This window comes from Amblyomma mixtum, chromosome 5, assembly GCF_055824585.1.
Source record: "Amblyomma mixtum isolate Tamu chromosome 5, ASM5582458v1, whole genome shotgun sequence".
In the NCBI taxonomy this organism is placed as follows: Eukaryota; Metazoa; Arthropoda; class Arachnida; order Ixodida; family Ixodidae; genus Amblyomma; species Amblyomma mixtum.
In genome coordinates, this window is record NC_143016.1 from 47,894,181 (window position 1) to 47,965,969 (window position 71,789).

General features: G+C 49.2%; 1 protein-coding gene and 1 non-coding gene across 3 annotated transcripts; both read right to left on the reverse strand.

Moving 5' to 3' along the window:
- Positions 1-1,564: 1,564 nt before the first annotated feature.
- LOC149342021 (ADAMTS-like protein 4) lies at positions 1,565-49,960 on the reverse strand. 2 transcript variants are annotated; one of them, XM_089544332.1, is made up of 15 exons: positions 48,745-49,960; positions 28,810-28,876; positions 18,557-18,765; positions 15,323-15,401; positions 15,150-15,252; positions 12,760-12,893; positions 11,066-11,261; positions 10,353-10,525; positions 9,188-9,380; positions 7,837-7,984; positions 6,649-6,898; positions 5,075-5,233; positions 4,299-4,448; positions 3,245-3,424; positions 1,565-2,007 (listed from the first exon to the last, which is right to left on the reverse strand). In XM_089544332.1, the coding sequence occupies exons 1-15, from the start codon at positions 48,765-48,767 to the stop codon at positions 1,702-1,704; spliced, it is 2,370 nt and encodes a 789-aa protein (XP_089400458.1). In that variant the 5' UTR covers positions 48,768-49,960; the 3' UTR covers positions 1,565-1,701. The 2 variants fall into 2 exon arrangements, with proteins under 2 accessions (XP_089400458.1, XP_089400456.1); XM_089544330.1 differs by having other exon boundaries at positions 28,807-28,876.
- On the reverse strand, positions 44,805-44,877 carry TRNAS-CGA (transfer RNA serine (anticodon CGA)). The gene has a single exon. It is a non-coding gene; the product is annotated as a tRNA-Ser (tRNA).
- Positions 49,961-71,789: the final 21,829 nt, after the last annotated feature.

A 71,789-nucleotide genomic window follows, 5' to 3' on the forward strand; every position in this document is an offset into this window, starting at 1 on the left:
GCATCAGATATCGTGTTTCGTTCACTTGATCACTTCGGTACATTGTCCGCGCCAATACGACGAAAAACCAGCTCCTGGAAAGGGGGCACAACGGGACGCGCAGTTTTTTTTACCATGTTCACGAATCACCACAGGCACGTAGTCAAGTTTTTTTCGAGAAAGGCCCAAGGTAGTTTCTTGTACCTTGGGAGGGGGGTTGCTGGACATCACATGCCCAACAAGAGCACTGCCGATGGAATTGGGGAGGGGCTTGAGTTTGATTCGTAAGCGAGAGGGGTCGTTCCCCCCCATTGAATACGTGCCTGAATCACCAACCAGCCCAACTTCACACCGTTGTCGCGAGCAACGTCATATTGCGGCTATTACGAACAACCTCAATAGCGCAGCACTTTCTTTAAAAAGTTCATGTCGCTCAGCAGTCACAGCAAACATTTTCATATGCAACACGATCTGATCCTGCCCTAAGATAGCGTAAAAGAATAACATGTCCATCAGAGAAGCCTTGCTGTAAGAGTTTACTGGATACAACATATTCATAAAGTTGTCTGCACAAAGCCTGTTATAAGACATTTTGTTACGACTATAGCTATTCTGATTTTCCAAGTGTGGCGTCAGTCGGGACTCGTACTTCTTTCATTCTTGCCTGGAAACCCACTCGAGTTTTTCAGGGTTATTATTTAACCAAAAGGGACGACGTGGTAGGCGCAGATAAAGAACTCTCCTGCAGTTACACCTTCGAAGAAATGTCGTTGGCTTCGAAGAGCAATAGGCGCGCTTCTACTTACTGAAAAAAAAAGAAAAACAAAGACAAACATGCTCACATTACTGTTATGTTTCGCTGAAGAGTAAATATGTACAAGAAACTACGCTCAACACTCTGGAGATTTCGCATCGACGAAGCGTGGCTGTACAGTGCACATCCGGCGCTATACGCCTGAGCTACGACCTCAGGCAGCACCCGGGCGACCACGGGAGCCAGAGCGGACTGAGGCAGTCATTGACATTTGGCAAACAGCGCACCTTTGCAACTGCTAGCGCCATCCAGACGCGTGCAGTCTGCTACGAGGACTGTACCTTGTACGGACAAAGTCAACGATTTTGAGAACTCCTCATGCGACAAGACCAGTAACCCCGAATACGGACAGATGAGGACGTAGACGCCTAAGCATATCCCCACTGGTTTTCGCCTGCGAGGACGAGGTGTGCCCTTCGACGCCCAGGGATGTTCGGCGCACCGCAACAGTTCACGCCAACCAGGGCCGGCTTACGTGGAGCTGGAAACAGCTGTCGTCAACATCTTCCCGTTGAGGTCGTCTGAATAGCCCGAACCTCGCCTCCAACCAATGCCCAAGCGGCTGGCATCAGTACTTCGAGTATCTTTTTTTAAGCGGGCAATGTGCGTTGATGCGTCCCGTAAAGTTCTCTCCATGGCTGAACATGGAACAGAATGGCTCGAGGTGCCTTTTGCGAAGGGATGTCCTCCTGAGCGGACATCCCACGAGTGGATGTCCTCCGAGGTGCCCTCTGATGTGCAGATGTCGATGTCGATGGTCGTAATCGTGTGGGAAATGTGTAGGAGAGGGCGTTGGACCATTGGCGCTGTTGGCGAAGTACGAACGCTCTTCGCCTGGGTGTACCCGCTTCACCGTGGCGTATGCCGTTGCCTCGTCGGGCAACGTGCTCGACGAGTGCGGCCAGTACTCAAGCTCTGTCCTCGTCGGGGGCGGCGGCGTGGCTGCCGGCGCGGCGGCAGGAAGCGCAGCACCCCTGGCGGAAGTACGGGTAGCTGCAGAGTCGCGCCTGCACCACCAGCGCGCACCGACCGCGGGTGTCCCGGCAACCGCGCTCTTCGGCCGTCTCCGTGGGACACGTGGACAGGCCGCACGGCCGTCGGGCCGAAGGGCGCGAAGACTCCGTGCACGCTTCGGGTCCGGCCACCTTGCCGCCAATGTCCAGGCACAACGACTGGCGCGTCTGACTGCCCCGGCCACCGCACGAGCTGGAGCACTGCGGAGATGTGGCCAGGTATAGAAAAACACCTCTTTTATCGAGCCTCCACAATCCCTGATTGTTGGCAAGTTCCTTTACAAGATGCCAAGGCGCGCACAAAACAATCTACCCATTGCTTTACTCATTTTGAATTGTATTAAGAAGGACTTAGCACCACTCTCCCAGGGTATCCATCGGTCAGTCATTGCTTACGAAATGAAATAAGGGCTAGGGACAATCTAACAACATTTTACACACCGCTCGCCTTTCATTTCCTCTCAACATTTTTCAGTACAGGTCCAGAACATGAAACAAACGGCATGTTTTAGAACGACGCGTCTACAAACATTTCAGGAAGCACTCTGATAGCCACAAAAACAGTTACATCTTAGCATCACACTAGGCGACTTCTTAGGTTATGAAAAAAAAAAAAAAGAAACATTACTTTGCTGTCAATATATGTGTGGCATATAGCGGAAGGTTGAAAGAACTGCTCGAATTGTAGGCAGCACGAACATCTGCGGAAAGTAACGCCAAAAGCTGGGGACATCTGACTACGCATGGTGACTGCTGTTCTGTCCAATGTTTTCATTGAGCGTTCAACGCCTTGCATTCGAATCTTGCGCAGGCTAAGCACTCTGTGCTACGTGAACCAGCCTGAAATCACGCAACGGCTTTCAGCGAGTTCCGAAGCGTTCCCAGTATGTAGGACACAAACCTTTTCTTTTCTGCTGGGTCCTTTTCAGATGCTTACAGAATACATGTTCTCTCGACTCGGGTTTTAACGTCTTGACATGGCACATACTCTTTCCTTTTATTCAAAACAAGGCTGTTCTCAAGTTGCGGCTACACCCTCTGTTTTTCCTTAAAACTCAAGAACCTTCATGCCGCTCTCCACCACTGTAACTTCATGAGCTCTCTCTGATAGCGCATCGCAGCTTAAAACGCTGTCCTTTCATCAGATCGGAGTTGTGGTTAAAGGCTCTGCGTAGCGGCTGAAAGAGACAAAGTTGTTTCATTTTTGCGCCTCGAAACCAATTAACAAAACAAACAGATTCTCCTACGCCCGACTTCGAGGGAAGTCAATTAAATACGGGAAGGCGCAGAAAGACCTAGGATGAGCTAAGATGTTAAGACGAAAGTTTACCTGCGGTCGTTAATGTCAAAGTCTGCGTCCTGTATCCTTTAATGTTGCTTGTCGCTCTGCTGAGAGCAGTTTATCATTGCTTGTTGTGATCAGCACACGTGCACTCACGGGGCTCCAGGCGGACGTGTGCCACTCGGGTGCGCATGGCGTGTTGCAGGTCTCGGAGGCGAGCGGCCGCTCGGCGTAGCCGCAGTGGCCCTCCGGCAGCACCGTCGTCCAGCGTCCGCCCTGCTGGCCCACGCACAACACCTGCCGCTCGCGGGTGCCGTTGCCGCAGCCGGGAAGGCACTGCGGAGAAAAATCGAAGGAAAGCCGATGATCATTTGCGCGACAGAAAGGAGTTAATAATGAAGCCCCAAATCAAATAGCGGTGCCCTCACACGTACGACGTCTCAGCAGAAGAGACCCCTGTATGGGACTTCTGTCAACAACGAGAACGCATCGTAGTTACTCCGGCTCAATGTCGAGTGACTTATTCAGGCTATTTTTGACAGCTATTATATTACGACGGCTGTACGATGCGGGGTAGACCTCCGTAGTGGCTGGCCGAGGAAAGCGTCCGTAGAGCCAACTGTTCGCCAGTACCTCTACTCTTCGCTGGCTGATGCCGTATTGTATTGCTGCTCTGTTTCTTGAAAAACATTTGCAGTAGTGTATGAGTTAGCTACATTGCTCTGGTTGCATGAACTTTTCGTATTATGCTTGTTGTGCTGTGCTTCAGAGCTACCACTTTCCCTGACAGCATACCCGTAGCGTCATTTGTAGCAGTTGTTAAGAAACTGCTACAAAGGTTTGACAACCAGCTAGACGGAAAGACGTACACTAAACCTCTTGAAAACATTGTTTGATTCCAGATGGTTAGTTAGTGAAAAAAGAAAAAAGTCAGTGACAAAGACGTGATAACGGCGCAGTAAAACAAGTGGAAGGAAGATACCAAATAATGAGCCCCGTTCCGCTTTGTATTTTACTTTGCAGAAGTTTAGGACGTCACGTTTTAAGCTGCTTGCGGATTGCACCCGAAGAAAGCCGCAGGAGACAACTACAGTGCAGACAGATTCACGAGTCTCTGACGAGCCGCATGACCTGCAAGCAATTCTGCCTGAAAACAGCAGATATGCAGAGAGAGTGTCACATAAATTTAGAAAGACATGTACAGGCTCACCTTTGACCAGGGGCCCACGAACCAGGTCCCTGTGCACAGCTCAAGGCATGGCTGCTGGGAGGAAGGCCTGTCGAGTACGTCGCACTCATTATGTCCGGGAACGCAGAACACTCGTCTCCTCTGCACACCGGGCACACACTTGACGGAGCACTGCGCCAGAGACGGTGGAACCATCCTGAGCCACACACACTCGCTCACTTGCTGCGTTGCTGTTTTCTGAGGACCATCGTATGCAATGCTGTATGCTGTACTAAACCTGCGAGACCTATGCCGCATGACGCGTTTCCCACAGTTGAAACGTCAGCAGGTTCAGAAACAGTTGGATTGAAATTGGGTCTAAAACTCGTGAACGTGCAGCAAGTGGCAGATATCACCATTGTCAAAATCAGTCAGCACACTGCAGGCCCAAAAGCCTCTCCAACAGACCTGCGACGAGACTGAGCAAATTTTCTAATCTAATCTCTCCGCATGACTGTACTACGCCACCACTGGCCTCGTGTTCCTTTCCTTCAAATCCACTTTGCCAATCAACAGACTATCGGTTATCTCCTGTGCCCATTACATGTCCCACCCATTTACGTTCGGTAATTTCTGTGTTCTGAAGCTATGACGCTGTCTCTGTCGATAATGAAGACATTAAGTACCTCATCAAACATCATCACCCGACCATCACCCTATCACATCTCTTCGAGGCGTCCCAGCCTGCCAAGCAGCTCGCGGTTTTGCTGCCGCTGACCGAGCGAGCTAATGTCGTCCATGAGTTTCAAGTTGCGCACCTCAGACCAGGCGGAGAAGTACCAGGCGCTCGAGCATGGGGGCATCTCGCACACCTCCTCGGTGCTGGGCTTCTTGGTGCCTCTGCAGGCCGACTCGTCCAGACCCGGTCCGCAGCTGACCTCCCTCTTGCGCAGACCTTTGCCGCACTCGCTGCTGCACTGCACGCACAGACAGATGTAGGTGTAGGTAGGTGTAGGTGTAGGTAGGTGTAGGTGTAGGTAGGAGTAGGTGTAGGCAGGAAGCACCGATACAGTCGAGGCAGCTAATACCGCGGCGTTATGTGATTAGTGACAATACAGACGGCTTCCGCTGCTTCGAAGCATCCCACTGTATCTCAGAACGCAGAATGTTCCGCGCTAGACTACAACTGTCTGCGAAAAAACGTCGCTAAAAACACTTTGCTTGGTAAGGGATCAAGCGGTAATTAGGAACGAAGCTTACTTTGGCATTTCGCAACGTTTTGCAGGTAAAGATTGCCGGAAAATGCTAGAGTATATTTATTTATTTATCATAATACCCAGCGCGCCAGTTTTTCCTCGGCATTGCAGTGGGAGGGGGGGGGGGGGGATGTTATTGCAAAGCACATTTCAGATGAAGATTCGTATGTGCATACATGTACGCTGAAAACAAGAGGTCATTTTTCTTTGCGACGCATTAAAATACAATTCAACAACAAACCGCAAAAAGTGAAAATGAAAACAAGACTCAAAGATGAAGCGGTGGAGCATACATCACAGGGCCGCGTTAATAGAGATCAAATTTTACATAGATAAATTTGCTGCTTGCTGCTTGTTTTTTAATGATGCTGCTTGTTTTTTAATCAAGTTAGTATTAATCTACCGGGGGTCCCGTGACAGTCGCTTGACTTTGGGACCCTCGCCTGTATACTGAATTTATGTAACCGATTTGTACTCAATAAATTCTTATCTTATCTTAAAAAAAAATAGCACTGATAAATACTTTACAGCAATTATGAGTAAAAGTTGTCATTAGACATAGTGGTGGCGATATCGCGGGGTAAACGGCTCCATTCCGAAATCAAGTTATGGGGCGCACACCTATGAGTGTTTTTGCATTGACTAGCGGTTAATCTACTGACAGAAATATTAGAACTATGAAACCATTTTATTAGAAAATGAAAAATCTTCAGGTGTCATGTAGTGTTTCCTATCAAGCCTTTAGAAGACAGCCTGTATCTTTACCTGATTCATTTATACCCTATTTTATTCGGGACCATCGCCCTTTGGTTTCTTTCCGCAAGAATTCCGTAAACTAAATGGGGTTTCCCGCTGATTTAAAATCCACTTCCAGGTAAGGCTACTGACAGAACTTATAGTGGTAGCGGGAGCGTGGAGTCGTTTGAGGCTGTGATGAAAGACAAAAACAGCCAACGTGAACTGAAATTTGGGATAAATTCGTTACATTATCGAGCCCCTCATTCATTCACAGCTGTTGGGGTGGTGGAATATCCTCCCAGAAGACGAGCGAACTCCGTCCTAATGAAAGCATCTAATGAAAGCAAAGATACCAGAATATTCGTGCTTGCGGCAGCGTTAGTGTTGGCTTGCACTACCTTTCCCCAGGGGCCGGTGTGCCATGTGGTGGCGCAGGGCCCCAGTTTGCAGGGTCGTACGGAGGGCGGCTTCTCGGCATTCGCGCTCTGTTGGCACGCCGAGTCTCTCAGGGCGCCGCCCCTGAGACCCACGCAGACCACGGTGCGGCGCTGGACGCCGTCTCCGCACGAGACCGAACACGCGGACCAGTCGGAGGTCACCTGCCAGCGCGGCTGGCCGTCCATATCTCCTATGCTGCCGCTGCGGGAGCTGCAGAAAAGAAGGAAGGAGGAAGGAAGAATGGAGAATGAAAAGAAAAGGTTAACGAAGGAATGAAAGACAGGAAATAACATTTCTATTTTTCACTGCCAATGCTACACTACACTGGGAAGATGAGGGACTCGTTGTAGAGGGGTCTGAATTAACTTCAATAAATTTCAACCACCCGGTGTATTGCACTTATTTGATTCATTTTATACGCACAAACAGGGCTGCACAAGGCTGTTGATGAAAAAGGGGAAAAACGTTGCTGGAAGGAAACATGACTTGCTTCAAGTTCCGTTGCAATTGCTGCAGCAGGGCGGAAAGCGCACTTTCGAACAATAACTAAAGAAAGGAAGAGAGCATCGCAGTATAATTTACTAAAAAATTACAATTATAGATCAGAATACATAAAAAATAGATTAATTACGAACGAAAAGGAGCAAACGAAAATCATGTTCAAGCTTATCACAGGGTAAATATACAAGAACGAAAGGACATAGTCATTAACGCAAAGACAAGCAGAATTATGTGCGTTGAAGAACAGGTAAGCACATCGATAACTAGCATCGAAATCGCACTACAAAAGCCCATTTAGGTCGCCCTCCGGCCGACGACCCTTTGTTAGCGATCGCGAGCTAACGTAACGCCGCTGGCAGTAAGGCACCATAGAGGGTAGAAACGTAAGCTGTCTTCTCCACATCAAGGGTCGTGAAGCAGTTAAGCCAGCTTTCAGCAAAGCTCGCCGCTCGGAGTCTGATGTCTCGTAATGTGATGGCTCGCAGCGTGGTGTCTCGCAGACGCGCCGCATGGCTGAGTGGTTAGGGCACTCGGCTACTGACCAAGAGTTCCCGGGCTAGAACCCGACTACGGCGGCCACGTTGACACCGTTGACACCGTGTAGACGTAGAAGCGAGAAAGACCTAGCGCAAACAAGGCACGCTCACCGGTCGGTCGGACAGGGCTGTGTGTTGCACGGCACCGGTTGTGAAGGAGTCGGCGGCATCCTGGGCGGTGCCAGGTTCAAGCAGAGATCCTCAGGCACTGGCGCTCCACTCGAGGCCAGAACACAGCTCGCCATCATCTGCTGGATCCCTGCAGCACGTTATGCAACCGCAACAGTTTCTCATGCCGCTACTTTGGTCGTTGCTACTTCGCACTTTTGTTCAGCAGGTTCGGCGTTGTGTGCACCTCTAAATTCAAAGAGGTGCTCGAAAAATCTTGGTTGCCCTCTACTGCGTTTATTTCAAAGCGTTATCTTCTGTGCCTCGTGCAATTTTAAGGTGAGTTTAGTTGAAATTAAACTGCAGAGATTTCTGGTACAAGGAAAGAGCGTAGAATATTCAGAAGATGCAAAACAATTACATAGGAGAAATTCATAGCCAAAGCAAACTGAACAGATAAAAATAATATTTTTTGCGTCCACTTTAACACGCCTTACAATGACTGCTTCATTATATCTCCCATAAATCACAGCGGTACACCCAGTACTGCACAAAAATTGCAAGAATCTGGCTGTCGGCTAATAAAGGCTTGCTTTCAGAAACGTTTTAGCCACCAAGCATAAAGCAAACAAGAATTTCACATGTGGGCTCGCGTCTCACAAATTTCCATTTCCATAAAATGGGCGTTTCACAATACCGCACTATCCAGTGCGCTCACTCTCCAATTTCAGAAGCCTGTAACGAGTGGAACCACGTGTCTTCCCCAGCCGCCACGATAAGTGATACAGCCGCGTCTAGGATTGTCCCTGAACAATACAATTTATCCCAGTCCTTGTCTGTTGCGGTTACTTAACTTTCCAATTCTAATATTCTTTTTTTATATATATATATTTCACCCAGCGTAGGAGTTGGTGGCATTCGGGCGTGGCTGGAATCAGGCTTAAATTGTGTGAAACATCAGGGGGGGGACTCTGCATTTTTCTCGTCTAAATAGGTGGCACGGCGTTTTTTCTTTTGCTTTACACTTCACTAGCGAGACTTCAAGCACTTGCCAAGAGTCAAGGGTTCTAAACTTTTTTTTCTTCCAACTCATATTCTCTACCTGTGCCGAAATGAACAAGGTGATAACGGAATAAACCACAGTTGATAGCTTGTTGAAACTGATAAAATTAGAGTTCTGCTTGCTGTCTTGCTTTCCTTTTTCAAAATCATCACCCTCTTAAACAAGTATAGTTGAAGAAGATAAAAGCGCTATTTCATTCTATTTGGTGTGTAACAAATGTAGCAGTTTGGTATAAAGAATATGTGACTTATGAGGGCCAAATGGCTCGGCGCGTGGCTCTCCAGCGGTCACCTGTGCCGCAGGTCTTGCTGCAGGCGAGCGCCACCTGCCAGCGGTAGGGCCCCGTCTCGAGGACGGCGCGGGAGCGCAGGAACTGGCCGCCCTGCGGAGGGCCGTCCGCCGGAGTCGCAGCGCCCTTGTTGGCCACGCGGCTGCTCACGCTGTAGCGGAACTTGACGCCCGGGTTCGGACTGCGGAATACCAGCTGCACGGACGCAGAAAGAAGAGCTGCGACACGGTTGGGACCAAGTGATCCGATAATGACTGATGGCCTTTAGACGCTCAAAGGATACGGCGCCTGTTTTTGCCATCAGTACTTGCATCTACTGCATGGTGGCGGGACTGCGGGCTGCGACCACTGCTCCAGGAAGTGGCCTAACAGTTGCAGGCCCTCGATGGCTACATCCATTTGCCTTATGCCAGTCTGTGCGATGACCGCTGTCTACGACTGCAGTGCCAGAAGTTGCGTCAGGCGGCGCCTCGAGTTGGTTCTTCTCAGTTCTCGCGGAGTCCAGTAAAATTAAAATCACGCATATGGACACACATATTCAAGACCTGCTCGCACGCACAAATATTCACCGTCTGAATTACCAGCAAGATAGATTTCGCAGTTGAACCTAGCTAAGAAAGTATTGATTTAAAGCGTGAAGGTAAGGTAAAAACATAAAGGTGTTGTATGACCGGCATAATTTCAAGAGCTTTGCAAATATTTCATTATTCGGTGACGTGCTTTTCGCGAAGCCTCCTTGTGTTGCAGCAGACATGGAGTTCTCAACAAAATTCTTCTCGGTTGATTATTCTTTTGTTCTTTCTGCTGGTATATCAACTGCATGCGACAACAAAGATGATCGTTAACAAGCAGTGCCACTTGATGGATCTGGTCTCGAATTCTGGGTTGACTTACAGGTAAAAGACTGAATCCACGAAAAAATCGCAGGAAAATACGGCCCCTGCTGTTCCTATGCACATGTGGATGTCTGACGTCTAATGCTGACGTATCAGGTTACATGCTGTTAACATGCCTGCACGCTGCACATATATCAGGCAACAGTAGCATCAGGCATCACCGCCATCAGAAACCAGGCGTTTGGCGTCAGACCTCAGGCGTCAGGCATTATGAACATTACACGTGAGACATATATGCGGCAGCTAGCGCGTGTAGCACTCGACTGCGTACCATGAGGTGGACCACCCTGGCCAGGGGTCCCTTGGCCTCCAGGGTCTGGGCGCCGGTGTGCCTGTGGACGCGGTAGAAGAAGCGGGTGCCGGCGCCCGCGTACACACCAGCGGGATCCCACGTGCTGGCGTTGCCGTTCAAGATGAAGCGGCCGCTCTCGGCATCCCTCACGGCTGCGCGCACCGAAAGCGAATCAATTAATTAATCAATCAATCAATCAATCAATCAATCAATCAATAAATCAATCAATCAATCAATCAATCAATCAATCAATCAATCAATCAATCAATCAATCAATCAAATAATGTTATATCTTTATATCTATTTTTACTACCATGCAGAACAACAGAGGTACCTGATAAGAGGCACCTATTTAAGTCTAGTATGCAGTTTTGGAAGACTGTAACATGTATGGTCTCCGCACTTCCGGACCAATTTTTTTTTTTTTTTGCATTCGCTACGGACCTCTGGAAATCTTGCACAACCACATGTACTTACAAGGCAATACCTAGATACGCTTGAGGGAAGATAATGGCCAGAAAAACGAAAGCGCAGGGGGAGTGTGAGGAATGCTATTTGATATAATGCAACCTCAGGGAAGTCATAGATGCCCCCTTGAGTCCTCAGTTACTCTCATCGGGCACTATTAAACAAGGAGGTTTTGGGGTTCGTGTCACTACTGCTCATTTTGACAGAAGACGGAGAGCTCTCACCAAGTCGGTTTCCTTCGGCCGTCGCCACAAGGCTGGCGGCCCCCCTGGGGATGGCCGCGATCACCTCGTAGTCCTTGGACAGGTTGCGCAACGTCAGCAGGCCCGAGAAGGTGTGGCACGTACTGTTGTCGCCACCGCACACGCCGCACAGGTCGGCGCTACGCCGCGACCCTACCACGCCGTCGCAGCCCACGCCCTGCAGGGGGCGACACAGGCGACCATCGTCACTGTCACTACGAGCAGCAATGCGATTTGAATAGCTCTGTTTCATTCGTCTACTGTCTATTCCGTTTAAAAATTTTTTTTTGCTAACTGGCCACGTTCGTTTATCTTATACTACCTTAAGCCCGTTGTGCCGTTGGGCAGGACACTTTATTTTTTATTATATTTTTTCTGCCCAAACTAATATCTGCTTCTGTATGCTGTTCCGATCAGAGTCATGCAACATTCTGCACGGACACTGGGCAAAGTTTATTAGAAACGAAGCATTTGAAAGAAAGAGCCTCATCTTCCGCAAAGCATTTCTGCGGGAACGCTTTAAACATTTTCTCACCTTCGGTATTCAAAAGAACTTGTAGACGGGCTAGACGGGTTTACGTTTTAAGAAGCATTATAGCGCATACACTGCTTGTCTGTTCTATGCGTTTTAATGCTTCCTGGAATATTCACCCAACCCAACAGAAGCAAAATCACTGCCACACGTCAATGACCTAATTAGCCGTGGGTTCGATCATAGGCTCGATTAGTGAGGCTAGTTTTATCCAGCGCGCCAGTCCATAATTATAGCCAAGAACATGATAGCCCGATGACGGTAGCGAAAGGGGCTAAGGGGACTTACATTCACTGAGATTGCTTGAGAACGTTTTTGAATTTAGCAACGCACTCTACAGGTGCCCTCGATTCATAAAACATCGACATTTCTCAGAAAATGCAGGTTCCGAAAGAATCCCAACGCAGTTTATTCGCTGGAAACCACGCACGAAACTAACTGTTCGTGATATTTTTTGTTTCTGCTAAAGCAAGATTTTAAGTTACCCATTTCGCAATCAAATAGCGGCACGTGGCCATATTTTGTAGTAGCGTTTTTCTCAGTCACTTTTCTTTTTTTTTCTTCACGTAACATCCAGCACATTCCTGCATTCTAGAGAGCGAAACGAATGATTTGGAAAGAGTCGTAGCAAGAGTTGAAAGAAATCTCTAGAACACCCGGAAATACATGGCGTAACACTTTTCGGCACGCATACGGTTCGCGTACAAAGCGCGACCCGCACGCTCGCAGCCTTGAAGGACGCACCGTGCAAATAACGCCCCGCATTCAGCGCACAGCGAAGGAACGAGTTCGGGTAATTAGGTCGTAAGTGTTCGTAACGAGCCTTGGCAGCGTCCGCTGCCGTACCTATATACCCACCCAGCGTCACGCTTATTGGCAGCCTCGCGTTTTTCAAATTAACTCCGCACACGCCCGCCAGAACACATGGCCCCCGAGACGCGACGCGCGCTTCGCTTGACATATGGGGTGTTGTTCAACGCCTCGAAATAACTGAAACCACAGACGAAAGGCTTCAAAGTGGCTGCCGGAAGAAGCACTGCTTCGAAAAGGGGAAGGGAGAAATGGGAAGATGAGGGGGGAAGGATCGACCGCGACCATCGTCGTCACGAGTCTCAAACATGCATGCAGCGGAAGGCTCACTCACCAGGCAGCTCCCAGTGATGCAGACGCGGTCGTCCAAGTCCGTCGAACAAGGGGTGCCGTCTCTAACCAGCTTGGCCAGGGTGGCGTAGAAGCGATGGCCCACCGGCTGACAATGCAGCTGGCAGTCGGCCGGAGCTGCGTGAGGAATCGCCTCAGCAACGACATTGTTCATGTTTCTCATTTGGCGCGCGCGACATTCCCTCGGCTCGGGTTGGCACAAGGGCGCGCGCTTGTTGGCCGCTGCGCGTACGCGTGTATAGTTAATGGGCTCGCTTGTCTTGGCACGCGCAGACTATTGGGCGGACGGCGGCGCGAGGCGACGCCGCGTGCTCTGAGCGCGCTGCGCATCGTCTCAGCTAGTTGACCGAACGGCGAGTCGCGTGCCCTTGTGCGCTATGCGGACTGCTATGTCGTGTCGCGCGTCGAGGGTGACGCGTCCGTAAACAACGCATCCCGGGCAGCACTAAGCCGGGCCGCGTATCAAGGCGTTCTCTGAGTGGAGAGACACGCGAGCGGAGAAACATGCAAATTTGGCGCGCGGAGTGATGGAGATTTAGTTCGTGTTTGGAGCAGAGATGGGGCTGACCCACATGTCTGGTTCATGCGCGAGTTAAGTGGCGTCTCTGTCGTTCTGGTTGGGCCACAGGGTGGAACGATGATTTGCATAAAGGATGATTCATTGTGGTTGGAAGACTCGAGCGCATACCATTATTATATCTGACTTTCTTTTGAGAGCCCTGCACGCAAAACGCCCATAATCGGCAAGTCTTGGCGTTATCTCACTTTACCTACAACAAGCAGCTGTAACAAAAGACTCTCGTCGTAACTGAATAAACGGTATATCTGCTGCTTATACACTATTCACACACTATTCCTCCCTCGTTTGCAATCACGCGGGAAAGAAGGTGTAGTACTTTGCATTTCGTTTACTTTGTTGTACTAGTTACTTTGTATACTAGTTGTCTGTATACAATGCAATACAGATTGTATTGTATTGTATTGTATTGTATTGTATTGTATTGTATTGTATTGTATTGTATTGTATTGTATTGTATTGTATTGTATTGCACTCTCTAAGGTGAAACCATTCGTATACTTGTCTCTATTGGTTGTTGCTCTGAAAGACTGAATGTTAAAGTTCATAGGACTTTCATTGCAATCGAAAAAAAAAGGCGGGGGGAGTCGAGTTCATTCGTGTGGCTGATACATTTTCCGCGGCTTTCTCTTGCCGGATCCCTCCCCTTGAATGGACTGCGCGTTTGAAAACAGCCCAAACGCACGCCACATCAGTGCAGGCAACCTACCAGCCATAGTCACCGCTTTTCCCTGCTCGCCTGACTCACACATTCACGACGAAGAGTGAAATGATCGGCCGGCAGTGTTGGCTCCAGTTTGCAGCACATGTTGTAAGAGGGCGACCTGAGCAGCTCGGATGAATCATCCCCTTGAGTGGTTGTGCGCACGGACGCAGCATCCACATCTCAGCCACACACATACACACGCAAAGGCACGCAAGAGCGCGAACCAATCCGCGCGCAGAGGGCCGAAAGAAAGCCAGTGGCGCGCTGCCAAGATGGCCCCCAGCCTGCCGCTCTCATGCTGATAAGAGCGAGTCGTCGACCGGCACCAGTGCTCGCACCCCCTTCTGACCGATAGAGGACGCCACGCAACGAATAAACGAGCAAAAGGGGGCCACCAAAGCAATTTACGATTCCTCGAACGCGCACCCCGCAAGCTAGGGTTGCGAGACCGAGCGCAAGGCCGCACTGCCTTCTTCTCTGCTGTTGCTGCAGCGGCTTCATTGTCCTTCCGTGGTGCTCTGCTCGAGTGCTTCTGACACTCTGCACGACCGCGAATCGCGTACTTCCGTGCCGGGACGACGACTCGCGCTTAAGTGACGGCTACTAGCACGCTTGACGACCGCGCTTTGAATGTTGCGCTCGCTTGCCGAGAGGAGGGCTCCAAGACTGGGCAAGTGGATAGGAGGGTCTCGTACTCATGCATCACTCACTAAAGAGTTCGCAGTGCCATTCATGGCATCGCACTTCCTGGTGCTTAGCTATCTTTTGCCACGGCCTAGTCTGTACTACATGCAGGCGAACCTGATCTTGCATTATTCCAGTTTTTGCTGTGCTTCTCATGGTGCCCATGTACAGCTGATCAATACGACGTGCTTGTTTGTGAAGTGGCCTAAAAGAGTAGGAAGAGTCTAAGTAAGGAGAGAATGGTAGATCCTGCACCTCAGTTAAATTATAGAACAAAGCTGAATTGGCTCGGCAACACCAAAGCAACACAGAGAACTAACGTGAGCATTGGTCTCAATTTGTAAGCTGAAAAATGCTAACTGTATACAACAGCGCTCTCTTGGCGAAACCAGCAGAGTGGACTTACCCTTGACGAACATTTTCCACGCGTACTTCTTGCCTCCGAAACTCATGTTGTCGAAGGAAGAGCACTGCTCTTGTCTCGGGTCGGTTTCGTCCGCGCTGCACGGCTACAAGGGCGTGAAAGGAGGAGATTGATGTTATTCCCACATCGGTGAGAAAACTGATCAATGTGCGCACCTCAAGACCGCAGACGCGATAGCGTTTAGCGGGACCACGGCATCGACCAGCCTTCTTGCTGTTGCGGACCCGTTGATGCCTGCAAGTAGACAGCAAGGGACGAGGGCGGAAGTGTTGTAACATCTTAATTTGATGATTCAGAATTCCTTGCAAGTGTGTTCTCAGAGCAAGGCAGTCTAATAGGAGGCGATATTTCGATGAAGGAGTTCAAAAATCTGTCCAAATAACAGGCCACAGACAAAGACACTCTGGTGTTGAAGGAGCAAATTATATTTTCTCAGACCTGGTCGGCTCTGCGCTGCTGTACTACTCACTAAGTATAATGAACAAATCAGCCCAAACCAGATATTTGAGGAAATTTCACTATTTTGCTTGAACAAATTATTTGCCCAGCTATTCGCGGTATTTACCTGCTTCGTATTAATCCCGTGACGTTGAAACCCCTGAATTATGTGTTTTTTTTTGTGCCCTGCTTCGTACCAGCCCCATCTATACAGCAGCACAGCAGTTTAAGCCCCAGTAAAATTACAACGTATACGCTCGTTTCCCAAACCGAGCAATTCAGAGAGAGCTCTCATAAAAGTCGTCAGTATCTTTTTGTTATCTCTGTGTCTCTTTACCTCCTTCCTTAATCCCTTACCTCACGGAAAGGTCCAGGTGCCCACCTACTGCACTACTACAACCGAGCCTTTCCATATGAATCTTATACTGAATCCAGTGCGAATCCAAGTGTGAAGCCTCTCCAGCGTGGATAGGCGGTGCTGCTATCTCCGAGGTACCCGCCTTATACGCAGCCAGCGTGAACGCATGGTGGCGCAGCATAAAGACATGCACCTGAGCCTGTGGGGAAAGGAATAACGCATCTGACTACAGATCAGAAGGCTCCAGGTTCGAATCTCGGTAGCCTCGTTTTTATTTTACGGCTGCGTGCAAAGGGTGGTAAAGTGTGTTGCGGCCATCCGTGGTGACACTCGGTCCAGGAAAGTCGCTGCTACAGCTCTCGCTGCACAAAACCGCGGAAACGCGACAGCTGCGGGCACGTATATAGTGTATGAGCCTAGCGCTGCCGAAAGCGTTTCAAGCGCCTGTTGCCGGCCGCCGCGCTTAGTGCTACCCCAGCACGTATACCAGTCACGGGCCCTAATTGCCAGCGCGGGCCGGCGGCGGGGAATCGAGGCCGTGACTCGCGGCTTTCCAACCTATGCGTGCGGGTCGTCGACACTCGAGTCCCTGCAGAAAGGCCCGGAGGGGGTAAGGAAGCGAGGCTGGCGGCATCGGGCGCGCCCCTTGATGAAGAAGGATGCCCGTGAACCGCGCTCTACGAGGAGCCGCCAAAGGGGGCAACCCTTTGGACACACTCGACCCGCTCGCCCGGCTGCGATCGTGCGGAACCGGCCCTTCTTTTCACTCTAAACGTGCCCGGCGCGCCCCCGTAAACGCCGGCCGCTTTTCTAGACGCTAACGACGCGGTTAAGAGTAGTTTTCTGGCGTCATAGGGCAAGTGAGGCGGTAAGGGGCTGCCCCGCGGCAGCTAAACGTGCTTACTCCTCGCCAAAGGCGACACAGACGCCGGAAGTCGCGTGAAAGAACCAAGTTGGCGCCGTACAACTCGCTCTTTTGCATTCACAATCACGCGCTGTCTTCATTCTGCGCGGCCTTGAGCAAAGCGAATCACGAGCGTCGGGTAATGAACATAAGTTGCGCTGGCTTAGCGAGAGCCTTCAGTTCTATCGAACTTGCCCCCCCCCCCCCCCCCCCCCCCCCACACTGTTGCGAAGCAGCGCGCCTCGAGAAAGCACATGCGTGCCACTACTTTCTAATAAATAATATAGACATATAATATACACACACACACCAGCTGTCACAGCTAAATGGAACCATGTTTTCAAAAAAGACGTAGTGTTCTATGGTTCTAGGGGAGTGAAACCAACTCAGTGTTGCTGGGAGTCGTGTGGCATAGTGTGCAGTATTTGTTTTGGTCCGCAAAGTCAGTTAATTAGTTATGGCTAAGTAACTAACTTTTCAGATACCGGCTTGATGAAAAGGGTGTAAATTCGAAAGTTGTAGACCACCTTGAAAAACAGGTGGGTGATATGTTTGCAACAAGGAACCGTTTACGCAGCTTTCATTACCGGCCCTGAAGAGAAAGCGTTCGGAATTCAAAATGTACTGCTTGGCAGCGGTGCTACTTGAGCGCCCCAAAGGAGATCTCGGAATGAAAAAGCTGTTTATTTCATATCCCGCACCCAGCATAAACGCGAAGCCCTTTCGGAGACAGCGTCCCGGAGAAAAGCAGATTCTTCATATCACCACTCTAAAATAGTAGATTTTTAACACTGCTCAGTCTTTCTGACTGGTAAAAAAAAGCTACGTAATTGGTACCTTGTCGTAGGCAATTCAGGCGGCTCCTTTTAAAGTGGTCTGCAGCTTTCATATCGAACATTTTTTTCTGAAGCCAACATTTATAAAGTTAGCTGCTTACCCTTAACTAATTAACGAACTGCAGACAAAAAAAAAGATACTGCAGACTAGGCCACACGGCTTTCAGCACTGAGTTGATTTGACTCTTCTTCTCAGCAAACATGGCACGCATAGGAGGCTTCGTCTTTCTTAAAGGACAATAGACACCAAATGTTTGCTCGCGTGTTCAGTTATTTCTAATGATGTGCTAGACTTTAATATGCATAGATCACACCTTGATATTCACCTACAAGCGCTGAATAATTTATAATTGACTTTTTTTTTCTTGACGCTGTTTAGCTTTCGGTTTCATCCACCGAACGATGACTGTGACTTGTGATTGTTCTTTAGGGCACGTGAGGCACGTAAATGAAATGTAGTTGCTGATACGTCGTTTGCTGTCATTGCAGACCTTGAAGCGGACTGGTTTAAGTGTTGTAGTGAATTAAAACTATTACAGCTCAGTGTTTATATTGCAGTTCTACCCTTATTTCAGCGTTAACAGTGTAAATAAGTATATAAACTTCATAGAGCCGCAAGCGGAGGTCGACGGTGGCGCCATCTTGGTGGGAATTTAGAAGGCTGACGTAAGAATCACGCTGTACCTAACTCACAGATGTCATGTGGCATTCAGCATGAAACATCTTATGATGTATTGATTCAATGGTACCGCCCTGTAATAGAAACTTCTGACGAGCGAAAGGTCTTGCGTCGTTATAAAAGGCCGTTACAAAAAGAAGGATATTTTACGGGTGAAGGGACAGTTCCGCTCACCGCGGAGGTCTTCCAAGGCAGCGCCGCGTCTGGTAGGACAGACCGCTCCCGCACGACCTCGAGCACGGAGACCAGGGGCTCCAGCTGGTCCAACTGCGGCTGAGGGTAGCTCCTGCTGTTTCTGCCGTGGGTAAAGACTGCGCGCTGCTGCCGCCTTGGGTGCTGATGCTGCGCCGACGCAGTTCTGAGGACCTCGACGCTGATGAATCCTGTAAGGACGGACGCAAGACAAAGTGACCGTGAAGAAAGAGAGTTTTGCATTCTAAAAAAAAAAAAAAGGAATAAAAGAGTCCAAGCAAGAGTCCGAGACTCTCATTTCCATCTCCAACTGCACGCTCTAAACAAGCAATAGCAGGGAAGATAGCTCACACAAAGCAGTCTTCGGAAGGTACACTCGTAGAGCCTTCTGAAAAACCATCACGTGTGTTCAAAAACTTGACCCCTTTTGGAAAAAGACCTTAGTCCCACGTAAAGCAGGCTTTTTGAACAGAAGGCCATCTTTATGCGCCTTTTGCTTGCTTTCTTTCTTTTTTCAGTAGACAGCATGTCTGGGAAGATTGTTTGGTTTATTGGGGTTTAATGTCCCAAAGCGACTGAGGTTAGGCTATGAGAGACGCCGTAGTGAAGGGCTCCGCAAATTTCGACCCCCTGGAGTTCATTAACGTGCACTGACATCGCACAGCACACGGGCCTCTAGAATTTCGCCTTCATCGAAATTCAGCCGCCGCGACCGGGATCGAACCCGCGTCTTTCGGGTCAGCAGCCGAGCGCCGTAACCACTGAGCCACCGCGGCGGGACCAGCATGTCGGGGAAGAGCAAGCCACCTCATGCTGTCATGTTATGTGCGCAAAAATTCTCTCTTCTTCTTGCTCGATCTTCCTTTCGGTCTCAGTATGTCCAGCCATTGAAGGTGAATTACACCAGTGTCATTAACCCGACCACTTTTGACGCACTGTGAAAAAGGCGCCGCTGATTTTTTTTTTTTCGCAAAGCATATCAGTCCAGGATCAAATAAAGTATTCTCCTTCTACATCGTTAGAACCAACCAAGCGTCCGTAGTAACCAAATACTTCAACTCCATTTTCGCACAACTGATGATTTTCTAAGCCCTCATGTAAATTCCATTCACGCGCTCCAAATGACTTACCTATGGGCGTCACCACCGAAGGTTAAATGAACGTGTATAAAATCCCACGACCGGTGCGGCATATTTTCAAGTCCTTTTGCAGCCCGTTCCGTTACTTCCACGGCTTCAATGCTTCGTATAATCGGTAATCTGGCCTCTCCTATACATGTTATTTCAGCACGCCACCGTGTCAAAGCATAACTCTAGTTTGCCCCAGATTCTCTTCAGCAATATGCCCTTTTTATCCAGCGTGCACTTGAGATACCACCCGTAGAGTCTGTTTAGTGACTACAAGGAATTATTGCCTCCCGACGTGTGGATACGAAACAGAAAAAAACACAAAAAAAGGACACACACACTCACACAATGAGCACTGGAATTTTCTTGGACATCCCATGGACGTCCTAAACGTCCACAGGACGTCCAAGAGAGTTTCAATGGCCATTGGGACACACACACACACACACACACACACACACACACACACACACACACACACACACACACACACACACACACAATGAGCACTGGAACTCTCTTGGACATCCCATGGACGTCCTACACGTCCACAGGACGTCCAAGGGAGTTTCAATGCTCATTGGGACACACAGACACACTAATTGCACATTGCACTAAAACCATTATAATACGGGACGCTTGTGCGTGGCGATTATTAGGGCGTCCGTAATCCGCTATACCCGAGTGCTGCCGCTTCTGGGGCAGGAGGCTGTAATGCGAGCGGCTCGCGTGAGCACAGACCCTTTTCGGCGCCGCCGCCGCTGTGACTGCTGCTGCGACGGACGGCGGCGTGTTCCGAGTAATCTCCTCGCTCCCCTCCTCCCCGGGTCTCCTACTTTCTTGCCGGCGGCGCGCGTGCCGCCTGGGCGCAACGTTTGTAGAGGAACAGCCCGTCGCCTCGCGTATGCAAACGGGCATCGCTCTCTGGCGAAGGCCTTTGTGCCCGTGTCTCTGTATACATAATGCACGACGTGCGCCGACGCCGCACCGGCTGCTGCTGCTCCTGAGGGGAACGTATACCGCTCCGTGTGTGTGTGCCCGCCACTGCAGATTCGCCCCCAGGAAGCGACCCTACCATCATCCGTATAGTCGCCGAATGGGAAGGAAAAAAATTAAAGAGCGGCTGAGAAAGAGGATAGAAGGGGGCGGAACCACTGCTTCGACCACACCTGTGTGCATTGCCTTCAACTAAATTTATTTATTATTATTATCAACTGAGCAGTGACTGCGATTGTTCGCATGGCGATAGCATGACGGCCTATGAGTCCGGATGCACACAGGTCGTCGTATATGCGGTGATGATGGTGATTGTGATTTTTTTTGGCCCAAGGACATATGGGGCCAAAGAGTGCTATGGCACAAGGTGTTTTCATTTTCACAAGGCACGGTCAAAGAAAGACCCACTTCCTAAGCATTTCACCGTAAAGAAGCCGAGCACCAGGCCAGGGGAAAGCTTGTATCCATTGTATGACTGCGGAGTTCCCGGCGGCACTGGGGATCGAACCTCGCACCTCACACATGCGAGGTGGGTGCTTAAACCACTAGGCCACCGCTGGGAGCTCTTCGTACATGTGGAGATCACTTGGTCTCAAGGTGGCACCTGCGTACTTAGCAGCTTAGAAAAGTCACGCAGGGGGTGACTTCTTATAAGACGCTGGCCAGTCACACAATGCCGGTCTTTAGCGCGAAAGAAAAGAAAAAACTCCTTGAATTGAAGTTTTGAGACCTTGGCGAATCCATGTGCAATATAGGGACAGGGACTATATAATGATTTTCGCGCGCAAGATATCGGTTCGGCTTTATCTGTAGAGAGCTTTAGGGGGGGGGGGGGGGGGGGGGGTGCAGGCTATCGTTTCAAGGGGCAGGAATACAGGGGGGATGGGGGGGGGGGGGGAGCCAGTGCGCATGCGCTCTGCTATTCCCCGAACCGACAGGGTCCCCTATTCTAAAGCTCGCTATTATCTCATAACAACTCAAGAACGAAGCAGCAAGTGCCCCTCAAAGGACGCGCCCCAGCCAATAGCGTCGACCGACTCTCCCCGTTAACTGATATCCTTGGACCTGCTAGCATGACTTCGCAGAGTGTGGCAGATGAAAGGAACTGAAGCAAGGCTTAATGGGATTAACCACGCTCAAACTTTTGGTATACAATTGCAGCTAGCAAACGCGATCCTAGTAGCAGAGCTTTTAAAACTGTGTTAACTCTTTCACACGGACAATGATGAAATCAGAGGTCATTGTTACCCAGGAATGTGTCTCAAATGAAACGCATAACGCTCGCGGAAGCGGCCCCGCAGCACACATTCACATCACCAGCCTGTGCTGCAAACATAACCCGGCGTCTTGAGGGCATGGTCATTCGTCACCCAGTCCAAAGCCCCATTCGAGTAAAGCAGTACGTTGCAGCAAACTCTGCCGATCAAATTACTCCATTTGTTTCGCTGACAGGTGTATTACTTTCGCTATGCGTCGTTACTGTCACGCCTGGACGGCTTGCGTCATTAACTTCCGCAAGCCACTCGAAGGCCTTTTCTCTGTTCTCAAATCGCTCTGTCTCTGGGTGGGGGTCGCTATGCTCCGGAATACCGCCGGCCCATTCACCACGAAGACATGCGGAAATTGACGGCTTTTCTGAAGGCACAGAGAACGGCCTTGTGCCGAAAGAAACTAGCTCGAACTTGACCACAGCGAGCGCAGCCGATCACGACGAGTGAGTGCACCATTAAAAAAGGGAAAAATGGAAAGGCTTCAAAGAGAAGAGAGGGAAGAAAGAAACAGTCGGAAGAACAAGGTTAAAGAGTCTGATCTTGAGAGCGTAGTGAGGGCGGCCTCACGAGTCCTACTTGAATTACAAGGCGCATCGTTGACAGAGCGACGAGAAAGCTGAGCTCTTCATCGTTCCGCCCGAGCGCCACACGCCACGGGCGGCGCACAGGGGGAGAGAGAGTGAGCAGCCGCTTTTCGCAGGACGTCATCCGTCTTCATCCTGTCTTGGTGTTTTTGGCGCTCCCCTTTTTGAGGCTCTTCCCGGTGTGCGAGCGGAGTCAGTTGTGAGGAGCACCAGAGATGCGCGTATTCCACTCTGGTCAGCGGTTACGTAGCAGGAGGAGCAACCTCATGAAGCTTTATTCGTCTGTTTGTTTTTTGTTCTTCCGCGACCTTCAAGAGCCCCTGAGCAACTGAAACTCATCTGGAAAAAAAACTAAGATGGCTCCAGCGGTGATTGCGGTTGTCATTAATGTGGTGCAGCTTGAATACTTGAGAGCGAGTTTCAAGGGCCTGCGGCAGGCCGTCGCTTCTATACAGATGTACAGTCATGAGCAATATGAAAGGGAACAATGTTAGAGCATTCATTTATTAATTACTCCATAACTATGCATGACAAGCGCAGCCTTTTCTGGTTACTAGCTAGTTTTCCATTTCAAGTATAAAATTGGTAGAGGTTTAATGTATAAACCGAGTAGACGTGCGAGAACAGGTGTTAATTCCTTAACTGGAGGGGGAACTTAAGCTCCGCCTTAAGTACGGTGCACGTACGGTGACAAGATTCGTGGTCGGTGTCGGTGAGCATATAAGTGCATTTGCACTAATATTCAAAACCTATTCGCGAATTTACTGGAGAAATAACCAGAATCCTAACAATATTGGTCAAATGTTAAGGGGAATCCCCCAAGGTGGAGTAGATTTGTAGTAAGGGAGTAATTACTCATTGACAGCCACCCGAGCGCAGCCATACGGCTACAAAGGAGAGCTATACAGCTTTCTCAGAAACTTCATAGTTAAAGAAAAATTCGTCCTGGTCCGGGGTTCGAACCCGGGACCGTCGCTTCAGCGGAGCAGTCACTCTACCAACTGAGCTAACCGGAACGGCAAGCATATGGTAAGGCGAGAGAGAACGCTCCGGTGAAGCGGTGGTCCCGGGTTCGAACCCCGGTCCAGGACGAATTTTTCTTTAACTACGAAGTTTCTGAGAAAGCTGTATAGCGTTCCTTTGTAGCCGTATGGCTGCGCTCAGGTGGATGTCAATAAGTAATTACTCCCTTCTTACAATACTAAAAAAAGTGCGCAAAGCCTATATTCCCTGTCATATTGTTCACGACTGCACTTAAGAGCTATCTTCTTGGCTCCTGTCTCCAGAACGATGTTCAGGCGTTTTCGGCGTTGATTTCCTTTGCAACATCCCAGGCTTTTTACTACGCCGATGCCTTTGGTTCTGCGACACTCTGATAGAAGATAGTTCCGTGAACTTTCTCAGCGTTTTCTTTCTCTTCACTATGTTTATTTTTACCTGTACAGGATGCCTCCTCCTCACTCCGCAGCCAACTGGTACGGAGAGTATAAAGGGACAGAGTAGATTGAGACCCTAGGTTGGGACTCTCCCGCACCACTAATGTATCGCGGGTAAGTATAAAGGGTATGGTATAAAGTAGGAGCCCGGCGCGTAAAGGCAGCGAGGGGTCGGGGGAGTTCGGTGAGCGCCTGTGGCTGCCAGAGAGAGACCGCCGCACTTCACTCATTCGATTGAGGACGTCCGGTGGCGAGCGGGTTACGCTGCCTCCTTCCACTCGGAGAGGGGAACACGCTCGAGCAATGGGCGTCGTTTACGGGGCCCCCTGCGACGGAAGATGCGCTCGCCGTCCTTCGCTCTCGCTGCCTTCACGGAGGCAGAGTTCCACGTGATCGATAGTCAATGTACCAGATAGAAGGAAGAGACACTACAGGGATGTGAAGGATGCGAGAGAGAGAGAGAAACACTAGACGGCGAAAGAGGCAATCGAGGTGCGGGGCGCGTTGATGACACGCTGTGTGGTTTAGGCCCGCCACATCTGCCCACCCGTGACGGACGGCGGCCGACATGGCCGAGAATGTGGCCTCCAACCGCCAGACATCGCGGGGGACCGTGAGGATGACGTCTTTGCACGCCACCGCCACAGCCGCGCGGCGTTTGTCAAGCCATCCTGGGCTGCTTGTGGAGATCATCCCCCCTCTCTCCCCCATTGCTCCCCCCCCCCCCCCCAACTGACGGCGAGAAACTTGAGACGGCGTATCTAAACGCGCGATGATGTCAGGCGCAATAAGAGCGGTGCTCAAGAAGTGTGCGCTCTCGCTCCTGGACAGCGCTGGGCTACCATGTTGCGACACTGTGAGAATCCTTTCGCTTCGTTCATACAACTTTGCGCACACAGAACGCTTGTTCTCACATGGCCGCGAATGTGCTGCGTTGCTATGGTGTATAGAGCGGTGTTGATTTTATTCCTATTCAGTGCACGGGTATCACAGTGCGCAGCATGAAACAAGAATTCGTATTGTTCCCTACGCCGCAGAGGAGTAAATGTTGTTGGATTGCGTACAGTTTTTGTCGGGACTTCCGACGTAGTGACTTGTTTTTCGAAACACAAGATTGGCCCTAGACTCAAACCAACGATGTCTTCACTAAGTCGCAATGCTGGTTGGTGTATCTTGTGGGGACGCCTTCGTCCCCTGCGTTCACTTTCCCGCACTGCACCCCACTGTTAGCTGCCCCCGAAAAGCACTCCCTTTAGTTTGGTTACTCTAGCTAACAGGGGAGGGCGCTCGCGTCGTAGCGACAGCAGCGCCACGGATGGCGTGTTTGACCGCTCGCGCGCGGGGGAAGGCTAGCTCTCTTCTCCCCGGGACAGGATAGCGTGTGGACGTCCACGCGCAAAGCTCCGCTCTTGGCCGCGGGCGTCCTCGTGTGGAAACTTCTTCCCCTCAGCTCGTTCCGTCGGGCCTCGGAGTTTATCCCTTTGCCCTACCGTGGGCGGACGTTCGCTCGTAGCCGTGCTGGTGAGTCGGACATCCTAGATTCCTCAGTGTATTTTGTTGCTAGCTGGCGTTATTGTTGTTATAGCAATAAATGCCTTGTTTGTGTCAGCCAGTGTGTCGTTCCTTTGTTCCCGCAGAGCAAGGCCCGCCGTGGTCGGCGTGCGCTCAGTAGCGTACGCGACCACGGGGTGGGGTCAGCGCGGTTTTGAACTGAGTCAGCCGTGCTTAAACGGGGAATACGTGTTTATCTCCCCCTATTTTAACCCCACATCTGGCAGCCCAACGTGGGGCCTGCTCTTGGAACATTGGACGACTGTCGGTTCGGTTCGAGGAACGCTCTTTGTCCGGACTTGACAAGTGGTAGGCCTAGAGTGAATTTTGATCGCTAGGACCTGCGGCATGCTTTCTTGAGTGCGAGGTGTATTGCGCTGCAGCATGTTTGAACTTTTCGACATGCTCAGCATGTTTTTTTTTGTGAAGTTTTCTTCCTGGAGTTTCTTCAAGAACCACTTGGTCCGCATCGAGGGAGCGCGAGGCCTAGCGCCCGCGGAGTTGCCGAGCCCGAAGCGAGTGAGTACGGAAGCCGCGTGGGTGGTCCGAGTTTTCTGTATATATTTTCTCGCTGTCTCTTTTTCGACTCTGGGAGCCGGGTGGCCTGGGGCCACGGGTGCCATTACGAGCTCGCTGGTATTGCAGCTCGGCACCGGGCGTTCCGACACCGTCCGATACGGTGGGCGCCGATCGCTCAAGCTGCTTTGTGCAGTGAGCGGGGAGGACCACCCCACAACGCTGATGTCTCCTCGCGGCTGCGCGCACGAAACCCGTTTCGGGTCTTTCTTTTGTTGGGGGTCGTCGACCTTCACTGTGGTAGTGAGGCCTAAGGCTATTCATAGCTGCCTGCGCCATGTCAAAAGTGACACGACCACCGGACCGTGGTGTTGAGAGGGGGCGCACTTTGCTGGCCGCCTGTTTTTTTTAACCTCGCATGAACCGAGCATTCTCGTTCAACTCAAGAAAGGGCTTTGTTCACTCGAACTTTGCGTTGCACAGCCGCCCGACACATTTTGCTAGCGAGTTGAGCATTGAGCCACCAGGCCCTTGTGTACACCGTTTCCCCTCCCGTGACCTACGTTAAAGGCATGCGGAGTGTGTTTCGGAAATTTTACAGATCTGGAGCCACTGCGGCTTGCTGTCCTGTGCACATCGTCTCGCTGCCGCCTGCTGCGACGGAGCGGCCTGTATCCTGTTCGCCGCATCCATCCGGGGCAGCCGTGGCGAGACCAGACAGCAGCCACGTCTGGCTGCTGTTGCCCTGGCGACTACTGCGGAATCTTGGCCTGCAGTGGTCAACCGGCCCTCCTCTTCGCGGGCCTGCGGGCACTTAGCCCGCGGGCCATGCGAGTCGTCCCAGCGGAGACCTTCACGCCGCCTTCGGAATACCGCGGAAGACTGCGTGCACCCTGTCGGCGTGACCTCCGCTGCACGACCTGCCTCAAGTGCATGAAGACCAGGAGACTCCTCCATAGCATGTAACTTGCAGGCGCGTGGGTCTATTTAAGGTTGGGGGGATGTGGGGACGCCTTCGTCCCCTGCGTTCACTTTCCCGCACTGCACCCCACTGTTAGCTGCCCCCGAAAAGCACTCCCTTTAGTTTGGTTACTCTAGCTAACAGGGGAGGGCGCTCGCGTCGTAGCGACAGCAGCGCCACGGATGGCGTGTTTGACCGCTCGCGCGCGGGGGAAGGCTAGCTCTCTTCTCCCCGGGACAGGATAGCGTGTGGACGTCCACGCGCAAAGCTCCGCTCTTGGCCGCGGGCGTCCTCGTGTGGAAACTTCTTCCCCTCAGCTCGTTCCGTCGGGCCTCGGAGTTTATCCCTTTGCCCTACCGTGGGCGGACGTTCGCTCGTAGCCGTGCTGGTGAGTCGGACATCCTAGATTCCTCAGTGTATTTTGTTGCTAGCTGGCGTTATTGTTGTTATAGCAATAAATGCCTTGTTTGTGTCAGCCAGTGTGTCGTTCCTTTGTTCCCGCAGAGCAAGGCCCGCCGTGGTCGGCGTGCGCTCAGTAGCGTACGCGACCACGGGGTGGGGTCAGCGCGGTTTTGAACTGAGTCAGCCGTGCTTAAACGGGGAATACGTGTTTATCTCCCCCGATTTTAACCCCACAATCTATAGTGTATCGTGTTACACTGTGCCGTCTGGCCATATTCCTCAGACTCATTGGGTGCAAATGGGAGCGCAACGCAATAAAGGTTGTTCATCCAGTGCCCCCCCCCCCCCCCCTTTTTTTTTCACCTAAAGTTATTAGGAAGGGGTGTAACGATTCATAATAAAATGCTCAAAGGCTGGAATGCTACTGATCCCCCGAATTGTCGATAACGAAATACCAGTGGCTAAAAAAAAAGAGTCCACCTTCACTATCGCTGCTTCATTAGGAACGTACTTAGAGAATGCATTTGGAAATCCAGATACAATACAATTCCTGCGATCCGAGTGATCGCAGGAATTGAAGTTCAATCATGCGTGCAGCGCATGTAAGACGACGAAGACGCTTCTGAAGCTCATGCACAAAAATTAGCACATGGGTAAGAGCACTCCGAAAATATGTTCGAATTGTGTGCGATACCCTGAAAACTTAAATTTTGCTGTTCTTCGAGAATTTTTATTTCCTACAACGTGCACTAAATGCGTATGAAGGCACGGACTGAGTTAGACAGGAACTTTTTCATTTCGAACTTTTTCTTTCGAGCTTACTTGTAAAAAGCACACTCCAATGAGAAAAAAAAAGAACACTGCCTTGCAATGTAGGCTAAGCTGGTACAAACAAGGGTAGGGGAATGAGAAGCTCGTTATGATATGTATCCTAAGAAAGCTAACAGTCACTGAAACCGAGGAGAGCTCAAAGGAAAGCTTTTTTTTTTACTATGGTGTTGATGAAGTTGGGAAATTACTAGCGCAATGTCTGGTGGCCATGGTAGGGGCAACACAGTTAACCACAACAAAAGCAGGTACACGCACATGGAAAGCTCTAAGGCGGATCACATAAAGATCACAGCAACCGCCCCTGCTCCCAATCGGAATGGGGCAGCGGAGAGGAACCCACAGGACGCCTTCCGCGTGCATGTGCGCCTTTGTTTCATCCTTCTGGCCCACGCACACAGCTTCGGAATAAACAAGCACGGAAGAGAGACATGCATATTGAAACCGAGGCATTCTATGCGCGTAACTTTTCAGGTCACGTGTCCTATAGGCCCCGAAAGGTGCCACGCATGCCACGGTTTGGACTCGTAGGAGGCGTATGCAAATAAAAGGTAGCTCACCGGCGGCGGTTGCCCAATCTCGGAGGACAGCGTCGAAGCCCTCCAGCAGATGCCAAGCAGAAGGCACCACCTGCGAGTCGCGCCAGGCGTGAAATTAGGGCCAAGAGCATTTTTGTGTCGGAATGTTCGTGACAGGAAAAACGCATTAGTAAACTGGCCGCCCTATTCCTTGACGAGAGCACGAGTTCATTCACGCACGCGGTCCCACTGTCGGCCCTTTGATGCGACGCCCTCTGCGCATTATGAACCCTGATGCAGCCGACTCCGACGTGAATATGTATTTGGGAAGTGAATTTTCAATAGTGCCACTTCATGCGTAGCAAAATATTACTTTTCTAGATTCGTCCCTATTACAAAATTAGAAATCTCTAGAAGTGTTTGCATTATATTGCAGTTTGTTGTAAAAACAATAGCGTTCGTTTGAAAAAGAAAAAGTTTTCAGTTACGTAATGTAGCAGTGTTATGCATCTTAACTGTGGACGACTACTGCGAGCAAAGAAACCCTGTCGACGCGCCCAAAATCAACTTTGGCTCTGTGCATGAAGCTCTTTCAAGCCTGTCGCGTACTAGTTAAACTACTAAATTCCTAACCCGTGCTTACCGCCCCGTCCCGTCTTCATTACCTTCATCGGCATTGCCCACATATGGCTTTCACGTTAGCACGGGTAACTATAGCCAACAAAGACTTCATGCTACCCTAAATGCTACACATGTGCGTGGCGTCATCATTGGACTCAGATACTGTCATATATTATAGCTATCGAAATACATTAGCGACGGCTACAATTGAAGCAGATTTGCGGATGAAGTCATGCCAGTAATGTAGAAAGAAAACTGCCGGTGAAATCACAGCCTTGAACTGCTTGACGCCTTAGCGAGGGCTTCGCCTTTTGCTTGTTGCCCAGTTTTCTAGTAATCAAGACTGTCATCACTTTTGAGCAGGTCAATGGTATTTAATCAGACCAGCACAGAACTCACACTGTGCAGAAACCCAATAATAAAAAATGTCTTGAAGACAGTATTCTCTCTCTGCAAGGAAACCTTCGCACAGCCGTGCAAACGGCCCGTGCACTCAGTCAGATTCAGTGTGCTGTATTTTTATTCAAGATTATGAACTTCGTTTGGACATCTTTGCTGCCACAAATTATAGAAAAATAACAGAAAAAAAAAACGTAAGGTGCAACGTATCGAATCCTGATTTATTGTTTGAGTACTTCGTTTCAAAAGCAATCCAGCTTCTGCCGCACAAGTCCTACGTGTATATCACCGGCTAGACGCCCCTAAGCTTGTCTGTTTAACCGAAGCGCACTTTGCTATGTCAACATTTTGGAACATTTTTTTTTTTCTGGCTCTGAGAACAAATTATAAGCGCGATTTCCACGCGGCGGGATGCGAGCGAATAATGCGATTGTTTCGGTTTTCAGGGCAAGCGGGGAAATGTTCGATCCCACCTCGTGGCCTCGGCACTGCTCACAACGGGCGACGACCACGCTGCCACGATCCTTGGCCCACAAAATGGCTTCGCAAAGTACGCGCTCTAGCATTCAACCGCCGCCACGGGTGCACAATTTTTCACAGCGACCCGCTTTTCGGCTGAGAAACTTGACGGCAACTTCCTTCGCGTGCTTTCAGGCCGTGCGGAGAGAAAGAAACGGTGAAAGGAAGCTGACGAAACAGGGGGAGGGGCCTGCGTGCCTTTCGAACAGCGAAAAGAATGTGTACTGCAGCCGCACTTTGGAAGGATAGTTTGGTCACAGGCTCCTCCGCACCCTGCTACGAGTGATCGAAAGATATTTATCATTAAACAACATTTGCATTTATGATTATACGCTGACGACGGTCACCAAGTATATAGGTAATTAATCTAATGGGACACTTAATGATTGGTTAAACAAGGAAGTAACGATAAGGCAGAGACAAAATGAGTAGGAGAGGGTACAAAAAAGCATTGAAAGAAAAACAAAATCAGCAGACCAAACATACAGCGAAGGAAAGACTTAAAACCAAATGGAAAAATCGAATGACACGATTTGCACAAAATAAACACTCGCGCAAGATGAAAATAAGATACTAATTACAAAAGTGAGAGACAGAATACACTTTATTCTGCAGCTTATGTGTCAGCCGCTAAGTTGGAAGAGGGCTTGCCTCACAGGGACACCAGCTGGTCTTACAGCTGGTTTTCAGGAAAAGATACACGCAGTAACTGCTTCATTACTCGGTGGACAACTCAACCACGCCGTCGGAGGAAGGAATGAAGGACGGAATAGAGGACACCAGCAGTAACTGTAGGACAGACTAGGTGAGGGTATAAAAAAAAGGAAAGGCGTGGTAACTGTCTCTCACCCTGAGTTACCACCTGACGCACTGTGAAGGAAGGGATGGCGGGAGAGAGGAAGCCAGGGAAGGAAGGGGCAGGGGGAGGTGCAAGTATTGGGGCAGGTCCAACCTGGATTGTACCGATGCCCATCGTAGCCCTTCCGAGTACAGACACATACACCCTTTCGGAGCAGGCAGTCAATGTTGCGAAGCCCCAATACCCATTGACGAAGGCAGCCTATCGTACCCCGTGAGCCGTACCCTTCACAGGCATCGAAGTCTTATTTAAGGTAGGATAGAAGCTTGACATCCACGCCAGAGGTCGATGTAATCTCTATGACCCAAACTGTCGTCTCCTGATCGAACAGCAGGTTTAATTACCTTAAACCCCGGCCCCGAACGCCATCGCGACACCATAGTCCATACCACTTGTGCTGGTGTAAACCATCCTCCTGCATCTTACACAGGCCTCTGCGGGCGCAATTTGACGAGCAGTGCCGCAGGCGTCCTTCAGAGGAAGTGTCGATTCAGGCTCAGACTGCGGGTGTCGTCATCCGCGCCGCTGCAAAGTAGCTTCCCCGCGCGCCGTCGCCCACCGGCGGCCTGTGAGCCCGCCGCTGGCCTCACAGGACGGCGCGGGCCCGCGCGCTACGCAGGGCGAAACCGCGGGCGGCAGTGGCTGCTTGTTTACGGGCAGCGTGAAAGAAGCCGTTTATTTTGAGAACCTTCGCGAGCGTTTTTGTTGTGCGTTCGAGCGGAGGTCTTTAATGAGCCCGCGCACCCTTGGGGCTCGCAAGTGCGTCGGACGGACGTGGTCCCTATCTATAGATGATGGGCCGCTCTATAGCCGGGTGCGTACAGCTCCCCCACACGTCCCTCCACGTCGAAAAGGAAGCGAAGGAGAGGAAATTCTGAAGGACAGCGAACAGCACGTGCCAGAGACACAAGGCGGAGACGGTATATGCGGCCGTTTATTTTTCAGCTGTCCCTGTAACAGGACCGCCACTAAGAATGAAGATTCATCCATATCGCTGACGATCAACATGAAAAAAGGGCCTGGCGGGACCATCACGTGCACAGTCAAGTTCTTATTCTTCGTCCCCTGTTTTGAGTTGCGCGGAATATTTTATAAATTAAAATTAAGACGAATTCTACGCAGATTATTGTTTTATGCATTCATGAGCTGGCTGCGAGGCATCGGATGAACGGCCCCAAGATTAAGCTGCCAAAGATTAGTTGTGCCCTCGCAAAATAGCAATGGTAGGTAGAGCGGGGACAGGGTGCATGGCTGCTGCCATTGGTGTCTCGTACTAGAAACTTGGCCTGGAGAGGGTTTCTTTGTTAAAAATCAATAAATTCTTTTATTAATGGTGCCACTTAAACTGAAAATACGTTCGTAATAAATACTCAGAAGTCATGGACAGAAGTCCAGATTTTACAGGTTGGCAAAAGGGATAACGGAATTGTTAAAGAGAGACAAATACAGAAGAGCAGAAGGGCAGTCAAATAGGCAGAGCTATGAGAAAACCGACGTTCAAGGTAGGAGAATGTTGAAGAGATGCGAGACAGGTCTCCTTTCTGCATCCGCGTGAAATGCCTGCCGCTGATGCACTACTGATGACGACGTTTTTGTAACGTTCAGCCAGCTTGAAGTACATGGCGACTTCTGAATTTTTTGCGGCAAAGTGCGGCTGCTTAAAAAAAAAAAAAAACGAGAGAAAGGCATCGAAATTTACAGCGGGCTGCCTTACCCGTGCCGCGCGAAAGGGGGCCACAAGGGCGTGGTGCTTCGCAACGTGTAGATTGAAATCGAACACTTGCCGTCTCACATGCATGAGGAAAAGTAGCATCGCGTTTCGCTATCGCAGAAATCTGGATGCGCGGTCGATGTGCCCGAACGCAAGATCGAAATGAGTCCTATAGCTATTCTAAGCCACCGATGGATTCGGCCGTTTTTTTAAGCACTATACTGTGCTCTATACTGACGCACGGCATGTACTGTGCGAAGTCAGTGCACGTTAAAGAACCCCAGGTGGTCGAAATTTCCGGAGCCCTCCACTACGGCGTCCCTATTAGCCTTAGTTGCTTTGGGACGTTAAACCCCGATAATCCAATAAACCAAGCTTTATCACACACCCGAAGTAATCGTTGCTCAGAGGTGAGTTTAACGGAGAGTGCGGGCTGAAGAGCAGAAAGAAATAGTTCAAGAAATATGCGAGTGCCATCTCTTCTACTCTAGGTCTACCTTGCAACCCACCACCAACACCGTGCTGGAAAGTGCTGTTTGGCTCAAGTCAACGCTGATTAGCGGGCCATGCGCATAAGGAACAAATGAACGGGCCAGTACGGAAACCAACGATGGTTCATTCACCCATTCATTTTCATCTATATTAACAATGTGTCAGTACAGGACTAAATGATAAAAAAAAAACCTTGCAAGGTCCGCACCACAGCAGACCGCGTGAGAAATCAGGGAAGGAAAACGCGGAGAGGTTAGCCAGCAGGGCAGTCCTGTTGTCTAACCCGTTCGTGGATTCTACCCCGCTCTTGAGAACATGACTGTCTCGAGACGGACGGAACACGTTCGCGAGGATCCTTTCCCTCAAGTCTCGGCCCCACCCGCAAAGACGTGCTTCATAGCTGTCCGAAGCGCGGCAATGCAGTTCCCAAATACAAACATAGAATCAAAGTGCCTGAAATCTCCACGAAACCCAGTTACTATGTGGGCTCGACCCGTTTCGATTGTCTTCGTGCAGAAAAGACACTCCAGGAAGTGCGTCAAAGCACGCAGGCTTTTTTCTTCAGCCTAATACGATTTACAGATTGCAGACTGCACCAAACATCTCATAATTCCCCTGCCTTGAAATGTACACGTCTGCGACACAACACGATTGACGACTTCGGCATAACACAGCGGAAGGGCAGTGTGACGCAAGTGACGCAGTGCTTGTCTTTGTGAAGATACCTAAATTTGCAGAGTTAATGTGGTTTGTTTAAAATTGAATTCTTAAAAAAAAAATGGTACGTGGCAACTATAACCTTGTGCTTAGCGTATGTCTGAACTGAAAGAACGAAAAAAAAAAAGCGCGTATCCTGCTGCGCTCGAAACTCTCCCGACTCGAGACCCATGTCGACAGAGCAATAAGAAAGTCAAGTCAGCCACTTCGTTGGCTCTACCACAGCAGGCACGCCACCTGCGTTATGCAACAAGCGCAGCAACCCTTGCGCAGGCTGGGTTCTTAACGGTTCAATAGTTTGTTCGCTATAGTTGCTACACGGCACTCCTTCGGCTACGAAAACAAGGTCAGGCACCTGCTGTTCCGCGCGGCGTTCCTCGATCCTCAGCGGGATCGGCGCCCGTTTTATTTCGGGAACCACGATCTCCCCCCCCCCCCCCCCCCCCCTCCGGGAAACTTCCGCAAGGCTGTGCATGTGCGTGCGTACGTGCGGATACATGCATCACTACGCGGTGAACCACGCGACTCTCGACCTCCGAAGAAAACAAGGGGGTGGGGGGGGGGCAAGCACCGTGTTCACTGCACTGCGCCCGCCGCCTGTGTTGCCAACACGACGGCAGAGTGTTTTTGCTCCTGTCCATCCATCCATCCATCAGGCGGGCCACTTGGCTGCCACCTTAACGAGCCTCCCAGGAGTACCGAACCATCGACGCTTTTAGGAACCCTCCCCACTGCGCCCCGTACTCGTCGCACTGGAGAGCGGTTTCACCGCTGCCTGCCCGATAACGCGGTCAGCGTCCCCAGACATGAAAGGCGGGTGTAATGCACCTCGATTCGTCTGCGGGTACACCGCGTCGGCAAGGAGATGCTTCATCAAGGAGATACTTCATTACTTCATGCAAGGAGATACTCCATGCAAGGAGATACTTCATTACGGTCTTCATTACGGAAAAGAGGGGTATTTAAGGCGGGTACCTGTGCTTAAATGCACTAAACACCTGGGGCCCTTCGTTTTCCGGTTTTATTTCTTGCAGAGTATGGAGGGCAAAAATCACGCCCTATTTCTCAATGTCTAAATCTGGGAAAAGCTGGTTTTTCAAAAAAAAATAATAATACAATTATTCAGGATCAAGACCAGGAAAATTGGCTTTCAGGAAAGGAAATGGCGCAGTAATAATCTCACGTCGTGACGGACACCTCAACCGCACCGTGAGGGAAGAGATGAAGATGGGAGTGAAAGAAGAAACAAAAAGTCCGTAGTGGAGGGCCTCGCGATACTTTCGACCACGTGGGGATATTTAACTTACTCTGCAGCATCGCACAGCACACGCATGGGTGCCTTTGTGTTTCGCCCCTACCGAGACGCGGCCGTCGCGGCCGGGTTAGAACCAGTCTTGTACACGTTACAGAAAGTAAGTACCCGATTACAATTACAACAATTCCATCTGAAATATAATTTACAATGGTTAGCTACAGCCGCAGAAGAGTAACTGAGCAATTACAGAAAAGTAATCGATTACTATTGTGTTTTTTCCTTCAAACTTTTATTGCCATAACACACATTTACTCAGACTGCATTAAACTACCGCGGCTTGCTTGACATTTTCTTGCGCGTTAATTTTCGAGATGAGCTTGTTATGTTTCGAAAGTGTCGCTAATTTCCCCGCATTTCCTCATGAAGAGATCAGCAGCTACACCGTACACTCTGTCAATGTATGCGCTGGAGGGACAGGTTGTATTTATAACATATGAACACCTTGAGCACTATCTCGTAACTGCGCAATGTTTCGATGCTATAGTCTAATACAACTAAAGAACGAAGCGGCTTTCCCCCGTTGAAGGACCCCATTCCAGCCAATGGCGTCGACCGATCCGCATGAGCCTGCTAGTGTGACAATGCAGGCATGGAAGATAAAAGGGATAGCCCCCCCTCCATGCTCTGAGACAGACCCCTCCCTTCGTTGTCCTACCGTTCCCTGTATTTCACGCTAGCAGGCTCATGACAATCGGCCGACATTATTGACTGTAAGGGGGTCCTTTGAACGGAAAAAGCCGCTTTTGTCTTGAGTTGTATCAGCGTATCAGTTGTACCACCTGTTGTATCAGCGTCGCCCTTAGTTGTTGCTCCATGCCTTGTGTGGAAGCCTTCGAGTTGACTGCAGTGGGAGGTAAAAAGGGGTGTCCCTACAGAGCGGTCACATGATATTTCTAGGGACGAGAACTGCCGCTGAAGAGGGCGGTGACCCGGTTGTGGTACGGACATCTCGCGCGGTGCTTCACCGCAGCCGGTCTGTTTTCGCTCTGTCACGAAGAAAACACCCTCGCTAGCAACGGTGCTTGCCGTCAGTTCAGATTCTCAAAGCTGTGCTGTCGGCTACAACTTGCTTTTGGAAAAAAAGTAACTGATTACCAGTGATAAATTAAAGAAAAACCAATTAAATTACCCGGAACGTTACCGCTAGCCTTGCAGCCCATTGCTCATAAAGGCATCTAAAAATCCTTTCGGCATTTTCTTTCAACTCGAGAGCGCCAGCGATGTACGAACGAATAAATATTGCTCCAAAAAATAACATGATTGCACGGCGCCGAAATTCTCTAAATCGGGTTGCAGAGGGAATAAGGAAGGAATGCCTTAAGGGAAAATGGAAGAACGTGCATAGGCTCTTTTCACACGTTCTAAATATAGTGCGCCCACTCATGACCATGCATTAGAACTAAGCTTAGCACTTGGGCGTTGCCGTACCCAGTGAAATGGGCAATGGGACGATAGTAAAATTTTTTTTTTCAGTTAGAATGTATTGCCATTACCACAGCCGAGTGAAATTAAATACCTTCAGGTCAGTTAATCTTCTTTTGATTAATGAAAGGGCTTCTCTATAAATTTATCATCCGCGCTTTTCAACCGGGGCTACGAATAATGCTCGGGGATTTCCGTTTCACGCAAAGGCCACAACTCGAGTTATGTTTTGTTTTTTTTTTATGCAAATATAGCGCCAAGACCCAAGTCCTCGGTTATAATTTCTTGTGGCATATATGTTTTGTTTGTTTTCGCTGATTCAAATTCTGCCCAGAAAGTTTAGAGCGGGAGAGTGTAACCCACAATCCAACCTATTTGCGTGGCGAATTTAGTACAGTTGTGACCAACATTCAAGCTCAGCTATGCCCTCGATCTAATTAAATAGCCTGAATACGGCGCCATGACTCGATTCAATTCAGTTCGCTATTTATTTGCCACATCAGGAGCGTAAGCAGCAGTTTGATTTAAGAACTGAATATAGATTGCTGTCTCCGCCTGTTGCCGGCTGCCGGCGCCGGTTTTAGTGACTCACACAAAGCAAGTCAGGAAGAAAAAAAGAAAAAGAAGGGGCGGCGGTGGTTAAGAAAAGCGCGAACAAAGGAAGGCCGTCCCTACCTCCTGTAAGCCAACGTGCTTCAACGAAGGGAGACTTTCCGTTAGCTTTGGCAGCTTCGACAGCTCCCCGTTCGGAGCCGCCCATAACTTTGCCTCTCACGTCGTTAAGCCACGCGTCGTGTCACACCTGTTCACGCTCGAGTGAGCGCAGTCTGCCGGCACCGTCGGGCTGTCCCCTTCCCACAACTCTCCCCTCTATTTTTGCTACACTGTCGCTTTGTCGACTCTGCATGCATTTCCTTGGATGGGAGTCAAGTGCAGTTCTTCCCTGCTGCTTCCTTCAGCCTTCAGTGCGCTGCAAGACGAGTAAAAGACACTTGTGACAGTGAAGTAGCTTCCTAAGCGGTGTACGTCTACTGGCGTGCGTTAGTATGTTAACTCGAGTAGATGACTAGGAAAAAGAGGCCCCCTTTATCCTATACCTCACGGCAATGTTCAAGAGGGACACATGAAGGTAACCTTCAATTAGTTTGTGGCTTTTGAGAAAAGGAAATGGCGCAGTGACCGTCTCACTTCAGGCGGACGCCTCAACTGAGCCATAAGGGAAGAGAGTAAGGTGGAAGTGAAAGATGAAAGAGAAAGAGGTGCCGTAGTGGAGGGCCCCGGAATAATTTCGACCACCTGGGGTTCTTTAACGTGCACTGACACCGCACAGCGCATGGGCGCCTTTTGGCATGTCACCTCTATCGAAATGCTGCCCGCTGCGGCCAGGATCGAACCTCGATATTCCGGCTCAGTGTGTGTGTGTATATATATATATATATATATATATATATATATATATATATATATATATATATAGCTGAGCGCTCTAGCCACTGAGCCACCGCGGCGAATGACGCCATCGACGAGAGAAGGCTCTAGGGGTTTACAGACGGATATTTTGGCGCAGACCATTTGAAATATCCTTTAAGTACGATATAACGTTTAGGCCTGATCTGTGTTGTGTGTTGTTTCATTTGGGAAGAAAATATAATCCTGCTTCACCGAAGTTTAGATTCACTGGAAAAATTTTCTATCCAATAACTCAACATTGTGTTGCGTCGCCTATAGGGGGCAAGCACAGATATCGCCAGGAACAAGAATTGGCTACATAACCATTGTTAACTACCAAATCATATTAGTCAGGCAACATTCTTCAAGATTCAAAATCCAGACGCTATGGGTGGGAGAGAAGAAAGACGTAGGAAAAGGGTTTTTTGTTGCAGAAAATCTACTTTTGAGTGGTTGTTTTTGAACGCTTCGGGCTGTGTTTAGAGCACGAGGATGAAGAAATGGCGTTACACACACACACACACACACACACACACACACACACACACACACACACACACACACACACAAAAAAAAAATCACTTTCTTTTCTTTCTTTCCTGAGGTGTGGGGAGGGAGGTGGAGGATAGGAGGAGTGGGGATGGGGGTGGCTTCAATCAAGTTGAAGGGATGGCTTGGGCTGTATACGCTGGTTGCGTGTAAAGATTGGAGAGCGACGCATTCACCGTCACTCTGCTACAGACATAGACGCCAATTCCTCGTCATTTCTTGGGATGCATCTGTAACGTGTGCCCCCTTTTTTATCACAGCTTCCTCTATTCTGAGTTTGCTGAATGGCTGTTCCGCTGAACAGCTGTTCGCGTTAACGAGTTCTGGGGGACGTGCGTTTACACTTACGCGACGGAGAAACCGCGAGGCTGGAGTCTAAAACAGGTGGAGACGTCAATTACTCCGGTGCCATTTGCGAGAGTTGCGGATATTATTTTTTAGATTTATCGCGGAACACTGGCAGGTTTACCCAGTCACGCGGAACACAGCCTCGAGGGGCACGACTACGTTCATGAACTGGTCGAGCAAGGCAGGGGCGATCATCTCAAAGCTACGGGGGCAGATTAATTTACACGAAGCCGGGATGATGAACGGCGGCGAAAGCGATAGTCTATGACGTCTTAGTCGAAAGTACGTTATTTTCATCGTTCCGTACCTTCCCTTGCAGCTTGGCTGCTGTTGATTGACGCTGGCTAGATGACAACAACACTAGCTGCCGCTGCGCTTTCTCGCAACATCACAGACACGATGTTAGCAATAATGCAGGAAATTTAGTCTGCTCACTTTCGCCGTATGCACGATTGCGCGTTTCCTGCTGGCAGTTTCGTCGGCATGCACGTCGAGTGTGTACTCTGAAAGTTGTGCTGCTGACGCGTATGCATGCAAAGCGATTCCTCTCACCTCCAGGATCTAGAAGCCAAAGCAAACTCAAGCGTTCTTCTCATCAGAAAGCATTATTTCGCTGTGAATGACACAGATGGCGCCATCTCTCGGAAGTTCCTTTCGACGCGCAGGCACAACCTGCGTCCGCATCGCGCGGGCAGTGGAAAGAAAGCTGGCTTCGCAAACCGAGACTAATGCGTCTCCTGAATGCTTTGGCAGTTCTGTCAGCGCACGAATCTGCTGACGCCGGCGTTTCTGTCCAAGATCAAAGCGTTCAGCTACACCACACACGGATATTGGCGCGTGCGCGCACAAGGCGCCTCCAGCTGTCTTTTACGCGATATTGAGGCGCCGAATTAAACGGCCGAAGGCCTTTCTTCACGCGCGCGCCAAGTGATACCGAAAATGAAGACGGCAGTCGCTCGGTGCAGCAGCAGTTCAGAGCCCAAGGCGTCTGGGCTTCAGCATAGTAGCCGAGCGCTACCCGCGCCGTCTCAATCCTGGGGGCCGCCTTGTCTCGGGCTGCAATAGCGGGCCAATCCCGTCACGCTCTTTACGTGGGCGTCGTGAGGCAATTACAGAACGACAGGCGCGCCGCCGCCGCGTGACCGCAGCCTTCGGCTGTGCGCCGTCGGTGCTCAATGGCAGCTCTCCTTCCGAGCCGGCACGCGAGCCCTGCGGTGGAGGTAGCCGTCGTTCTTCACGTCGGACGTGACGTACGGGCGTGCGGCCTAGCCCGCCACCCCCCGTCATCCGCCTCCTCCAGCGAGTACATCCGCGTATACCGGACACACGTATACACTTGTCAACGAGGCATCGATCTCTCGGGACGTGTTCCAAAGCAAATATCTGCACGAGTACGCATACGCGAATGATCTATAGCAAGCAGTATAGACGTAGAGTTTGCTGTTACGCTTCCTCCAGCGAAGGATAACCTTTTACCACTTGTTAACTTTTTGATCTTATAAATACTGGTGAACGAAAACATACACTCCGTCGTTCAGTTTTCTTTTGTTCTTTAGCAGTGTTTGTCCACTCCCTTCCGAGTCGTAATACTATGGTTCAATAAGCCTATGAGATAAATAAATAAATAAATAAATAAATAAATAAATAAATAAATAAATAAATAAATAAATAAATAAATAAATAAATAAATAAATAAATAAATAGTTTGTTGGCGCCTGAGTGGATTCGCGAAGCGCACTCGGGAATTCGAGATCATGAACAAGAAAAAATAGTATCACTTAGAGACTGTCTTGCACTTTACTCTTTAAACTGCTGTAACAATTTATGCAAAAACAATTTATCTTACTCATTCGATTAGCCTAACTGGATAGTTTTTGTGATCATTGAATGACATATGCACTGTGTGGGAACACGCAGGGCAGGGATAGACTGAATAGGTTGATCGCACTACTGGATAAGCAGCAGCACGTGAGATTCAACTTTTAATAAATTATTGCCACAGGGGAGACTGCGGATTAATTTCAGTCACTGGGGTTTTTGTAACACTCAGATGCGTATATCTGAATACCCGGGCGTTTTTTCGAACGCGCCTCCACAGAAACGCGACCATCTTGGCCGGGTTCGAGCCCTCGACTTTGTGCTCATGTGCAGAACGCACTGAGCCACGCGGTGGTGTATGCATGTATGCGACAAAAGGTTGCTTTGAGGCATGTATTTTTTCCTTTGCCCAAACAGCCTGCGTCAAACTGCCTGAATTACAGCAATGTTTCCGCCATTCGCCGTGCGTCTCACACTGTGACATCCAGTTATTCGTACCGTACGAATTCAGGCCAACGGCAGGATTTCAAGGTAGGCAATGCTTCGTTGTTATTTTCTGAACACACGCAGTATACACTTTGTTACTTTTGTTGTTGTGCCACGTTTGAATTAATTCTTACACACCACGCAACACACCTGAAGTATTCGGATTAACTGTTTTTTTTTGTTTTTTTCAGCAGGGCAGGAAAAAACGAAAACCCACCTCGATGATTTGTTCCACGGCGTCACCTTCGGGTGGAAGAATGCATTTGTTGGGTAATAAAAGGTCTTTCCTCCTCCTCCTCTCACCTCTAAAACGAGAAGAGGAGAAAAGCGTCGCCCAGAGACCGTCACGCTCAGCGGGCCGTGGGATTAGAACCCAGTCGCACCCTGAGAGAAATTATCTCACGAAGCTCAGCTTCACGAACGAGAGCGGATTATTTAGGCCGCACCACACCACCTACCACCTGTTTTCTCATCCGGCGTGAAAACAGCGGCCATTTATTCCGAGAGATTGAGGCGCCCCGCGTCGCCGCAAGTGTTGTTTCTTGCTCCCGAAGAACGGCCAAAGAGGGATCCCGGCGGCGGCTGCTTCCACGGCCGCGGGGGCGCGGCCGTAAAAGCCGACAGCGAGCTTCCGCGCGTGCAGAAAACGTGCACGCGCAGCTCTTCTTTTTTTCTTCTTTTTACATTCCGGGAAGAGATCTGGGAATGAACGAACGGCGGCGTAAAGAGAGACGGAGTATATGGAAATAAGCCGGGGAACGAACGAGAACGAAAGGGAAAGAAAGCAGGAGAGACGAAGGGAAAAGAAAGTATATATGCGGAGGGGAAAAAAGGAGTGCACGCTCGACTAGCGTGGATCTCCACGTGTGGTCGACCGTAAATCTGCGCGCCCGGGGCCGGCGGCGATGACAGATAGGGCCTCTCGGTGGCCCGACAATCGACGAGCCGCGCGACCTGCGCCAGCCAAGCCCCGCCGGGCGAGAGCGCGAGCGCGCACGCGCTGATGAATGCGCGAGCTAATTGAGTGACAGCCACGCTGCGCGAGGGTTAGGCGAGACTCGCCGTACGGAAGCGTGAGCACGCGTGGCCCTGTGTCGCTAGACGACGAAGACAACGACGCCGGGACGAAACCGAGAGGAAGCGCCTCATTATCGGCCTCGCCGCTGCACGGCCCTGCAAGGAAGCCCTGTCGCGTATGCGTGCGTGCAGAGCGCGAGCGGCTCCGACGGGTCGCGGAAGCTGAGAGGATTACGGGTTCGGCCAGGCCCGACAAGTGCACGAGGCTTGTCACGGATCTCTTCTTAGGCATGCGTGTGCAAGCGGGAACCTGTTATTAGGTTACCTATTGACTATTACCAGGAATTCGGGACGAGCGCTTCTAGTTGCTGCTTCCCACGTGGGAAGCAGCAACTTTGAACATACAAACATATCGCGCTACGGGGCAAAATTTCGCTTAAAGGGAATTTGTAAGGAGTTTCAGAGAATTTTAAAAACTTAAATCGTTTCACCTTTTCTAAACTGACGGAGAGTTCATGCTGCTATTCAAATCCCGAGATAGGGAATTTTGGTTCCAGTTGTAAACAGAACGTGATAAGCTGCAAGGGTGTGACGTAAGATGGGGCAGTCAATATACTGTATAAGGTCGTGGAGACTATTTCCATCGAGAAACCTAAGCAAGTTCAGACTCATCGGGATAATCTGGATGGATGCTAGCTTTAGCAGCAGCATTATGATTCGCGTTGCGTTCCTATTGATCGTTTTCAGCGCCGCCTACTGTTGTCTCGTCAACTGACGAAACTGAGCCTGGTATAGTAACCAGGGTTGATGTACTGAACGTATAAGATGTCGACCATCTCACTCCAGACTCCTTCTCGCCTAGATGATATGTGTTTGAATAAGTGTAACGTAGCCGCTGATGCCTTCTTTGTCCTCTGGAGCCGTTGTGTTCCCTGGCCATACTTATGAATGCCAAGGCCAAGGAATCCCAGCTCCTCCATTTCCTGTGATGTCTGGTTTCCAATTTTGAGCGTGACACTTTCAGTTGCCAATTGCTTTATTCCGTTTTTTTTTTCAGCCACGTGAACGTAGGTAGACTTCTGTGGAGGCGTTTCTAATCCTGCATCACGGACATACTGTTGCAACATATTCAAGGCTTCTTATAATTGAATATTCTGCATCTCCGAGTGTTAACGAGTTGACTATATCGTGACATCGTCTGCGTAAATCATGAACTGTTCATGTGGTAATTCCGGTAATTTTCGCGTCAGTGGTATGAAAGCTATATTAAATAGAAAAGGGGCTAGAACTCAGCCTTGTGGTACTCCACTATTAGTCTGGATGGAGGGGGGGGGGGGGGGGGGGGGGGGGGGTGAAAATCAACTTCGCAAGTCACGATGGACCTTGTCTCCTTGGCAGTGCATGAAAACGGCCGAAAACAAGACGTCAACTGAAGCTGTCTGATCTCAGAAAAACATACGCACGGTTACGAGAAAAATGAACAAAGGTGCACGTTACGGTGGGTCTAAATCAACTAGTCAGTCAGAGGTCCAAAGTAGCTCAGCCCTCAACTGTGAAATGGCCTTTGCTTATTTACCGCTTGTCAATGAACAACTTAGGCAATCATCTGCAGACGCGTTCTACGACCAGACATGTCCCATTCGGAGAATTTTTCCTTTTTCAGAAAATTTGAGGGGAAAGATTTGGCGGAACGAAAAGTTTCTCGGAGTTTCAGGAAACCCTAAGAACCGAAATTGGCACACTTTTTCCAAATTGACGGTTTTCGAGCTACTGCAAGAAAACAAGAGCCTAAAATAGGATACTTTGGGTATAATTGAAGCAATGTTATGTTAAGGCATGGCACACTAGTCTTTGACTAAACAAGAATTGTTTAACTTGCATTCTTCTGGTACCGCTGTACTTTTGGTATCGCTGTAGGAAGCGGAAGATTCTGTTGCCGTCAGATTACAGGATGTGTGCGCCCAACAATTTTGAACTTCGCGGACGCATTCAATTTTTGTTGTCATAAATTTCCGCGCTTAGATGAAGGCGAAAACTTACAAAAAGAATTGGGTGGCTTCATCTAATCGCCGTTACACACGGCGTAAAAATAAAAGTTGATCAGTATCTCGTAACCAACAGTTCACGAAAGGGGAGATAGGGGAATGAAAAAGAGGGGGCTCGTTATGACGTACATGACGGAAGCCAGCAGCCACCGAAGCCAAGAAGCATACGGGATGTTTCTTTTTTTAATTTGTGGTGTTCATCAATGGGAGATTAATAAAGTGATCAATATTTAAAAGACAATTCATTATAAAGCAGCAGAAGAAACAGCCGCATGCCGCCAGCGGGATCCGAACCCACAACCTCCGAATTTCGCGTCCGGTGCTCTACCGACTGAGCTACGGCGACGGCTCAAAATTGGGAGGCCGTGGGTTCACATCCCACTGGCGGCACGTGGTTGTTTTTCTTTTTCTTTATAATGAATTACCTTTTTAAAAAATAATCACTTATCTCCCATTGATGAACACCACAAAGTAAAAAAAAAAACTCACCCCGTATGCTTCTTTGTTTCGGAGGCTGTTGGCTTCCCTTATGTAGTTCACTACAAGGGTGATAATATGTTTCCTCGAGAACGAGACGGCAAATAAGCCAAATATCGAAGCGTTTCGCGTTGGTATAATTGCTATGAAGGAAACCATACGAATGCAGCTTGTAAAAACAATCTGTCCCTTTACTCTTATGCTCTTCCGTTTTGCTGTCTTTTCCGTTACTTTTTCGGCATCTAGGAACAATCAAAAGGCGCATATTTTTCACGGTACTTTCTGAAAACTTTGTAGACGATGGGAAACGCAACGAGAACCTTTCGCAGTGATGTCATTCCGGAGGAATTTTTCTTAAACTTACAACAGGAGTGGAAAAATTACACGTACAATATTTAGCATTATTCGCAGTATTTCCATCGAGGCTTCCCGAGACCTAAAATGTTTTGTGCTCATCGTCACTACAAATATCGTCGTAGTTCATGAGGCGATAATAGCAATACAGAAACTAACACACTAAGTGATGAAAACCTCTCTGGAACATAACGTGCGCATTACATACCATCGACCTAAAACTCTGTCACAGATTTTAGAGTAACTGGTCCTATAGAAATCAGCAGTCATGCGCTAAAAGCAAGTGACGAGTAAACTGTAATGCAAACCACCAAGAAGCTGGAATTCGCTTCGCACAGCTCTGTGTTTATTATTATTCGGTAGTTCTGTGCTCACAGTTCAAACAGGCCAGCGCCCTCCTGAAGGTGTCTCAAAAAGTGCATCTCTCACTTCTTGCTTGCGAAGCGACTTTACAATCTCGATATAGATTTTCCCCCAGGTAACTCTGTGGCTGTTTTAAATTCTTGTAAAAACTCGCTGTTCTTTTTCTCCCCTGTATTATGGAGCTCAAGTAAATTCAGAGTAAAAATGACGTGCACTTTATGGGATGACGTATGAGCAACACGACCGATTAGTTTGGCTTCTGAACCGTGAAGGTGTAAATACAAAAGCTACATAAGCAACCATCCAAGCGTCACCTCTGGTGTTACTATAGTAGCTGAATGTGACGGCTAATAAATACTGATAGCGCTATCGCAGTGTAAGCAACCTTCGCGTCAATACTCGGCTCGATTCGCGCCGCGCTACAGTCCACAGCACTAGGGCAATACTTTAAAGATGGCGAGTGGAAATGACGCGTGCATGACGGAAATATCTGTAATTGAATCACTGAGGTGCAGAAAGAAAATATGCTGACATTTGGGGAAACAATGCTCGTCTTTCGCATATATAGCAAAATAAAAACCGCCTCGACAAGCTCACGAACCGGCTGATTACGACTAGAGAATAACGCTGCATAGAACTGCACCCCGTGTTCATCACGTTGGAAAGAGTGCTGGCAACGCTAAAACATGGCGATGTCTGTGCCATGCTGGGTGGCACGAATGCACACACAGGAACGGACGCTCACGGCAAGGAAGTCTTCTTCCCGGGAGGGCTGAACCAGCGCGACGCTAAAAATGACTCCTCTGGATGCCAACACCATGCACCGGGGACGAAACGCGATGCGGTCACTTCGAAGCTCAGTTTAAAAAGTGCAACACGCTGTTACCAAATGCGAATTCGCCAGGGCAGGGAAAGTTTAAGACGCAGCTCACAGCGTGGGTACAGTATTGCGCACTTTCTTTAGGAAGAGAAAATCGTCGTCCCTCTGTATTATTTGTAACTATGGTGAAGTTCTCTACTCTGAATCATATGCAACCGCGACTAACCCTAACAACAATATTTTTAGACAGTCTATAGGCTCTCCATAGACTTCTGTCTATAAAGTCTCTAGACTCTATAGACAAATCCTAGAGAACAGTCCATAAGCAATACAAATGCTATAGACAGTCTATAGACAATCTATAGATTTATGGCCGTACATTTTTAGTAGACTTTTGCCGGTAGTCAGTCTATAGACTATGAATAGATAAAAAGTAATATCTATAAATAGGCAGTACAGTCTATAAGGAGTATATAGACTCCCTGTAGACAATTTTAATAAGGAAATGTAAAGGCCCCGATTTCCAGAGCCAGGTCTCAAGAGAAGGACACTTTTTTCATGCTAGGCCTTAACGCTATAGGCCCCTTACCAGCTCGAAGATAAGGCAGCACACTGCTAAATTAGTGTGAACCCATTATACAGGCCGCATTGGCGGCTTGTGACTTCCATATCTTCGAGGCGATGAAAGACAGACTCCGTGGAAGCATTTTTTTTTTTCGTTCTGGCAAACTTGCTGCCACGTGTAATGTGAAATACTTGTTCACATTCACTGATATAAACTTACACTGGCGCGAGCTTGGCGTTCGTGTACATCGCGAGTGAGTAAAAATACGCACTGAGTGAAGGAGGCCATGCTCATAAAACAGCGTTTTAGATGTCAACGTCTACGACGAAGAAATGCTGCTCAGCTACTTGTACCCGTTTTAGTTTCAGAAAAATAATTAGGCCTCATTATATTTGTAACAGCCCAGGCACTTTTTGAACCTCGGAGTGATTGCACGGTTCCACAATCTCTGTTGCCGCAGCATGTTTCTAACGCCTTGGCCGCAAACACTTCTTTATTTCTGCGTTTTGAGGACGGTACGGGCGTTCATTTTGTTGCCGTCATTAGGCGTTTTTGCCTTGAAGCGCATTATGCTTGCACTCACGACCTCTTGCTGGCCACATGCAAACACCGAGGGGGGGGGGGGGGGGGGGGGGGGCGCAGAAAAGCAAAGAGACGACGATTCTCGCGTAATCTGCATAAATCATCTTGTATAACGGGACTGACGAGACACGCTTGATAGCCCTGGACCGGTTTCGCCCACGCCTTTTGCACAGTCTTTAAGGCCTGGTAAATAGCCGTTATTAACCGTAATTTATGGCCCGCGCTAATTGCCCTTCTCCCCACGAGCAAGAGAACTGACCGCCAAAAAAAAAAAAGAAAAATGAAAAAAATATATACTCTTCATCATGTAAATTTCTGTCTCGTAAGTGTGCATACTCAGTGGGCCACCTTATGAGTCTTCTCGCATCTTGTGCAAGAGAACTGAGACGCGGAACGCAGCGAACGCAAGAATGCAAGGTTCTCTATATTTCAGCGGATGCGGCGAATCCGGTTAAGCTTGACACTTGCGGAATGACTTTAATGCACACGGCGCTCACAAGGCGCAGTGAACGTGCCTACGCTGGCGTTATTATCAAACGCATCACGCAGTGAACAGAGCATCACATTTTCTACTCTTTGTCACTGAAACTGAGAGCCGACACGGAGCACCTCTCGGACCATTGATACATGTGGCGTAACACGCTGGTATTGCGATCAGGTAGCATTGACGATGGCAGGAGATTGGCCCTGAAGTGAACTTGAGCATCTTTGCACTATAACGGGAGCCAATACGCGCGTACTTATTACAAGAGCGTGCGTTCTCTCCAGGCGATTGCTTCTGTTGGAGTAAAAACTCTCCTACCAGCATACGGCCGCCTCAGAACCTTATGGCTATGATACGGGCTGTTATCTTTTCTGTTTCTTTAACGTGACTACTAAATTTTCATTAAGTATCACTAACATAACCGCCCCGTGAATTCCCAACCCAAATCAACAAGTCATTCAATTAATTGAAAATAACCAAGATGAACATTTAGATGAGGTCAGTATTAAATAGTAAGACACTATAGTCGCGCGAACAGTGGACAAGAGAAACAGAAGGCGCACTTTACCTCAGCAGCGTGGCTCCACCCATGGCTCCCGCGCAGTTCAAGTTCACGCCGCGATAGGGCGGCTGTCAGAGCCTGTCGGAATCGGTGACGTCAGCAGGCGACGAGTCCTTTCGCAACGGAGCCGCGCGCACAGCCGCAGTCGTCGTCCACTTGCGTCGCCGCTTTGCGGTCGGGGCGCCGCGACGCTTCCTGTTCAGCAGCGGAGCAGGCGCGGGGCGAACCACCGCATCGCAGTAGAGGACCGACAGACGACGGCGGGGGCGTTTTTTGTGGCCGGCGCTAAATTTGCCGCCGGTCACAACTCACGGGGAGGGGTAGTAGCATCCCCGTACGAGACGACGAGGCACATATCTGGCGGGGAACAAAGCGGGCAAGAAAATAATGCCTCGGCATAAAATGACGACGCCCTGGCTCGTGTGTAGCAGAGCAGAGGCCCCGCGGTAAGGGAGAAGGGGAAATGCCGGCACGACACTCTTCGCGTGACGCCTAGGAGACAGTCTCGCACCCGTGGGAAAAAAGCGGCGGAGTAGGAGCCGCAGCAGCACGTCGCGCTAGATGTCGCTCAAGAGAAACAGAAAGAAAAAATAAAGAAGCGAAAATAAAAAGCGAAGGAAGAGGCTCTTCTCGTCTTCTATCGGTCTTATTGAGCATCTGCCCGTCGAGTTTCCACCGAGTCGAAAGCGCGACCTATACGCGCGCCTAAGCGTGTGGTAAAGAAAGTGGGTGATGCCGAACGGACGCGGATGCGAGGAGTACTAGGAGCGGCCAGGAGGGGTTCCTGCAGTACGGGAGCGGCCGGAGAACACAAATCAGCAGCTGCAGAGTCGACGCGCAGAGCGACTCCTTGCGAGTTCCGTTGTCGATCGCAGCAGTCTGTCTCTCTTGCTGAGCGAGGTGGTTGGGGGGATGGGGGAGGGTGCAGCTCGATGACGGAGAGCTTGGCAAGCGCAACCAGCACGCCGTCACGGACCACCCAGCGGCGGCGTCTGGGAGAGGCGTGCCTTCCCGCAGCGCTAAGCGCGTCGTCGTCGTCCGAGCCGCGCGCCAACCTCCAGAGCGGCCAGCGCCGCTGACGAATCCATCGGCCGGCGGAGGCAGAGGCAGGAGCGCGGCAGCGCGCTGTGGCGGGTGTGTGCGCTCGGGCCACCTGTGGAGGCGCACGACTTCCAAACAGAGAAGCTCCCGCCGCTGCCGCGGTCGGAGGAGACGTGTGTGTGCTCGCTGCAGCACCCTTCCGTGGTCGACAGGGGGCGCGCGACGTCGTCATTGGCTCGCTTGCAAGACACGCCGCGAGAGGAACGGGCCTGGCTCGCTCCCGCTGCTCTCGCAAAGCTCCGCCGAGCAGGAGAAGCGCAGCGGGTCCGCACCCTTTCCGCTACTCTCTCTTTCTGTTGCATCTTGAAAAGACCCCCTTTCCCCTCGGGCACTTCGTGTCTAAGCTGCACGTGTTTTTCTTTACCCATTTTTTTACTCTCGCCCTTTAACGATGCCTCTACATGTCGCTGTATGTGTCATCGTTTTCGGTGCACTTCAGGGGGCAGTGCCGAGAAGGCAGACCGTGCCAACATTTGTCGATTTTTGAGCAAAGTATACCTTTGCGCTTCGCGTATGCTCTTTTCTTGCCATCGGTCTGTGCCTACGTTCACAGAACAGGAGTTTAACCAAGTCCCGCTGCACATTTGAAATGTCAATTCCTAATTTCTGAGTACGATGCTGAATGTTTTCGCGTGAGGCAAGGATGGTCGCACTGCATTCACTGCCGTCGGTGCCAGTGGGCGGGTGGCTTCCGGACATGCGCAGTGGCAGATGCTCGCCTTTAGTAGCCACTGCGCGTGCCCAGTAGGTACCTGCGAAGTCTGTTATGTGTCTACACTGTATAGCAACATCTACTGTATCTATACTATGCATGTATCTACTGTGAACTGTATAGTAACAGGGAGAGCCTTGTGGTGTTCTCCTGGTGAGCAGAAAGACATTTGTTCATCCAAGATACAACACCAGCTCAAGGAAGGGCTCGGATTCTGTAAGCCACGGTTGATCGCCCCCTCGGTTTGTTGACCTGTCCCTTTTGCTCATTAAAGATGCCCAGGTGGTCCAGATGGTATAGATGGCCCAGGTGGTCCAGATGCCCAACTACTTCTACTGCAGGATTAAAGCTGAAGGCCTATCCTAGCAAGCTTCCTAATCTCATCCGCCCACTTGACTCTCTTCTACCTCCGCTATGTTTGTCTTCTTATGAAAACCGCTCCTATACCCTAGGTAATCACGGATGATCAACTCTCCGCATTTCATAAACTGCCCACTCCCGTTTCCTCATCTTGATTTCAACTTGCATATCACTAACTCGCGTTTATTAGCCTATACTCTGTTCTCTTCCCGTCTTTTAACGTCACCCGTATCATTTTCCTTTCTATAGTTCGCAGCGCTGTCCTCGATTTAATTCTAAGCCTTTCCTGCAGCCTTGAAGTCTTGGCCTTAGAGGTAAGCACTGGCAAGACACAGCTATTGTGAGCTTAGATAATTTTCCAGAGCCCGTGGTATGAGCGAATAGATATCATCTTCGTGAAACCTTATAAATTGTCCAAGTGGAACCACTGTCGGTACGTCGGCTTATTTTCTGAGCAACTATATACCATCACTATATACCATATTTTGAGCATATATAACATCGAAAACAAGGGCATTACCCAACGTTACCCTGGCGTTACGACTTTGCTGCAACTGGTGAAGCGCTATTTTTTTCCAGAACACAAGCAAAAAGAGCGAAAGAGTGGTTTTCTGTCGAGTTCCATTATAAAAATGGTTGATAGACTGTCTGTAGGATATATTGCCTTCCTATAGATATTTCCCTTTGTCTATTCATAGAAGAACTGTCCATAGAAGGAATTCTACTAAAACTGTATGGTCAAAAATCTATAGATTGTCTATAGACTGCCTATAGGATTTGTATCGCCTATAGACTTTACAGACAAAAGTTTATGGAGAGTCTGTAGACTGTGTATGGAAATTTTTGTAAGGGCAGTTGGTTAAAAACTTTCGCCCAACACTTGCTAACATCAGCACCTTAATTCATCCAGGCCCTCTTGTCGCCCAAACCTTTCTGTATTATACAGAGTAAGCATCCCGGCGCGCAGAGCAGGTGAGAGTAGGAAATGGAGGGGAAGTAAGCCCCGGAAGCACATTTTCTGGAATGGGAGTGAGCGGCTCAGGGCTTCATGCCTCGCCCCTGTGATTTCATTTCTTTCGAGTTCTTCCGGACCGGGCACCGATCGTTTCGGGAAGGCACAATCCGCAGACCATCCTTTCCGCGGACCCCTATCGCGTTGCGACCGGGTCAGGGCAATAAAGCGTTGCCTCCTCTTCCACCTTCCCGCACGCCGTTATGCATTCATCTTGAGCAACTTCCCACGTCGTGATGCGACCGCTTTCGCGAGGAATGCATGAAGACCACGGACAACGCTCGCTTCGGATTTGTTCCTGGTGCGCGGCGTACATTGGAATCGCGACCTCTGCCCACTTATATCATCCCTCCTCCTCCCTTCTCCAAGTGTCTTGTCGCGAACACACGTCGTAAAGTGTTGCGTCGCCAGGAATCGCGTCCCACCCGCCTCACTGCTCTGGCCGCTGCTACTATCTACTGCAGACTTCGCGGCCGAGGGGACACCAGCCACTCTGGGTTCCGGCTTTTTGCTTTCTTCCTGTATCCCTTTGAAGTTTCTGGCCGCCGCTATGGTTTAGAGGTTGTGGCGCTTGGCTACTGGCCCGAAAGACGTGGGTTCGATCCCGGCCGCGGCGGTCGAATTTCGATGGAATTAAATGCTAGACGCTAGTGTACTACTTCCAATACACTGTAGCGCAGCAAAAGACGAGTACACAAGAGACGAGAGACGAACACCCCGAGCGCTCGTGGTGTTCGTCTCTCGTCTCTTGTGTACTCGTCTTTTGCTGCGCTACAGTGCATTGGAACTATGTACCAACAAGCCCAAAAAGCCACTCTAGTGTACTACTATTCGATGTCAGTGCACGTTGAAGAACCCAAATTGGTTAAATTTAGCCGAAGCCCTCCATTACGGCGTCGCTCATAGCCTGAGTCGCTTTGGGACGTTAAACCCATAACCCAACCAAACCTTTGAAGCGTTTCTTGTCTTTAGATTCACATTACACGCTGCCTCCGTTTAGTCGTCTACGAATGCGACGTCACTCTCCTATCTGGCCTCGTAATTAAATTCAGTAAGCTGCGGGTAATTGGCGACTTCGCGGAATGTATTCAAGGACTCGAAACGAAACTGACTTGGCGCTGCCAACTCCTAATTACTCTTGCCTAACTTTGATAGTAAAACGAGAAAGTAAGCGCCATAACCGCCGTTCTTTTCGCTTGCGACCTTGTAGAGCTGTGATAGTTCCTTTGCTTATCGGTAGCGAAGGAATGACATTCATTTCTAGAAAAAAAAAATGGGTGAGGCTTAACCTGACTCAACCTAGTTGTACGAGCGATAGCTCTTAAGCATGTCCTCCACTGTCTTAAATCGAATGCCAAAGTCAAGGTCAAAGGTCAAGGTCAGGTGCCCAATGGTCATAGTAATTGATCACGTGGTCATACTATCATAACCTGCGCCATACCACCACGCAGTTAAGTTCGGTTTGATCTTGCGAGACATTGAAGGGCCTTGTCTCATGCACATAGAAATCGGAAATTGTACCCCGAGGAGCAGTGCTCTCGCTCTAAATAAAAATTGAGAGGACACTTTGGCAACTAAAATGTTGAGAGGTGAAAGCAGAGGACACTATGCCGTGACGACTTCCGGTGCATGTGATGTCACGCCGTTCCCGTGGCTATATCGATACCCAAATTATACACATTTCGTGAATCTTAAGCGTTAATTACGGTTATTTGCACATTTTTCTATCTAATTTGACACAGCAGATCCGACGTTTTCCCGACCATTCTGTGACAATTTTCACTATGCCGTGACGACTTCCGGTGAATGGGACGTCACACCGTTCCCGTGGTTATATCGACGTCCACGCTATTGCACCGCAATTTAGAGATTTTCACCTTTACCTAATTAACTAATTGATATACAGTCATAAAATTTGGCTTCTAGGTACATTTTTTTCTCCTCTATCTGAAGCAACCATTAGTTTTCTTCTATATTTTATAGTTCCCGAGTTAAACGCGTGTGAAACGTCTTGTTAACGGACGACAGTATGAGCCATTAAAGGCTTTAGCAGCCGCCGCGGTGGCTCAGCGGTTATGGTGCTCGGCTGCTGGCCCGAAAGAAGCGGGTTCGATCCCGGCCGCGGCGGCTAGAATTTCTTTGGAGGAGAAATTCTAGAGGCCCGTGTACTGTGCGATGTCAGTGCACGTTAAAGAACCCCAGGTGGTCGAAATTTCCGGAGCCCTTCACTACGGCGTCTCTCATAGCCTTAGTCGCTTTGGGACGTTAAACCCCATAAACCAAAACTAAAGGCTTTAGCCTTTACAAATGATAGAGAACATTGGACTGTTATATGGGAATGGAAAGAACCTGCAGGGTCATCAGGCACCACAAAATTATCAGTCTCGCTTTTTGTGCACAGAATGACCTCAGTCTGACTATCAGTACCTGATTTGTTACGCGATGCTTGGGATTTTGTTGCGTGCTTTCCTGTGATTCGCCTGTCATTTGGAGAGTTTATACGCCGACAATGCAGTTCACGCTGTGTGCGTTGTGCTTTCAGTTGTTGTATCCAGATTTTGGTGCAACATTGTTGTGAGGTGTTATAATAAGCGTGCATTCGTGATCTACCTAGATTGCTTCCAGGACGAGAGTCTATGTCACTCATGAAAAAATTTATTATTAGCTTCTTATAACAGCTCACTAGATGCTTGGTTATATTACACATATTCTATTACTCACATTTTAAAATTTGTTTTAGATACAATTGCAGTACCAGCGCAAATCAGTAATTGGTTTGGTTTATGGGGTTTAACGTCCCAAAGCGACTCAGCCTATGAGAGACACCGTAGTGAAGGGCTCCGGAGATTTCGACTACCTGGGGTTCTTTAACATGCACTGACATCGCAGAGCACACGGGCCTCTACAATATCGCCTCCATAAAAATTCAGCCGCCGCGGTCGGGACAGAACCCGCGTCTTTCGGGTCAGCAGCCGAGCACCATAACCACTTAGCCACCGCGGTGGGTTGCAAAGCAGTGATGAAGAAAAAAAACAATACGGATCACGAAATGCTTTTATTATGTTCGGTTTGTTTGACGAGATGGGCAATGCGCCATTACAAAGCAAGTTCTTTTCCAAATTACGTTTTCTTCTTTTTTTTTTGTGCATCAGTTAGAACATGCCGCGCTTAGCAAGCACTCATTGTGTTAGGTCGTTTTGCTTGTCTGCATATTAGCCACCCGCATGCCGTCTCTCATTTTGTCACTTAGCATTCATGCAGCAGCCTTTGTCTTCTGGAGACGACTTGGAGACCTGATGGACAATTTGTATCTTTTACTAAAAAATACAGTAACCTTCTTGATTCTTGTTTTGATTATGAAAATTATCGGTATACCACACCGTTATAGTAGCATCCATTGGAATACTCATGTATCACTTCCATTGGCGCCCAGAGGTTCTCGTCGGCATGCTAGAATAGTGTCACTTTCCATCGAAGCGGATGCCACCAGTTACCGAGCGAAAAATAATAATTACAACGCCATCAATGTGGCAGCCCACTGAGAGCTCACTGAATGGGCCACACAAAAGCTGCTCAGAAAATGGGCTCGAATCGAGTTATTCTTTAAAGTGAACTGGTATCAGGGGCCGTATATTGAAAACATCTGTTTCCGATCAATTCAGCTTATTTGTCCATGGTCACTGCCACCAGGGACGTCGAGGTTGAAAGGCAACAAAGAACGTCACCCGCTACCTCTGTGTTCAAGAAAGAGGGGGGGGTTCTGGGAGGGACTAATGGCATAAAGCCAGATAATGACATGGGAAAGAATCCTTACATAATACGGTCCCTGCTACCGCGAAAGATTTGAATGTGCCCCATGTGAGCCATGCATAGATAAAAAATTTGAATACTGAAATTTTGAAACGTACTGCTATGGAAATATTGAAGATAATGGCCCAATCTCTCGATGCATAGCAAATGCTTCCTTTTAAAATTTTTCCATTGCTCGCATTGAGTAGTCCATGAAAAAAACTAATGGGGAACGTTTTTGACGATAACAAAAACGTTAATAGCAAGAAAATACAAGCCTGTCGGGGGAGATCTGCGGTTATATTGGTGATTGTCATAGTGAAATCTTACAATATGTGAAAACATTGCGCGCATAAAATCTTAACAATTGAAAAATACTTTTGTCCAGAATTGCTGGGTATGACTCCTCCACCATTTCTTGGTAGCAGGAACTGGGCGCGCTAGAATCGTGAAAAAAAAATCTAAGATAGCACCGATGATACTGTGGTTAAAATAGCCCCGATGAATTTTTATTTCTCTCGAACAAGTGCAAAATTATAGCAATGACATCGTTTTTTTTTTTTATCTCGCGTTTCTGCTTTCCCTGCTTACGTTTGCTATACGAAGCGCAGTGCACTTTTCTTTTTTCGCACGTGTGCGTCAATTTCCGAGCATGAATTTGCGTCTTTTTCTCGAAATACTTCAAAATATTTGAATCTTTCAAATAGTTTCAATCGTTTCCCAGCTCAGCCATATACTCGTAGCTTTTTACTCAGAAATGGCTAACCTTCATTGCCACATAACTTGGCGCTTAAGCGAAAAGTTTTCTTTAATAGGTTTTGTCATCCTAACTCACAACAGCGGCGATCGCGCATTTCGCGGTAGGCAGTCATGCCCTTGAAGCGTGTCTATCGACAGAACGGGCGTGAAGGTGCCTCAGATTAGAATCTACGAGTAGCCACGTACTTGTTTCGCTCTGCCTAAACGCATTCAGGGCTTATCACACTGTTGAAAACTACGAAAAGTACTCCATCCATCACTGGGGCCGAGGGCTTCGCTGCCGCATTATATAAGCGCAGCCAAGCTTTGCATAGAGAACCACTCGTCCGTGGCGACGCAACAGCGTCGCGATAAGAAACGAGCAACCTAAATAAAAAAAAAAGAGAGAGAAAGATTCAGGGAAATTGAAGCCCAACAACCGAGCCACACCAGGACGTGTTGAGCGAACGCGAAACCTCCTCCGTGTTCGGCTTTTCCCGCCGCTTCACAGCGACTCGTTTCTGTCGCTCTATCGCCTCAACAAGGTACGCGAGCAGCAACAAGTTGTTTTCCTCCTCTCTCGGCGAGAAGAAGAAGCAGCAGCAATCAAGGGTGACCGACCCAGAAGAGCACAAAAGAAGGCGCCGTGCAGAAAAGTTGCCCACGGCCCAGGGAGCCGCTGCCACCAAGCGTTTCGAAAGAGCGCGCTCTCTTATCAGGCGCGGCAAAAAACACGACGCCCCCCGTCCGGCCTCGACAAAGCGCGCGCTCGGCAACGCTGCGCGCAGGCCGCTGCTCCGTGATGCCTTCGCCTGGCCCGTATCTGGCACTACTTCGGGCGAACCGCAAAAAAAAAAAAAAAAATATACAAAAGAGATAGAAAAAGAAGAGAAACAAAGCGAAAAAAAAACTCATCCCAAGCTCGCTGGGCGAAAGCGGGGCCTGCCGTTCACCGGCGCTGGTTGTTTTCAACCGAGGCTGAAAAGGACCTCGACGAACGGTCCTCTTGGAATACTACGAGCCCGCCGCCATTCTCGGCCGTGGCGCAGAAGCGTTAATCACCCTTCTAATGGATTGTGTGCCCATGCTGGAGGACGGAGTGCTCACGGTTGGGAACCTGAGAATGAGACGGGGGCGCCTTTTGGGGGACCGCGATGTGTGCGGCGTGCAGTCCGAGATGTGGCTAGATGGGGGCAGAGCACCAGGGACAGCACCACAGTGATCATCTCCGGAGCTTTTGTGCTCACGTGTGAGGAGTGAGTAAGTCAGTGAGTGAGGAGGTCTTAAAGGGTGAAGTGCTTTGTAGCAATGAATTTGGTTAATCCATTAAAAACACTTGTGTAGTACACATAATTTCCAGAGAACCATATTAATCCCATTTAATAAATTTGCTTAATCTTAATTTTCATTTGTCTTTACTGTGTTTCTTGTTAATGACCGCCCTCACCTCAAAGTGCCCCCCACCCCCTAAAGTGTGTCCGCCGTTGTCTTTCCTGCGTTTTTTTTTTGTAATTTATCTGCCACCATATTCCAGTATTTCTGCTGTCAGCTTATTAACACTGTAATGCAACCAACTGTCCTCTGTAATGCCCTCAGGTCCAGAGGGTAATTTAATAAGTAAATAAATGCTCGCAGCAAGCAAACCACATCAAACGACTTCATTCAATTGCGGACTCGTGACTGGATGGCGTATACAGGTGTACTATGCCTTTCAAAGCTCTGCCAGCCACTGATGTCGATGGCAATGCATGCAGAGGTCAGAGAGGGCCATGGCTATACGATAGCGCGCGCTAGGAGGAAGAAGGCAGGTTGAGTGTGCAGATGTAAGGAGACAGCGTGACTGGTGGGAGTTGACGCTGTACCAAGAGAGTTCCTTCGACATTACTCCTATTGCAATGTTTTCCTCCGACAGTACTCACTAGGTCTTGAAAATGGCATTGCTTGCAGCCGGAAGAACACATAATCAATCAAATACACGTCCGTCGTCCGAACGGAAAACAACGCAGGCTCAACAATCCATAAACCGTTGTCCAGCCCAGCTTTGAGGATGTAAGCCGGTTTACGAACGCCCCAACAAACACAGCCGTCACGGCCTCACAACTACCGTTGTTCGTAGCTCAACACGCATGCAAATGCGAGCTATATATCCCCGTGGGACGCTCGCTTCAATGGCCTTCCTACGCGTGGTACAGAGAGGAGACCCCCGGGGTAGGCCCCTCTGTTGCTTCGCCGTCGATGGTTGGGGCCCCTCGAAGGGTTTCCAAACGCATCCGCCGCACGTCGTCCGGGCGCGGAGACTGCCTCGCCCTCTGTGCGACACCGGCCAGGCTTGAGACAATGGGGCCGTAAAGAAGGACCCCCGGCGCACTGCGGAATTCCGCATGCGTGAGTGTGACACCACGACGCTCCGCGGGGGTTGACACGTGGACTGGGACTCGATTGCGTCGATCCCCCTTCTTCCCCGCGGTTACTGCGGGGACCACCTGCTGTCGCGGCTCCGGGAAGTAGAAACCGCGCCCGCCAGAGCTTTCACCGCCAGCGGCAGGGTGCCAAGGCAACTTGTCGAACGCAGAGGAAACCTCGGAATGCAGTGTGGCAGAGGGCTTCTTGGGTACCGATATATACGCACATCCAACTCGTAGACGCCTCTCGTTTTTGACCTTTTGAGAAGACCCATTTGATATCTCGATCATCATAGCTGTACTCCAGTGGAGAGGTGCTATTGCTGTTGTTGGCCTCTTTTGGATAGGCACATACCCACAGTGAGGAACTGGCCAAGATGTGTAGTAAACTAGAGCAGGAGATACACGTTTACTTAGTAAAGTTAGGCAGACATTGGTTAACCTTTGACTAAGAAATAATGTCCTTTAGAAATTTACAACCACCAAAAGATTCCCCCGGACGCTATGACATAATCATGGAGAAATTTGTACATTGTTTTCAGGACATGTCCTTTGGCACCTGCACCAAAGGAGAGGAGAATCGGGATGGAAAGAGTAAGACCTAATTGAACGCAGGAGATCTCCAAATAAATTATTTTCAGAGAGCCAAACCCCCGATAGGAAAGGAGAAGGTCTTCAAGTGACGCAATTTCAGAACATCACTCTCAATGGTTCAACGCAGAGAACCCCGACCGGCATAAATGAAGAATCCATCGCAGTATACTGCAGCGCAAGGGAGTCATGGACACCTCGTATGGCCATGGGCTGCATAAACGGACACTCCAAGGAAACTTTCCATGTTTAAAATTCGCTGGAGGGAGGGTATGACCATGGCTCAAGTGGTGGAGATGCTTGAAACATTCAAAACGCGAAATGGTCAAGTGCATAATGTTCGGAATAAACGGGACCACAAGTCCACAAAGGAAGGATGATGATGATGATGTCCTCAGGCTTAATGGGACAGGACTTTGCTAAGCTAACTTCTTCCTTGTTTTCGCTTCAAGCCTTGCGTTTTGCTCTTTAATATTCAATGTTAATCATTCAGTGAGGCCATGAGCTATATTTTCTCAACAAAGACGTAGATACATATGGACTTTCACACTAAAGGTCATATCGTCAACATCATACCACGATGTGATGAGTGATCTGCAAAAATCCTATCGCTGTAAACATCATCAATACTTCAGAGTCCTGTATGAATCCTCCGCCATTTTTCAGCTAGAAGCCGCAGCTAGCAGCGAATCCTTCGGGAAGCTGTGACCAGGACGACGTCCCCTACTCTCAGGACGGTACCCCGTTCAGCCATTCTATTGGAGCCACGATGCCGCCTCACGTCCATACCCCAAGCCGAGCTGCGGAGCCCTTCATGGGCTACTTGCACCAGTTGTTGGTCGAGTGGAACCGCCGGAGGCAGATGGCTCTGCACTGCCAGGCTTGCCGCCGCTGCAAGGTTGACCTCCACTTGCTCGGCTACTGCCTGGTGGTCCTCACCGTCCTCTGCATCATCCTCGCTTCGCTCATGGTCTACAAACGCCGCCGACGTAGCCGCTACTTCAAGGTCAAGCCAGAGTGAAATCCAACTTTTGCCGAGACCTTTCTGCGAGCCCGCACAGGACGCGTGGCTTCGTGGAAGATTTAGCCTGATATTCGTGGGCTTGAACGCGGCTGCACGCCACGCTCAATGCAGTGTTTTGACAATATTTTGGGTGTGCTGAAAACTTTTCATACGGCAAGCTATTTATGGACTTTACCCGTCGATCTATACTCATAGTTCTCACGCTTGTTACTTTGGTGAGAATATAAGTACCTTCCATGCATAAAGAGAGTGCTAAACTTGCTGCGTTTTGCGATTTAAAAGCACTTAGCTTGCGAATGGTGTTTTCATGGTGTTTGAAACTTACTTGCCACGCGACACGGAATCGCAATATCGCAATTCGCAGTATCTCTAAGGATGAATTTAGTGTGATCAAACAACTGCCTGTTGAAAGAACTTATGTGAAATATTTCGAGGCTGTTGTTAGTAGGACATAACTGGAGCAGTTGGTAATGTTCTTAGTCTACAAAAAAAAAACGGTTGCATGCTTAATTCAATAGCTAATTTGTTTGCCATCAGCAAAGATATCAGCAGTTCCTTGTGCGTTGCGTGCATGGGTATCGCTGGATTGGCTATGGCACTGATTAATTTACGCATTTACCGCTAAGCTACAGCAAGGTTTGAGAGGAAAGCAGTATAGTGAAAGCTTGCGACCTACGTATACTACCTGAACATCGTCAGTGTGTGCACCACTCCGTCAGCTTCATGCAATCTTAGCACTGTCAGTGAATTGTACGAGAACGTTTTGCTCTATATGCGAAGGAGTTCATAATTTATGGGTGCGCGTGAAAGATATTCGCTGAGACGTAGAGGTGCGAGAGCAGAGTTGTTAAATGATGCATTGCGGTGTACAAGAATACATTTCTCTTCCGATTTATTGCCCTATAAAAAAAATAACTCTTCAGTTCAGTTTTCGTACCAAAATTTACATCTTCCCAGTCGCCGGCGGCTCATGTAAAGAAACAAATAAGATTTCCGGAATCACTGAACACACTTTCATGTCGCGACCATTAAAATGCGGCGGACAGCATCAGATGACGAACGTGCGATCGCGTTCTCAGCTGGACACCTTCACGCACAATGTTGCTGAAAATTTTTATTGATCAAATTGGGTATGGGCCCCATGGTTGGAGTCCTTAATTCAGGATTGCATTGGTGGAAGCTGCTACGGCGGCCCTGTTTACAAGACATTTGTGGCCCTCAAGGCCTGCGTTAAGCAGGGTGGCCTCCCATTAGTCAAGAGTTGGGGAAGGGATCAGCGCTGTGCTGTGTCCCCGCCTGTGCCCTTCTTGTCCCGTTCGTTGCACTGTAGTCATGGGATATCGGAACCAACTCGCCCTGAAACTTACCTTGTTATATTTTCTTGTTTTTCTGGCAGGCTCATAGCATGTGATAGAGATCCGCGAAATCTCCACAGTGTCGACATTCTGGCGTGTAAAGTTCTGGGTACTAGAAGTGCAGTGATTTGGCAGTGAGAAAGGTGCTGGCTTGTATCCTTCGTAATGTTATTTCATCTTCCTTTGCTTAATTCTGTTTGGAAAATTCTGGTCGTTCTGGTCTAGTTGTGTAAGATTTCAGCAAAGGTGTAGAGCGACACACCAGCATCAGCATAATTTGTTATCAACTATTCATTGCCTATGCATGGAGGCCGTCGCAGAAGGACTTCCATGCATAGCCGGTGAATCGTTAATACCAAATGAAGCAGGCGCTGGGGGCTGATGACGGTCATATCCTTTGTAGAGATGATGATGATGTCATGCCCATACCGTTTTGCAACGGTTGAGAACCTGATAGGACTGTGTCCAGCCACATATAATGAATGAATGAATGAATGAATGAATGAATGAATGAATGAATGAATGAATGAATGAATGAATGAATGAATGAATGAATGAATGAATGAATGAAAATTTTGGTGGGAGATTCATGAGGGGATGTGTAGGTGGGGTTTCCAATCTGGGACTCCAGCGGCTGCCACTGGTGTCCGTGCTTGTGCTACGAGGGCTTTTGGGCTTCGAGTCCAGAGCTGGACGGGGCAGCCTTTCACCCCTCAATAGTTGGCATTGTGTTTGGATCGTCAGGTGCATTGCTTGGGCAGGTAACAGCTTACAGTTAAGCAGCACCTTCTATCGGCACTTCGGTGAGATTCTACATAGAACAGATAAGGGCACAATTAAAACAGGTGTTGTTCCTGTGGTCTCTGTAGCGCAGTCTATTAGTGCTGCGTTTCTGAACGCGTGAGAAAAAAGTTATCGAGCGGATAGCCTCGGAGTGAACCACGTAGAAGAGTCATAAATTAAAAATATATATAGGAAAGACAAAGGAGAAAGAAGAGGAGAACACTTTTATTGGCCGTCTTAATCTAGAAGCCTTGAATCTCGATGGCGAGCTGGACCGCGACTCGCTGTAGGTCCTCGCTATGGTCCGCCAAACAGGTGGCCCAGGTAGGGGGAGGGAGATCGAGATAGTAGGGGAGGTGAGATGGTGAGAGCGACGAGGCAAGAGAAGAGACATTGTTCCATGCCCACGTAGGTGTAAGAACAGTCAGGGCTGTTGGGGTGCTGTATAAGTTTGTATAGATATAACCTAGTGGAGATTAGGAGTAATTGGAATTAAGTTCTGCGTCGTGCGCGAGTGTCTTGTAGCGTGAGTGATGGATGCGGCAGAGTAAGATTAATCAGGCGTGATCGCCTGCATGTGTAGTGTAGCCTGATGGCGTTCTTGATGACGGTCCACCCCTACGATATTGGGCCTCCCAACTCGGAATGTTCCCGGGGGCGTCCACGGATGACCTTATGCAACACCTGGAATCCCGTACCGTACCAGCACCGCACGCATGACTGGGCAACACCACTGCTGTGCTAATCACCTTCGAAGGCCCCCACCTCCCCCATTGGGCTTACCTCCATCGAATCGCCCACTGCTGTCACCCACATTAGCCGCGTGCTCTATGTTGCTGCGGTGCATCCAGTATGGCCATCGCCAAGTCCAATGCTCCGCATCGCCAGCCTGCTGCTCTACATGCACGGCGCAACTGCAGGAGCCCCAGCAAGCCCACCTATGCATTCACTGATGCCTCCAGTGTCAAAAGAACCACCCCAATTTTTACACTGCCTGCCCGGAACGCTTCTGTTAGGACAAAGGAGAAAGCCTTAATAAAACTTGGGGGAGGAGAAAAAGCGAAAACCCCCGCGTCATGCTTGTTGTCAATGTCACACCATCGCCTGCTACTTACTGTCTCGAGTGTATTTGCCCCATGGTTGCTGATCCCCATGACTCACGATGCTACTCGTTCAGCGCAAACAACAACACATACCGTGGTAGTTCCGCATTTTGCATTCAATTATCTTACAATTCACTGCTAGAGGGAAACGAATGGCGAATTTCCAAATGTCTTGTACCGGAAGCTGCCGAGCGGAAGTCCGAAATATGCTTATAGCCCTTAGAAAAACTGGTGGGTTTTTGCTGACACTGTGATTGAGACTTAGTACCATCAGCATAATTATGAAGCGAATGCTCTACATTAGGTCAGCTTTTTTTGTGCTTTCACACGAAACAAATTATCTGCATAGCAACAGATGCGCTCCATAGCTCCGTGACATGTCTTCCTGTGTTCCCACATTAACTATCTCTCTGACAACCTTCAAGATCTTGCGTTTTGGAGATCCTATATTGAAGACATTACTTTAGTGGCCTGGTCAAGTGAACGCGTACATATAGCTCAATCCTTTCATAAAATGTTCTTGAGCGAGTATGTTAAACGCGCAAGCATTGCAATCCTTATTAGATTCTAAAAAGGCAGGATTATGTTTTTGTTCCTTCGAGTGCCTTTACATGTAACTTTCAAGACAACGTCAAAAGAAGGCTAGATGAGAACTGTACGTCACAGCAAGGAAGCCTAGGGGGCGCAAGTAATAGTACTGAACTAGAGTCACTATACTGAACTGCTGAAATATGTAGACAATTTAGCTTAATTCACATTTTCCTGCATTCTCGCTTTTCTGAATGACACGCATCCACCAAATTTTTATGTAATATTGCGATTGTTGTTGGTTTCCGTAACGTTAAAGCCGCCGCACCATTCATCACTTCTTCCTCTTCTGCCTATTTTCAGCCCTTATTCTGCTTCGGCGGCACCGTGAACGAACGTTTAATTTTTCACAACGAGCAATTCAATTCACATTCATTATCTTCACGCTGTCGCATCAGAACAGAATACTCTACGAACATTCTCAACATTTTTTTAGCACTTCATGTCACTTGAAGACAGAGACACGTCGTCTTTCGGAGCTACCATCATCATCACCATCACGCCTGCTTTCGAGACACGTACTACCATCGGGTCTCAGCGACTCAGCGGAAAAGGAAAAGCCCACAGAGCCGGCGTCATGTTGTTCATGCTCTTGTTCGCCCTGGTCCTGGTGGTGTTTGGAGTCGTGGTCTTCTACAAGGCTCGAGCCAGCGGCCGAGAGTTGTGGAACAAGTGCTGCGGTGAGTACACTCTGCGGGCCTCGCGTCCTTCCTTTCGCCTGGCCTCCTTGCCGCCGCTTGGTTGGTGCGCTGCCCATAGGCTGCTGCGCTCTTGAACACGCTGTCTCGTGGGCTGAGCGCGGCTGCTTTGGTGCAGTCAAGCTGGGCGCACCGAGGAGGCAGCTGATCGCGCTCAGTGCAGTCCCTCTCTTCTCCCTTTCAAAGGCCCCCTCTTTTCGAAGGCCAGACGATGCACCGTGGTCCAGACCAATTTTAGTCCCTATTATAACCCCCCCCCCCCCCCACCTCTTTTTTCTTCCCCGCACCTGTCCGCGAATCAAGATGACATTTTGGGCGAGCTGGTGTGTCATTATGTGAGAATTGGAGCGCAACGCGAGACATGCTCGTGCCTCCCATCCTTCTCACATACGTGCCTTGTGCTGGGCTCTAAATTTCCAATTTCACGTGTTAGAAAAGTTCTGACTACAACGCTGGGATACACACCTAGCCTCGCGGCCATGGTGCACGGCAAACTCCTCACTCGTTTAATTTCTTTGATCGACATAGACTAAGTTTTGATGGGCATATGTTCGTTCGCAATGAACGTGCTGTCTTTGTAGAAAGCGTGTACGCATTCCTCACCTCTGAGCAAACTTCCATCGGAACATGTGGCTGGGTCCATGCGTCATAGTCGGCGCTCGACAGCTGCAGAAGTTCAGAACAGTATTTACACCTCATAGAGCTTCGAAACGGCTAGGGGTTCTGAGGACGGCCCAGCTAGTGTCGTTGTCACGGCGCAGGGGCCCTCTTAACTTTCGGCAACCGCTGCACTTCATATCCTGCATACAGGGGGTGCATCTGTGCCTCTGGCAGTTGTACGTGTGTACTTGATCCACAGACATTAGCTGCACATTTACATGCAACATTCATTTTCTTGCAAAGGTGACGCAAACGAGTGGTGAGCAGCTACCTAATTTTATTTTCATTCGTTTAGCCCTGTATCATATTCCATGCATGAAGGTATCGCCTATATTGGTTGCAGACATTTATAATATGTCAGTTCTTCAGTGACTGGTAGGCGGCACGACTTAGCTTTGGCTGCTTGTAAGTAATAAGTTGCAATGGTGCCAAAACATATAAGCTCTCTGAGCGTCAAACATCGTTTTCTATAGGCTTATCTTCGCACTGCACATCCAGCTCAACATACCTTAAATTCCACGCTTCCCTCACATGGTGGTCACCAAAATCTCCCCACGTCCAATTAAGTGCGTGGTGTTACTGCATACCTTCTAGACCATTTGGCCAAGCCAGATGTGTGTACATATAGTTATGCACGGTGCTTCATTTGCACCATAATGTTTGTTTTCATGTTCGACAAACTTCACAACTGCATTTCCTGCTGAAGCGAAACAAGACGAAGACATGGTTTCATTTTTATTTTGTAACGCGCAGGCCAAGTGCTTGCTAGAAGATCTTTCATGGCGTGTCGCACAGTGAAGAAGCAAGGTGATTGGTTTCTTTGGAGGAAGTTCGTGACATCACGTTCCGCCTGCCTCTGAGGTTTCTCCATTAAGGCAGCAATATTTGTAGGCCTGTAACATCGCCCATATGCGCTTGAGTTACGGTACCTCTTCTAGCTACGGAAGTATAAGGCAATCTCACGGTCCCCTCTGCTTCCACACACAAACCTCGCCGCGTCATCGTTTTTGTACGGTGCTAAACATCTCTCAACGTACACAAGGCAGGCACGAAGTTGAAACGCTCCTGTTACTTAGCCATTCCATTTTACGCAACAAAGGCGAGCTCGTTTACTCACTGCCTGCGAGCAGCTCGCTCGCACACATCCACCGCGCCTTCCACGGTGCATTTGTGTCATGCCTGACGGGCCATTGTGCGCTACGCGAGTTACGGCGCTGTCCCTATACGCTCGGGGAGCACTCGAGAGAGAGAGAGAGAGAGAGAGAGAGAGAAAAGTAAACACGCGCGAATAGCTGCACAAATACGTAAGAAGAAAAAAAAGAACAGCGTCCCCGCATACGCACGGCTTCTGCCCATTCCGCGCTCGTTGCCGGAAAGGGCGCATAACGAGAGAGCTAGACAGCTACACCTGGCGTTGGCAGCCATGTCACCTCGTTACCCCTCATGGTAGACAGAACGCGGCTGCCCCTGCCTTGCACACGCGCAGGCGCGCTTCCAAATTGCGCCCGCTCGAGTCTAACGTGTTTTAAATTTCATTTTCTTCCATGCCGTGCTCAGGAAAACGGGAAGAGAACGTCTGACGCCCAAGGAGAGGGGATGCCTGCGCGGTCGTTGTCCGGTCCCCGTCGCCGGCGCGCGGTCGCCACCCCGGTCGCCGCCTCGGTTGTTTGTTGATCTCCGTCCGCTGCTGCGCCAAGTTTTATCGCCCCTTGATCCTGAAGACCCATCTGAAGAGTTTTTTCGTCCATGCATTAAAGAAGTTACAACCGCACCCCCAAGCCTGCCGTGGCTGTTGCTAGCAGCTGATGCTCTCTTGGCTTGACGCCTGCCTGACGATCGACGCGCGTCTTTGGCGGACGCGCAAAAATAGCGCGCGCCCGTGCGAAACCTTTGGAAACATTGCAGCCGCACTGCGTGACGCACGCTGTTTCGGCTTTTATGGACGGGGATTGAGAGACACGACCATGCTTCCCTGCTTCGTGTCACCGCGCGTAGAAGTCTGGTTTGCTTTGGTTAGAGCACGTACCGCGTTAAGGAGCGAGGGTGTATCGGAGAGAATGTAAGTGGCACCAGGCAGGAGCGCTCACTTTTACGCGCGTCGCCATTTTGGTGAATTCTGTCTGAATGGCTACTATGTGGCCCCTCCGCAGCTGCTCAGGGCTCCTAGCGTATACAGCTGGAGTCCCTGTTGTGGCGGTCGCATTTTGATGCAGTCAAAATACGAACTTGTTAGTGAGCTGCGATTGTCAGTCCACGTAAACAATGCAAGGTGGTCGAACTCGCCCCGGAGAAAAAATTGACAGGAACACCTAATTACATTATGTGTTGGTAATGCGATAGCATTCGAAGCTGTTGAAGCCTTTACCGGAAGTGACTGGTGGAGCTTGTGCTACCCAGGTTGCTCTTCCTGCGCAATGCTCTTTCCGAGCTCTTCCGGTACACCCATCTATCACATCGCCTGCGACCATGACTGTGACCACACCGCGTCTGGGTTTCGAACCCTCGGAGGCGCGAACAGATCCATTTCGATGGCCACTGCGCTATAACACTATGCTATCACCGCAACCGGTAATCCCTCGTGTTTGACCGCCACTCTCAAGCTGTGCATAGCATGTCGTCGTCTTCGTCAACTTTCAGTTCGTGCGCAATGCAGAGCGCAATGCTATCGCAGTGCCCTCTTAAGGTGCGTTGAGCGGTCCCAAAATTTTATAGTGCGCTTTCACTGAGGTCCCCAGTCACCGATTTCGGCGATTTTTGCCTGAAGCCTGACCTTGAAACCCCAGCCTCGATCCGGAAGCGAAATGAAACGCGACATGCATGCGCACATACTTCGCATTTGGCCAAGTAAGCTGAATGGGCTGTATTTTTTTTTTTTTTTTTTTGAAGCGAAAGGGTCACTACGGGACCTCGGGCTTCAAATGCGGACCGTGTGTATTTGACCTTCAGCTGAATTAGAGGCCAAACCATGAAAAAAGAAATTGAATCGATATCCGTGAGTGGGAGTCGAACCCGCGGCTGTGCGAACAGATCACCTTTAAAGGGTCAGTCTACTCACCGAGATGAGTGTATAAATAATGGCATATTCTGGTAGTTGGCACCCTATAACATCAATGACGAGGGATCTGCGCCCGGTTTAGGCGGGAATTTACATTTTATTTCGACGTTAAAAGTCGCGTAAAAATGCATGGTGGCGACCCCAAACGTTCATTTTCTTCAAGAAAGTGGTAGTCTTTTTTTGTAGAAGCATAAGTGAATATACTACGTACGATTTGTATGCCCCAGTGTCAGAGAAATGCACGTTTTGTTCTAGTAAACTGTAGAAGGCGTACCGCTCGCTTTTTCTGTAAATCACATGAATATTTATAGTTACACGTACGCAAAACGCAGGCACATTCCCACTTTTAGTTCAGCGTATGCTAGCAGAGACGCAAAAATAAACTCAGCCTATAGTGGCGCCATCTGGTCGTCAGGACGGGAACCATTGCTGTAAACAAACCGACTCTCCACTGAAGCCTAGAAGCGGCAGGATCGTCACTCTAATTATTAAAATAGAGCAAATTTATCTCTTATATGTTTTCTTATAGGCGAGATGAGACGAAGCGAAAGACAGGCGCCCCATTTATGGCCAGTGAACGCACTGAAAAAGGCAGCAACAACGAGAATTCAGTCCGAAGCGAGAGGTCCGGCTTCGACGGGCGCCGCCATGTTTGTCGCCGCGCGGCGGAAATCCAGATGGTTGCCAGATGAGACTACCATCTCATACAGATGTGTTCCCACATTAATAAATTCTATTTTAAAATGTTCTACCGCACTCCTTGGAACCACAGCTGGCTAAACGGTAATTTGAGTAAAGAGCTATCGGTTGCCGCAAAGAAAATATGGTCGATAAAATTCAGTAGACTGACCCTTTAAGGGCCGCTCAGCGAGACCACTAGGCTATCGCCGCAACACGCCTCGTGTTAAACTGCCCCACACTCTCGCGCTGTGCATTGGAGAGCGTCGTCTTCATCAACGTCCATCTGTACCGTCCCTCGGCACTGCCTGCTCACCATCGTCTTCTACGCAGCACTTTCGCTCCGATTCGAATGTAGTAAACATTTTCTGTAGTTTTTTTTTTTTCATTTCGACTTAGGGACTGCATTCAGTAAAGAGCTGGATTCATTAAACTTTGATCGTTCTTGTTTTGTTTTTTTGAAGACAACGGAAGCAAGTCATTGCCTATGATAAAGGGGGAAGAAAAAGAAATCACTTAATTTTCAGCATAAAATCACTGGCCTTTGTTGATGGTTTCGAGGGCCTGGTGGATGATCTACACAAAAGAAAAACCATGCACGATAGGGTTTATGAGCGTTTAACCACCCAAAGCGACACAGGTTGTGGGGGACGCCGTAGGGAGGGGCTTCGGAAATTTCGACCACCTGGGGTTCTTTAACGTGCATTGACATCGCACAGTACACGGACCTCTAGAATTTCGCCTCCATCGAAATGCAAGATAAGCTATTAACTCGACACCATTGTCATTAGTAAATGGCCCCATGCAGCTTACTTCGCATGTCGCACGCTGTTAGTGTTCTGGACAAGTGTGCGGAGCGCAGTACTTCAAAGAGACAATGACGACAACTCCATCCAATTATTGCTTTTAGTAAAAGTTGATTGCACGGCTCTTCATAGCCAACAATTCTGGACAAAAACATTTTCGAACGGGGATGTCTATGAGCACAATTTTTTTATCTATTGTAAGGTTGCACTATAACAATCAATATACCCGCAGATCTCCCGTCGGCTGGCTTGCATTTCTTTTTTTTTTAGCTATTAACGTTGTTGCTCTCCTCAAAAGCATTGCCCTCAATATATCTGTACGAGCACCTTACAATTTTCTAACATCCATTTTTATCTAAGAATGTTGGACATGTTCTAGCAGTACTCTTATTTGTGCGACATCAACATACGTGTTTATTTCTTTAAAAAATGTATTTAAAAATAAAACTTTTTTTTCCCGCCACACGATTCAAGCTCGTGACGTTGGTGATGACTTGGAAAGATTTTTGGGCTCCAGAATTGAATGACTATGTGATCTAGCTTGAGCGATCCGCGTGAAAAAAGTATTTGACGTCATTGCAGTTCGCTCGTGAAAAGAGCTGATGGCAGGGATACCTGCATTTAAATAATTTTTTTGCCTTTTGAACTTAATAAACAGGAGAGTAGCGCTTTTGTCATTATAACGCGGCAATCAATTGATATAGGTCAATTTCACGTCGTCTCACTGTCCCCTTAAAGTACAGCATTTGGGAAGCTTCAGTACTGTACCATGGCTACCCACCTGTTGCGGCTTAGCTGAGGCTACGGACAACTGCGTGACATCGGCCCAGGCAAATGCAGCCGTCGGTCGCGAGCGTGTGCGGCATCGGCCAGAGCACGACCTAGATTCTCAATTAGGCGCGCCTCATTGGGTCATCTGTATACATAGAGCGGCTCCAAACGACCCCATTAGGTCGCTTAATCTCAATTAAGTCTCCCGCCACGGCGGCCAACACTTCCCTCTCCTCTTTAAGTCGACGTTGCAATTAGCGTGTTCTTGGTAAGTGCCCGTATAAACGCGCAACACCGCTCTTTGCAGTTGCGCTTTAAACGAGACAGTTTCGCGGCCAGGCAACGCGGAAATCGCCCGCTTATCTGGCGCACTAGATTAAACTGATGTGCGCCCAGAAGTGTTGCGAAAGGCTTAGCTTGTATAGCGTCAGTATCCTCGACGGCTGGCTGTGCGTGTTTGGACGGGCTGATTAGAGTTGCTGTCCCGCCTTCCTTCAAGCGGCCGGGTATAGCCTTGCACTGTTGGTAGGAACTTGTTATAGGAACGGTGTTCAAAGCTAAGCTACACAAAACCACTGTGCGTTCTGAGGTTGCAGGGGGCGCTTCCGTTTTCAGCGGTAAGCGGGGAAGTATCAGATGCTGTCTGGGACGCAATACTTGCAGCCATAGAGTCTTGTACTGTATTAATTCTGGCATGAAACTTTTTATTTGCACTTAGCATAGTTATCAAACTATGCTCGCAGCCGTCTGATTCGAGCCTGCGAAAGCATTTATTGGTGGGCTTGTGTTACAGGCAACAAATTACTCAAAACTTCCATCATTCAA

Excerpts from the sequence above, each read along its gene's own strand:
- LOC149342021 (XM_089544330.1), bottom strand. The coding sequence starts at position 48,767 with ATGGGTGGAGCCACGCTGCTGAG. Across the intron at positions 12,894-15,149 it reads GTGGAAAATGTTCGTCAAGG|CTCCGGCCGACTGCCAGCTG; the intron begins GTAAGTCCACTC and ends TTCCTCACGCAG. Across the intron at positions 6,899-7,836 it reads CAGCCCTGTCCGACCGACCG|CTCCCGCAGCGGCAGCATAG; the intron begins GTGAGCGTGCCT and ends TCTTTTCTGCAG.